The sequence below is a fragment of the Lytechinus variegatus genome, chromosome 11 (assembly GCF_018143015.1).
Source record: "Lytechinus variegatus isolate NC3 chromosome 11, Lvar_3.0, whole genome shotgun sequence".
Taxonomy (NCBI): Eukaryota; Metazoa; Echinodermata; class Echinoidea; order Temnopleuroida; family Toxopneustidae; genus Lytechinus; species Lytechinus variegatus.
In genome coordinates, this window is record NC_054750.1 from 33663597 (window position 1) to 33731151 (window position 67555).

The window sequence follows — 67555 nt, forward strand, 5'->3', positions numbered from 1 at the left end:
TAAATGAAACTGAAAATAAAACAGATACAATATTTTTGTCGTCGTCATTATTATTATGAGCATCATCATCACCATCATGATAATCAATATGATCATTATTACCATCATCAGTACCATCGTCGTAACGCCCATCATCATAACCACCACTACAATCATCATCATCATCATTCGTGAGATACAACATGTACAAGATCTATATGATTACTATTAGATTATAATTCTTGAGAGAGACATACTACCTCACATCAATTTGTAATTTCTAAAATTAAATTTTAAAAAATCAGGAAAACTTTTCAAAGTCGCTCTCCTCTTAATCATGTTTTTGGTCTGAAATTCGAGGCTACGGTCGTGTGCCATGTGAACCGGGGACGGTGTCTTCATCACAAGTACGTATCGTCGTCATTGTCGTGCCGATGACAAACTTGACATTGAAATTCGAGAAGGTCACTCAACTACTTCTATAACGACTTTCTATGAAATAGGACCGTTAGTAGTAACCATTTTTACAGACGTTTCAAAAGAAACATCAGACTTGTCAGAGGCAGCGTGTATAAGAGTAATTTTATTGGGGGTATAGGACGACCTTATATAATGTCACGTCATGTTTTATGCTGGTTGATTATGATAATATGGGTGTTATTTAACATTTTTTACATTAAACTTTTGTTATAGTTTACAAAAAATTACTGGTCTGAAATTGGACTCGTGTGGTACCGTTGGGGTAAAACAGTTTGATGATTAATGTTTATTGCCCTACATATTAAAGTCGAAACATTTTTCATGTCGAGAGAAGTTTGGTTGGAAGTGAAATTTACTCTACACTTTTCCACGAATTTTAAGACGATTTTCAAAATTTGGAATCCAACCGGGAAACGCCCCTTTACTGAATATGGCGGAAAAGCATATCTTCTTAATAAACAGAATGAACACATACGAGTTTACAAGTGACATCGCTCTATTTTCTTTGAATTAAAGGAATATATTGGTATACAGTAAGAGTTTATTTCAATAATATACATTCGTTCCCAGGCAACCAACAATATTTTTTAATATTATCTAATGTGTTTCGTGTTTGCACACAAAAAACATCAAAATGAAGCTGTAGAAGGTATTAACAAAAGTGAAAGAAATAAACAAATATGAATTTTAAAAAGGAACACTGCTCATCACAATTTTAAAATCAAAATTAACCTGCTCGCATTCTGAAGTCGAGTTTAACCTCATTGGCGGATCTAGTATGGGTAGGGATTATCCCGCCCCCTCCTATGCTCCTTAAAAATAAAAATAATCAGTGTGTCAAACTCCAACACCCCTTTCCCTGCTCAGCAGAGGAGAGTTGCGCAAGCAGAACAACGGCGGGTATAGGGGAAAGGGGGGGGGGGGTTACAGGACGCAGTACATAGGAGCTCATAGTCATTGACTTGAGCCAAGTGGTCTTCCCCGCCCCTCTTGGCAAAAAGCTAGATCCGCCTCTGACCCTCAACATGTGCACGTGACGGTCTAGGTCTATATCTGACTTTACTCTTATACATGTGTCAAAAATTGTCCTGGGCGAACATCTACAAGTCAGTGTTTTTAAGAAGTTTAGCTCCTTCCCAAGACTTAAACTAAAAAAAAAAGTTTTGAAAATCGTCCTTGGGTGAACATCTAAAGATGTTTTATAGTTGTTTAGCTCAAGTTCCCAAGATTAAAAAAGGGTTTAAAAATTTGTCCTGGGCGAATATCTAAAGGTGTTTTAAGGTGTTTAGCTCCCTCCCAAGACCAAAAATTGCAATCAGCGAACTTTTTAACCCAACGAACGAACGCATGAACACTGTCGTGGACAACAGGTGTCATGGTTCACTATATAGGTGTCAGCCGATACCTTTGAATTTTCGTTCGAGGACGCAAATCTGAACACCTATTATGGAGTGGCTAATTGCAACTATTCTTCCAGTGTATATGCTTTACATTAATTTTGTTTATTCTCACTTGACTCCATGATATTTAGCGTAAATTGGCTACGCGTCCCCGGGGGCCACTTCCATTCACGAGTGGATACCATGCGCGACCATGGGGTGTCGAAAAGCACCCTAAACACGTAATTTCCATATTCTGAAAATGCACCCCTTAACAAGTATTGGCGTGTGAAACCCTACCCTTAACAAGTATTGGAAACAAAACGATACTCTTGGCAAATATTCCCTGAAATGAACCCCTAAACAAGTACAGGAATCTTTTATTGTTACGGGTCCTTCGGTCGTCGGCTTTACCTTATTTGGTTTAGTACGACCCCACCTTCTACACCTCGCGCAAATCGGACTCTAAACACGTAGTGTTGGGGCAAAAAGGACATCCTTTATAAAACATTTAATTTTGTTTCATCATTCCCGCAAATTCGACCCTAAACACGTAATTTTCCTAGCGAAATAGATACCCTTTTTTCATTATTTTTGTGTTTTTGACACCCTTATCACGTTACGTACGTAACGTGCCCTATCGTGAAAAAGACATCCTTTTTACGTGTTTTTTGGTCGCGCATGGTATCCACTCGTCAATGTAAGTGGCCCCCCGGGTACGCTTCTCAAATATATCAATGAATTTATGACATAAAATGATATCAAAACTGGCTTATAAGGGTTGTATCACCTTTAAATGTACTAAGTTTAGGGAATGAATTTAAGGAATGATAGCCCACCCCTACCAAAAATAGTCTGCCCCCCTCCACTATTTTTATTTCAAGTATTGAAAAAAAAATGTCAAGTTCGCTGACTGCACTTTTCAGTCTTGGGAAAGAGCTAATTTTCGCGCTCCAATTGCACGCAATCCTTCTGAGAGAATGCGATTGTTTTCAAGGTGTTCCCGCGAAACGGAAATCACACTTTCTTCTTTTCCTTTTATTTTTTGATCCCCTGCTTGCTTTCCAATATTGGCATTAAATCAATGTAAAACAGCATTTTGTACTTTTGTAATTTGGTCGGAGCCTCGGTGCAATTAATTGAAATCCACTTGGGGGAGCCGGCGAATTATTGTGTAGGTGACTTTGAAATTGTTTATCTTTATTCGGCATTATACAATTTGAGATATCATAAAACCTTTTATTGGTTTTATTGGAGTATCTCCTCTAAAAGTGGCACGAGATAGACTTACGCATCCCCCCACCGAAAAAAGTTGCTAGCAAGTAACACAATAGGGCCTTTCATTTTTATAGCCTTATTGTTTATTTCTTCTCGTTTCCCCCAACTTGGAAAATTACATGGGCGGTTTCCCCTGCCTGCCCCCCCCCCCCGTGGCACACCCCCTTAAAATAGCAAAATATATTTTCAATGCCCAAAACATAGACTAACCTTTGCACGTTTATATCACTTTCAGGTTTTTTATCGTGAAAGGAAGTCCCGCCCGTGACTGGTAGTATGCAGGGGTTTTTTTAACCGGGACTTTCGTTTTACTTCCAACCTACTTCTCTGAAAAGTCCCGCCCATCGTGCCCACAAACGATACTTTGCAGACGACCTCGAATCGGATCAAACGTTTTGGGACAAGCTCATGCATATTGTAATCGTTCCAATGTTTTTGGTCTCCCATTCACGTATTTTGTGTGTGTGGTCGTCTGAAATAATAATTTAAACCTCATGGAAAGGACCAAGAGGGAAAAGTTGAGTGAACTTGGGGGAGGAGCTTTGGGATCGAGAAGGCCGAATGGCAGGAATGGGTGATAAATTCATTCGATAAAACTGAAATTAAAAAAAAGATATAATCAGGGGCGGCGCACTATACAGGGGCGCAGGGGGTACCGCACCTCCCCCTATGATTTTTCAATTATATAGTGGCGGAGAAAAAAAAAGTAAAAGAGGAAGAAGATAGAGAAGAGATAAAATGAATAGAATAACAAGAGAGGTATGTAGGTCGTGCGATTATCCCAGTAATTCAATCGAGATGAAAAAATATGCCACCCCACCACCAGCAAACACCCTAGTACCGCCTCAGTCGACAATAGTAGGCTGATATAGGACTACATATGTCATCAATATTCATGCTTGCTAAATGCATACCGATGTACTAAAATATTAAACTGATTCAGGGGCGGATCCAGCCTTCGCCAATAGGGGGGCCCGGATTTTCTTTTCAGCCATATTTTCCCCGATCGGTCGCTCGAAGATGATTTTTGCCGGGATTTTTGGTTTATTTGAAGGGGAAGTCCTAATAGTCACTTCTTAGCTTTATTATTATGAATAAAAATAAGAATATAATACCATTATCCTTATCTATATAATGCAAGCGTGAAGTGCGGGCTAAATTTTTGGGGAAATTTTGTGTATTTTTCCTAAAATTTGAACATTCTGGGCAATGTTTTTCATCCTGAAAAAGATGTGTATGCAAATGAATAATTACTACGGAAGAGAAGCGCGAGCAGAAACGAACTAATGGAAAAGGTACTGCTAAAGACTGCTTGCAATTAGCCATGAAGACGTTACATATTTTTAAAATCAAATTATGCGAGCGCGAAGCGCGAGCTGATTTTCTTTTAAATTTTTACCTAAGGAATGGAACTTCTAAGCACTTTTCTTACTTAAACAGAATAGGTTTATAACATTTCTACATAAAGAATTAAAAATTTTAATCAATTTTTGTAATCATGAACAGGATAGGTATATAACTAAACAATTTATTGATGCGAGCGCGAAGCGCGAGGGCAAAAAATTGAGATTTAGCGCTAAAAACGGTACACTCTATTCATGTTTTGTAAATCATGAAAAGAATGAGTAATAGGGGATCTTCCTACATTAATAACGCAAGCACAAAGCGCGATCAGAAATTTTTTGTGATATTGTGATCTGAAAATGGATAATGATTTAAATAAAGAACAAGTTGACTATCTGAATAAACATGCGCGCGCGTTTCATATTTAAACCTAGAATCTAGGCATTCTAAATACATCTTTTAAGCGCGAGCTTAAACTATTTGATACTCCGATCTGAAAAAAGAGTCAATTTAAGCTCTATATTTCAAGCAATTTGTAGGAAAATTGTGAGGTGGATATGTATCTCGCACATAAGAGCTGATATTTCTAATTATTACTTAACATAGCACTGGGACATCCTTAATACATGCATATGAAAATGATGACTATCTTCCTATTCCTCTTGCTAAGTGAGAGATGAAACAAAATGGACAGTTTAATTTTCAATTAGTATCTTATTTATTAAAGCCTAATGAGGGTGCGAAATCTGATGATATTATGGCCTGAAAACTGGACATTTCAAGCACTTTTGTAATTATAAATAGGATGCATCAAGTTAATATATTTTAACCATTAATGCGAGAGCAAATCGCGAGCCAAAATTTTTGATAAACTGTCATGAAAAGGGGGTTTTAAGTAGTTGGTTGTATAATCAATATTGAGACATACATAACTAGCCAATCAAAATGCGAGCTGATACGTTTTGACAATCAGACCTGAAAAGGGATATTTTGAAAACTTTATGGAATACACGAAAATAATAGGTACCTGATAAATCAAAATTTGCGAGCGCGCAGCACGAGCAGAAAATGTTGATATTCAGACCATAAAACTGATATTTTTACAGAGCACTTTTTAAAAACAATTTGAAGATCACACAAAATAATGAAAGTTCGATTTTCGAGGTGAAATATATTTTGTATATTGACTTCCAAACTTGAAATTTAGACTACATATTGAACAAGGTATGAAAATCCCCTAACAGGAAATGCGAGTGCGAAGTGGTATGAAAGATTCTTTTTATTTTCCAAGTCTTCCCCTCATCTTGTTTTATTCACTCGTCTTCTTCCTCTTCTTTATTCTCCTTTCTTTTCCCTCCTTTCCCCCTTTTTCTTTCCCTTTTCAATTTTTTTTGCTCCTCCAATGAGGGGGGGGGGGGGCGCCCGGGCCCCTCGGCCCCCCTGGATCCGCCCATGTGATCATTGCATGACTTAAGGGATACTCCAGACTGAAGATGAAATTTTCTGCATTTTGCTCTGTGAATTTCACTCAGCATTGAGGTATAAATATCTTCAGCCCGGAGAATCCCTATACTGCTTTTCGATTGATGTCAGAAATAAAATATCAACCTCACACCCGAGATTGTTATCTACCTTTATACCATCGCCACTCTTACTACTACTACTACTACTACTACTACTACTACTACTACTACTACTACTACTACTACTACTACTACTACTACTACTACTACTACTACTACTACTACTACTACTACTACTACTACTACTACTACCACTACTACCACTACTACCACTACTACCACTACTACCACTACTACCACTACTACTACTACTACTACTACTACTACTACTACTACTACTACTACTACTACTACTACTACTACTACCACTACTACCACTACTACTACTACTTCTACTACTACTACTACTACTACTACTACTACTACTACTACTACTACTACTACTACTACTACTACTACTACCACTACTACCACTACTACCACTACTACCACTACTACCACTACTACCACTACTACTACTACTACTACTACTACTACTACTACTACTACTACTACTACTACTACTACTACTACTACTACTACCACTACTACCACTACTACTACTACTTCTACTACTACTACCACTACTACTACTTCTACTACTACTACTACTACTACTACTACTACTACTACTACTACTACTACTACTACTACTACTACTACTTCTACTACTACTACTATACTACTACTACTTCTACTACTACTACTACTACTACTACTACTACTACTACTACTACTACTACTACTACTACTACTACTACTACTACTCTACTACTACTACTACTACTACTACTACTACTACCACTACTACCACTACTACTACTACTTCTACTACTACTACCACTACTACTACTTCTACTTCTACTACTACTACTACTACTACTACTACTACTACTACTACTACTGCTACTACTACTACTACTATTCCTCCTCCTCCTTCTACTCCTACTACTACTACTATTACTACTACTACTACTACTTCTCTACTACTAATATTACTACCCCTACTACTACTACTACCACCACCACTACCACTATACTGCCGCTTCTCCTGCTGCTGCTACTACTTTACTGCTACTAATGCCACTACTTCTACTGCTACGTACTACTTCTACTACTACTACTGCTACTACTTTACTGCTACTAACGCCACTACTACTACTGCTACGTACTACTACTACTACTACTACTACGACTTCTACTACTACTACTACTGGCTAAGGCTATCACTTTAAACCCCCCCCCCCCTCCGAAAAAAGCAAACATTGTCACACACACCCTCACTGTGAAAAAGGAGAAACCAATTGCAACAGGTGCATGATGACGTCCGATGATATTGCCCTGTCAAAAACAGATTTCCCTCTTATCATATTCTCTCTGTATCTGAAAGTACAAAAACGTAAAAAATGTAATAAAATTAAGAGCCAAACTTGACATATTCTTATCATAATATAAAAATTTCGTCTTTTTTAATCACTACCACCCTCCTTCATCTCCTTCTGTTCCTTCATCGTCATCATAATCATCACATTCTCCATCATCATCACCATCATCACCACCCTCTATATCATTATCACAATCATCACCATTACTATTTCACTCTTATTTAATAGCTTGACCAAGAAGTGAAACAATAATTGTGGAGCGTTGTGGCCCAGTGGATAAGTCTTCTGACTTTGAAACAGAGGGTCGTGGGTTCGAATCCCAGCCATGGCGTAATTTCCTTCAGCAAGAAATTTATCCACACTGTGCTGCACTCGACCCAGGTGAGGTGAATGGGTACCCGGCAGGATCAATTTCTTGAATGCATGAGCGCTGAGAGGCAGCTCGAGCTAATGCCGGGGTAATAATAATAACAATGCGCCTCGGAATAGAAAATTTCTAGATAGATGGCGCTATATAAATGCCTATTATTATTATTATTATTATTAATTGTGCTGATCTTGTGAACCTTTTTGGATCTTTCCTATGAATGAAGAAATATAGATTTAAAAAAAAATCATTTTGACAACGTCTCACTCTGAACCCCAAAATAACAAGGTAGATATGAAAGCGCAGTTAAGTGTATTGAGTTTATTTTATCCAAAAATATTTTGACATCAAATTATCTACACGTATATACATAAACAAATAATTCAGTGTCGAAATAGATATAAATATCATACATTGGTGTGTGTATATCAAGATAGCACTATCATATTGCATCAAAAATTGTTGTATATCAATAAACAATTGAGTGATATATGCATTCATAGTTCATGAAAAATCCATTAGTTTGTTACTTTTAATCAATTCACAATATCTCTATGTTCACATGTCTGTGAATGTGAGTCAATGTCCACTTAATTTTTTAAGAGGCGAGTATTTGTGCCAGTTATTATGCTAAATTGAAAATTTGACTAATTTTCTTTCAAGATTTCTGCAATTTAGGGGGGAATCGTTTAACATCCAAACCAGAGCTGCCAGCCTGAACAAGATCATTTTAGTATTTTAAAATCTGAAAATCATTAATTTGGTGAGCAAATCAGTATTTTTTAAAAAATGCAAAAGGACATCACATAAATCTGAAAGTTTGGAAAAAACATTTTTTGCATTGAACAAACAGTATTCTTCTCATTTTTCAGTACTGATTTCTGAAAATCAGTACTACTTGGGAGCTATGCTGAACCCAGGAATATGATACAGATTGACTAGAAAATTTGAAAACAAGAGATAACTTGACATATTATTTCATCTTGCTTTTGACTAGAGGTGGATGCAGGGTTTCCTAGGGGGGACACAAAAAATATGATAGATTTTGTTCCAAAAATATTATTCTCATTTTTAATAAATCACCATTATTATGAAGATTCACAAACAAAAAACATAATGTTTAGCAGTGGGAGGGTTGGAATTTTCGGATATTGAACTATTTGTCAGCTACATGTAGCATGAAAATGATTAATGTTGAATTATACTATTCAAGCATATATAACAAGCAAAATGGGCTCAGAAATGACTAAAAGATACAAACATATTACACTCTTTTATGTGGAAAGCTTTTCACAAGCCACTCTTACGCGGAACCCATGCGATTTCCATCCATGCATCCACTATAATACATAGCACTGTGCAAATAGATCAGTTCGTAGTTACTTCATGGACAATGTTGGTCAAATGACCTTTCATTTCTTTCATCATGATAGGCAGATTTCAAAGCAAGATATTACGTAAGCTTGCCTTACATAGCAGGATGAAGAAATTGAATAGACCAGGTGACTAGAATAGCAAACCAATGAACACTTAATGAAGGTATTTGTTGCATTCCTACTTTGAATGCGTATCTTAGCATGTTGCATAATGTACTTGACAAACTGTGAAATACCAGTCGTTCGTGGAACGGTGGAAGCATTGTTGTTTTTTTGTGGATGTAAATGAAAACGACAATTCAAAAGAATATATGAATAATGAAGACATCAAAGTTGGTGCTTATCTCATTAGATTTTAAAGCACCATGTCACTTTAGTACAAATGACCTTCTTCCGATCATGCGTAGAATCTTTTGATCATGCGCAGAAAGGAACTACGGACTGGCTTATTGGAAAAAAACGCAGTTTTAATTAATTTTGTTTGAGTCCGTCACCCATCAACTACCATTTAAAGATTAATACATTTTTAAAAGTTTTTAACAAGTTGCGGGTCCTTTCATTAGGACTTAATTTTGCTATGGCTCCTAAGGAAGTTAACCGAAAAGAATTCATCCAAAAGTGGACGTTGTGGCGTGCGCCTGTAATCCAAGCTGTGGGAAGTTATGATAGGCAGATTTCAAAGCAAGATATTACATAAACATGCCTTACATAGCAGGATGAAGAAATTGAATACAACAGATTTCACAAGAAAAGCACATCCATGAAGGTATGTGTTACATTTTTACTTTGAATGCATATTATAGCATGTTGTATAATGTACTTGCATAACGGTGACATACCAGTCATTCGAGGATGCATGTTCTTTTGAGGATGTAAATGAAAAACACAATTCAAAAGAATTTATGAATAATGAAAACATCAAAGTTGGTGCTTATCTCATTAAATCTTAAACCACCATGTCACCTTAGTACCAATGACCTTCCTATGATCACGCGCAGAATATTCTGATCATGAGCAGAGTGGAACTACGAACTGGCTTATTGTACCGAGCAGTGCCATCATTTACAACCATAGTGTAGATATATGTGATCGTTTCAATTCTCATACTAAGAAAAGTAAGCAGGAAATTTGAGTGCAATATCATAAGATTTCTTGCATAGATAATTTCATGGTAACCAGTCAGAATGAGAGCATTTTAGGCCAATAATCCTTTATCTAAAGGCCATCCCACACCTTAACAATGCCCAATTTTCTTTAAAAAAGAGAATTTTTATCATTTTGGAATTATGTAAACATATATAATGATCTCCTTTGACTTTCAGGTAACTCCAAGAGATTCAATATCAAAATTTTAGATAAGTGCAAGCCTTTGTTTCACAGTAATCATGGTAATGGGCTAGATTTGGCTAAAAATTGTAGCTAATTCTACAATTCCTATGATGTCATTACAATAATGAATTGTATTCATTTTTATATCTATGAAGATGAATGAAATAGCCTTGAATTTTCATTTAAGTACTCATATAACAATTTAGAAGTTTGGACTCTAGTTTGTTCCATAATTTAACATTCTCATCGATTGACATAATGTAATGTTGTATTCCAAATTCTGATTATTGGAAATAACAAGTTGTACAAGTTGAATTGTATTCACTTTTATGTCCATGAAGGTGAATGAAATAGCCTTGAATTTTCATTAAAGTACTCATATAAGAATTTACATGTAGAACTTTGGACTCTAGTTTGTTCCAAAATTCAACCTTCTAAATGACTGATACGTTGTATTCCAAATTCCTGTTAATTCTGATTATAGGAAATAACAAGTTGTGCAGTGGGCTTAATGCAACCCAATTTAACCCTAAGGACAAGGGGGGGGGGGGCATCATGACCCCATATCCTGAAGTTTCCTAAAATCTTCAAAAAATACAATAAGATGCTGCTGCAAAATTTATGACTTTAATGACATCTAGGGCCAATGTCATACTGAAAATGGAAAATTTTTGTACTTTGTGTACAAATTTACTGAAAGGGTGATTATTTGAAACTAGTGGAATGCCTCTGGCAGTCTTGCCTGCATTACACGATTCGATATAACAGCAGTGCTGACTTTAATAACAACTATTGTTGATAACTTGTACACAAAAATACCATTCATCTGATTAAAAATACTATGTTCATTGACCCTCACCTTGATCATGTGACCAGAAACTCGTGCAAGATGTTCAGTGATACTTGATTACTCTAAGTCTGAGTTTCACGAACTAGATCCATTAACTTTCAGATATTCAATAAATACCCCAACATGGTCAAAGTTCGTTGACCATAGATGATCTTTGACCTTGGTCATACTACCCAATACTCATGCAGGATGTTCAGTGATACAACATTATCCTGATGTACAAGTTTCATGAACTAGGTCATTAGACTTTCTAAATTTATGATGACATTTCAAAAACTTATCCTTGGTTGAGATTTTGACGGTGCCGCCGCCGTCAGAAAATCGGCGCTGATATGTAGCTTTGCAGGCGAGACAATAACCAATATCAAAAGAATCAAATGCTTCAAATAATGCAAAAAAGTGAAAAGTGGCCTGTTTCATAAAACTTGACATATGACAAATTTGCAATAACATTGAAAGCTCCTGAAATCATTCAATTCCAATGGCTGATAACTAAACTTATTTATAGAAATTGGAACATATGTTATTATTACAGGATTTAATAAAACAGGACCTAGAATTGTCAGAATTCCTTGATAGCATCCAGTGTTACCTCAGGTTTAAGTGAGCCAATTCATTTATGACACTAATCAGTCAGATACCTTGAATTCATTTTATATTCGCTAGGTCTACAAGAAGTTGGTCTACTTGTCAGACAGTCTAATACCACATATGCTAAACCAATTCAATATCTGATCAAGTTGGTATAATTCGGTGGATTCACAATATGGCGCGACATCTATCGGTTGCAGCAGACAGGTTGAAATTCGCAATGCATCATGGGAAAGGTTCGACATCTGCACGCGCTAGTGCATGGAAGTAATCAAGCTGCGCTGGCCGACATGGCTCAGAAGGCTTGCAGAAAATCATTCCCAGGTGCAGGAGGTGGGAGAGAAATTCATCGCGTATTTCTCTGCAAAATTTAGACCGTTTTCGGTGAATTCTTCCTCCACTTTTGCCATATGGTTTTCATTTTTTTAGCATCAGCAGTCACATTACAGTACACTACCACTGCCTATACTCAATGTCATCCTTGAAGTTAGACATTTGGCCTGTTTGCTGCAACCAATAGATGGTGCACTATATTGTGAATTCACCAAATTGCATACACTATGGTTGGTCTAATTCCTTCTTAGTCAACTTGCCATGAACTCCAAAGCCCAGATGATTTCCACTTAGTCAAAATATTTTGAATTGTTTCAATTGAAAATTTGATTCATTAACAGTACATCTTACCATACAGACTTAGTGATATGAGGTCATGTGGATATGAGATAAAATCGGAAGAGCCTATCTGGAGATTAGACAAAATGGCAAATGGGCTAAATGACGATGAGACCAAATAAGGGGAAATTCACCGTGACAAAAAGTTTATTTTATAAATAGCAGAAAAATAATTAGAAATACTGCCGATGGTTTGAGGAAAATCAGTCAAAGAACAGAAAAATTATTAGAATTTTAATTATTTGATTTGTGACATCATATGCGAGCAGCTGCCCTACATATCAAATGGCAAAAAATCAACGGAAGGTCATTTTCTCAGAAAATTAAAAAATGGTTTTACTGTACCTTCAGCATATTAATATACAAATCATCTCTCACACCTGATCCTAAAAAGAAAATAAAAATAAGTCATCACAAACCATTACAAAATTTATACTTATGCATTTTATATTACATAACATAAGGGGCAGCTGCTCATTTATGATGTCACAAATAAAAAAATTAAAATTCTAAATAACTTTCTTAATCTTTAATGGAATTTCCTCACACCTTAACAAATATTTCTTATTATTTGTTCTGCTATTTTTACCACAAAGTTTTCTTTAGGGTGAACTGATTGTAGATCAAGTAGGATAAAACAATATATAGACCAAGTAACAATTTACTGTTGAATTAAACTTCATTGTTCATACACTGTATCAAGGCCTTTTTCTTCCTGTTTTTTTATCACTCAATCTGAATAGTGATATATAAGCAGGGACCGTTCTGATATCCACCAATTATACACACACGTACATCCAAATTTTCATGTTACTACATGAATTCTTAATGCAGCAAAGAGTAGGATTTTTTAAGTAGAGACTGTCCATATTCCTCTAGGAGGCCAGAATCCACCAAAATGTTTTTAGCTCAAGCACATACTAAAGCCATGTGCAGTTCTTGATGTTTTGTTTAGTCTACATGTACTATTTTACTGGAAGTTTCAACAACTTCATAATCATGAACTCCTTTGCACATTCTAACCAAAGGGTCTTGCATGTTTGCGGGATCACTGATCACCTTGTGATGGGCGAACATGGGTAACAGTACCTCAGAGTATCTTAACCTCATCCTCAAGAGTGTGCATCTAGGGTGTCCATGGAATGCTTTCATGTTATCATTGGACACAACAGGTTAATGAGCGAGGTGACAGTGTTCCGCATCCTAGAACTTAGAGCCTCTTAGGCGTTGGTGGTTGCTTGAGACTGACAACGGATGGTAGAACTTCGAGCATGAGTTCTCGAAAAGCCAGTGTTCAGCATCCTCAGGGCTACTTGCAAGATTCTGATGTTCCTTGTGGCGGGCGTACACCATGGCAAGTATCTCAGCCTGCATGTCCATCCTCAAGTCGGCTGGAATCCTCAACAGCATGCACTTAAGGTGTCCAAGAAACGCTTTCACTTCCTTCTCATCATTAAAATTGAGAGGCTGATGAAGCAAGGTGGCAGTGCTCTGGGTCCTAAAATTTCTAGCCTCTGGGACGTCAGTGGTTGCTTGTGACAAATGGCAGTACATGGTTCTTAAACAGCCAAGGTCATGCATCCTCAGGGCTACTTGCAAGACTGCCGATGTTCCTTGTGGCGGGCGTACACCATGGCAAGTATCTCAGCCTGCATGTCCATCCTCAAGTCAGCGGGAATCCTCAACAGGGTGCACTTAAGGTGTCCAAGGAATGCTTTCACTTCCTCCTCATCAGTAGAGCCGACAGGTTGATGATGCGAAGTGGTGGTGGTCGTCGTTGGAATGCTAGTCGATGGAGCTTCTTGGACATCCATGGTAGGCTGAGGCTGATGGTGGATGGTGGTTAGTGGGAGATGGGATTTTATAATGTGATCCATTTCAACCGGTCTTGGCTGTAAAGATTTTAAAAAATGAAATGAACATTAAAAATGAGAATGCATTGTGTTGGAACCACCATTAGCTTCAAAATGAATAAGTCAATCCAATGCCCCAGACAGTCTTGCAAGATTAACACAAATCGACTTTGTGACACTGAAACGTTTTCTCCCTTTTTTACGATAATTCGATACATATATATTTAAGTTTAAACAAACTATGTCAAACGTTATCTCTGTTTATTATACTCAGATGCAAAGAACTTGCAGAAGCTTTAATATAACATCTCTTTTCTCAGTGAAAAGAAGAGACAATGATTTTCATGAAACACTCTAAAAAAAATGGCACATGAACAATGTTTGATGGTTATCAACGAGAGACATCAATTGGACTCATTTTAATGTTAAAATTCATGATAATTGAATAACCAATTAGACAATATCACAGGCATTAAGTTCTGAAGTTTTTCGGGAAAGTCTACTTTTCAATAGGGCATGTATTTTACAGCTTAAATGGAGAAAAAGGGCCACAATCAATCTCTTAGGGCAATGAGAAGGGCATTGACGACAATTAATAAGGTGTCCACATCCATGGCCTTAGCAGCCCAGGGGGGTGTTTCACAAAGATTTAAGTGTGACTTAGAGTCGCACTTAAATTCGCAGTTGCCTACGTACCGTATGGAAGGCATCACTACACGGGTCGGATCATGCCAAGAGGACGTGCGCTACTGCGTATTTATCAATAAGATTGCGCGTTGTATATCATACACGCATCAGCCTTTCAGTGTGACTGAAGTCATACTTCAATCTTTGTGAAACACCCCATCTCGATTGATTGATACTGATATCTGGCAGCCCAAGCTATCACTGAGAAATGTATGCAGGAAATATTGCACAGAAAGCTTACTACTTAATATCGGCTCTCCAAACGTATGTTTAAAGGCCACCGCACACCTTACGACTAATCGCGATCCGATTTTGGAACAAATCGCAGTTTGCTAATTTTCTGAAAATGTGAATGGAACATATCATTTAATTTGAGGTTAAATTAATTGAAAGAATACTAATATAACCATCTTGAAAGATTGCAAGCCTTTATTTTCGAGTAAAGGCCAAATTAGTTTCAAATCGTAGCCAATCTTACGACTGCTATGACGTCATTACAACGAGATATTAAATTTGATTTTATTCTAAAGAAGGATAATAGCAGATATAGTCACAGATTTGAACATAGGTATTCGTATGATGATTTCGAACATTACACAGTAAGATATTCCAAGTCTCAATATTAGCATCAAATTCTACTGCATTTAATTCCAAAATTGAGTCGCAGACCAATCGTATGATGTGCAGTCGCCTTAAGTCCGAATATAGTACGTAGCCTACCTTAGCATGCAGTTCTTGCTCCTGAGCCATAGCATGCATCTTGGCCTTCTTTGAAGCAATGTCCGGCCTCCCACTCTTGGTCTTCCCACGAGACCTGGTTGGGAAGAAGTCTCTAGGTCCTGGACCTAACTCCACAGCGCTGCTAGTCCCTGGTATAATCTCGACCCCCATGCTCACGTCGGAGCCCCCAGACGGAGAGTCCTCACCAGAGCTTCCCTTTGGTAACTGAAGAGATAAATAATAATACTAGGTATTTATACAGAGCCATCTAAAATTAAGAATTTCAAGGTGCCTTAACCCTAAAAAGACTGGGAGGGGCCTTTTTTTTAGGCCCCCCCTGTACATAAATCGCGATAACTTTTTTGCGCATGAAGCATTCGCGCCGCCATTTCATGACTTTTTTCTCTTGTGTTTTGCGCAACTTTTGATACCAAATTTGTATACCCCCATGCCGCGGTTGCAGAGTTACGTAACATTTTCGTATCACATGTCACGTAAGAAATTGAAATTTGTATTCGTTTGTGTGTAAAGTGTATGGTATTTGAATGAATGTTATACACATTGTTTTCTAACTACATTTTTGTTTCTTTCTATATTATGTCACTTGTGAATTCAAGTAGCAGTTCTAGGATATGAAAATAATGAAAAACATTGCATAAAAAAATAAAGAAATACATAAGAAATGCAAAATAAAGAAATACATAAGAAATTAAAATCAAAGAAAAACATAAGAAAAGTAGTGCAAAATACCAGAATCGCTTGCACAACTATATTTAGTAATTACTAATTTGCATAAGCATATCTAATAATTCAAGCATGAAACAACACAATTCCATGATAAACAACCTCTTCTTACAGCTGAAAACCTTGAAACAGGAATTTATGGACCGCAATAAGTACCAAAATATGAAAAATTCATTTTTTTGATAAAAATTTGCATATTCACATAATTAATTATGAATATAATTTGCATAAATTATGTGATATCTCTTATGCTTTGTTTTCACTAGCTAGTGTACATGTAACACATCACTTGTTTATCTTCCAAGATTGCTTTGGCTCATTGCAAGAGAGCGTAATGCAATAAAACATGCCAAATGTTGTATTTCTCTACATAACGCGTGCAGAGTACTTATTTGCATATTTAGTAATTACTAATTTGCATGAGCATATCTAATAATTCAAGCACGAAATAACACAATTCCATGATAAACAACCTCTTCTTACAGCTGAAAACCTTGAAACAGGAATTTATGGACCGCAATAGGTACCAAAGTATGAAAAATTCATTTTTTTGATAAAAATTTGCATATTCGCATAATTAATTATGCATATATTAAAAAATACAATGAATATCAGTATTTTGACTATGTTTTCTTTTAGAGGACATGACAAAGGATGTGTGTGCCAAATTTGGTTGCGATCGGAAGACTAACGGCCGAGATCTTAGGGGGGGGCCCAAAAGCCCCTCCCCCCAGTTTTTCTAGCCTCCAAAATAGCCCAGTCTTTTTAGGGTTAAGGCCACCCCACACCTTACAACCTGCCTGGTCTATGACTGGTCTGCAACTGAGTGAGGGGAGATGTGACGTCACGGCTCTTTTCAGCTTGAGAGTCAAAGACCGGTCATAGACAAGTCGTAAGAATTTGACATGTCGAATTCTTACAACTGGATCGCAAGCTCAATCCAACTTCCAGCCAAGCAGACAGCAGAGTCATGACGTATACATGATACGCAACTTGCATACGCAGTAGTAAGCGTCATTTTCTCAGTTGCTATGGCAAAAACAAAAAAGCGCATGCGTGAGTCGCTGACAGCAGGGTCTTTGGATCGCAAGGTGTGCAGTGTCGAGGCTTATGACTACCTTACGATTCATCTCCCCTCACTCAGTCACAGACCAATCGGGTTGTAAAATGTGCAGTGGCCTTAAGCTGCCTTCCATTCAATATATCAATCATACCTATTCTCTTTACCTGGGTTAAGTTCAGCACAACATGGTTACATTTCTTGCTGAAAGAAAACATGCCATGGCTTGGATTCTAACTTGGAACCCTGCTGTAAAGGAGAGAGTCAGTAGTTCCAGACCATAGCATGCCCAACTGAATGGTAAAGTTCTAAGGACTGTTCACTTAACCCTATCTAGGCCGGGGGGGGGCCTCGAAGGCCCCCCCTCAACGAGTCGCCCAAATTTTTTTTACCGCGCTGCTTGCTATCTTTTTACTTTCAAGTCTTGCGCAACTTTTGAGACCAATTTTGCGTCATCTGCAGAATTACATTTCGAAATGCAAATTTCTCAGCGTTTCATTTTTCCCGTTTACATATTTTACGACTGACAACAAAAATTTGGCTTAGACACAATCATAGTTTACCATTTACTATTCATTTTCACTGAAAACAGTCATTCGAATCTAAAAATTGTTGAATGATTACAGCTACAACCGACACCTGAAATTACCTTGCAACTGGTCTTGATATTGCGATGTATGATGAAGGGTATGAGGAAGTCTAGTCTATCCCAGACCCACTTACAACGAGGCGTCCTCGGTGACCATCCCTCTATGCTAGGCCCAAGCCCCTGGCCATCCTTGAGTATATGATTCATCTTAGTTCTTAAACTACGAAGGTGTGTCTGCACGTCTTCGGCTGAAATGCAAAATATACAGAAGCATTGTTGACCTCATACATATATACATGTAGCCTGGCATAAGCACAGCTCCATATAAGCGGTTTTAAGTAACGTTCGAGTATTGGTATACAATTTTCGTAGGAAGTTATTGGAAGCAATCCTGAAGTGTTTATCAGATGCAAGAACAAATTTTAACAAAAATAATTCAGGCTCATTTGAAATTATCTCCACTTCATTACCAAATGCTTTTCCTGGTGTACTGTACATGTAGCTCACACAGAATATAATCTGTGAGGCCACACTATATTAAAACAAACAGGCATTTCTCTTCTTTTGCTCCATGTATCGTTGGCGTTGATCCGAACCGTTGTATCAGTCAATTTTGGGAAGAAAAAAAATCAATTTTGAGATTTTTGCAGAAAATGAATGTACAACTGAATTTTCTAGGCAGCAATTTATTCAAGTTTCTGAGATATGAGGCGAATTCCACGGCAAAGCCATACAAATTGTTGATAAAATACGGAAATCCAATTGGAAACGTGGACTGTAGCAAAGCAAATAGCTGTGCACACGAGCAGTCGGCATCGGCCAAACCTTAGTATCGACACTGCGTTGACTTTGTACGTGAAAAAGCGATACAACATTTTGACTGACCGTGCATAATCGCAGTCAGGATTGTTTTATCCCCTATGGCATTGTACAGGGGAAATCTAAACCGCTCAAACCAAAATTACAAGCACCTTTGCGATATTTTCTCTTATCCTTGGTTTTGTGTACCATAAATACAAAGATACCAATATCAAGCAATTGTCTTGGTCTTTCAAACCATGTATTTTTCTAGCAATGAATATGTTGTAAGGAAGGGGAACTGAGTGTTAATATTATAGTAAACTTTGAAGACGATTTTCTCTGATATGGGTTTGCACCATCGTATGTGTGATACGACGACGATACATTTTATAATAGCCCAGCTAAGAGAACACTTTTCGGAACTGAAGTGGCTACCCTTGGTAAATATACTGTTATTATTATCATTACTTAATCATCATATTTATTCACCCAATAATATACGCGTAACAGATATGAGGCACTTCTATAAAAAAAAATGTGCAAAAAACAAATATGCAAAAAAAAGTCGTACACAAAATAACAAATTAAAATACATTATGTAGGGAGAGAAGATGGAATAAATTAAAACTATGACAAACATAAAATTTCAGTAAACTAACCCACTTTTTCTGTGTTATATTACAGTCTACACATCTCTATAATTTTTTCATGACTTGAACAGTTTTAAACTGAATTCAATAATAACAGCTAAGGAATGGCCGTCAATCAATCTCCAACCTTACCAGTACAACCATCTCCTATTTCCTCTGCTTTGGCCTGATGCAACCTCTCTCTCAGTGACTTATCAAGATAACCCCGACTGTTGCTGTTATAAAGGCACTCATTCTCCTTCCACCATTCCACCAGATCTTCCTCCTGCTCATCCGTCCAAGGAAAGGTAGTCTTTGGCCCCTGTCTACCCCGTGTCCTCTGGCCTTGAGGATATCTCTTTCCTGGAGTGTGCCCCCTCGCATGTCTAGTACGCAGCGGAGGGTGCGAGGGATACACTGGATCATGGACTTTCATGTGTTCCACGAGACTGGACTCTCTGGAGAAAGTACTGGCGCAATGGGAGCACTTCAAGAGTTGTCGGTTTCTGCGCTCATATTCATGGTGCGTTTGATTTGGTTGCTGCTGGGAGCTGGTGTCTGAAGTTTGGCTTGCTGCAGAGAATATAGAATTGGAAATCACATTTCTAATGGGTTATTATAGAAGATCAAAAGACATGTGTCAAATTGAAAATTCTTTACCCTAACAGCCATACTGGCAAAAGGAAGCAAATTACAAAAGCATCATTTGTTGCAAACGAGTAATGTGTGTTCGTCATTTTCACAGTCATCAATGCAATTTAACAGCATATTTTCCATAGAACGATCATTTATTCCCCAAGTTTTGCCTCCACTTGCAACATACAAAGGGTGTTTCAGAAACAACAATAACTCAGATTTGACTGATGTGTCACTTCACTCCAGCTACTGAAAATATATTTCCTATGGCTGTCAAGGGGGGGGGGCATACATGCACATGTAGGGCAGATGTGTCGTAAGACTCGTGCAAAACGATCAACGATACTTGATTACCTTTATGTCCACGTTTAATAAACTACAGTAGATCCATAAACTTTCAAAGTGATGACGGCAATTTCACAAATGCTCCCAACATGGCCAGAGTTCATTGACCTTAAATGACCTTTGACCTTTGTCATGTGACCTAAAACCCATGCAGAATGTTCATTGATACTTGATTATTGTGGAGCGTTGTGGCCCAGTGGATTAGTCTTCGGACTTTGAAACAGAGGGTCGTGGGTTTGAATCCCAGCCATGGCGTAATTTCCTTCAGCAAGAAACTGATCCACAATGTGCTGCACTCAACCCAGGTGAGGTAAATGGGTACCGGTAGGAAGTAATTCCTTATAAGAAGCTGTGTGCACTATGAACGCCTAGCTTAGCCGGGTAATATAGGAGCGCCTTGAGCACCTAACAAGGTGGATATGTGCGCAATATAAATATCCTATATTATTATTATTATTACTCCTATGTCAGTTTCAAGAACTAGATCTAAAACCTTCCAAAGTGATGATGGAAATTCAACAAATACCCCCAACATGGCCAACGTTTGTTGACTCTTAAATCTTAATGACATTTGACCTTAGTCATGTGACCTGAAACTCACACAGAATGTTTAGTGATACTTGATTGCTCTTATGTCCAACTTTCATAAATTAGATCCATAAATTATGATTGGCAATTCAACAAATACCCCAACATGTCCAAAGTTTGAATCTAAATGACCTTTGACCTTACTTAGTCATGTGACCTGAAACTCAAGCAGATTGTTAGTGATAAACCATTATCCTTATTTCTAAGTTTTATGAACTGTTAGACAGATCCATAAGCATTCAAAGTTATGATGACATTTCAAACAAGTGGAATGCCTCTGGCCGTCTCACCTGCATCACGCGGTTCAATATAGCAGCAGTGCTGACTTTGAATACTACTCTAACTCGCAAAAGATGTTCAGTGATACATGGTTACTCTTATGTCCACTTTTTATGAACTAGACCAATAAACTTACAGAGATATCATGGTTATTCAACAAAAAACCCCAACATGGCCAAAGTTCATTGACCTTACATGACCTTTGACCTTGATCATGTGACCTGAAACTTGAACAGGATGTTCAGTGATACTTGATTACTCTAATGTCCAAGTTTAATGAACTAGACCAATAAACTTTCAAAGTTATGATGGTAATTCAACAGATACCCCCGATTCGGCCAAAGTTCATTGACCCTAAATGACCTTTGACCTTCATCATGAGACCTGAAACTTGCACAAAATGTTCAGTGATGCTTGATTACTATTATGTCCAAGTTTCATGAATCAGATCCATAAACTTTCAAAGTTATGATGGGAATTCAACAGATATCCCCAATTCGGCCGAAGTTCATTGACCCTAAATGACCTTTGACCTTGGTCATGTGACGTGAAACTCATGCAGGATGTTCAGTGATACTTGATTAACCTTATGTCCAAGTTTCATGAACTAGGTCCATATATTTTCTCAGTTATGACGACATTTCAAAAACTTAACCTCAGGTTAAGATTTCGATGTTGATTCCTCCAACATGGTCTAAGTTCATTGACCCTAAATGACCTTTGACCTTGGTCATGTGACATGAAACTCTAATAGGATGTTCAGTAATACTTGATTAACCTTATGGCCAAGTTTTATTAACTAGGTCCATATACTTTCTAAGTTATGACGTCATTTCAAAAACTTAACCTCAGGTTAAGATTTGATGTTGACGCTGCCGTCGGAAAAGCGGCGCCTATAGTCTCACTTTGCTTCGCAGGTGATGACATTTCAAAAAATTAACCTTGGTTAAGGTTTTTATTTTGTCAAAAAATTGTCTAAGTTCATTGACCCTAAATGACCTTCTCCTAGTTGGATTTTAAATAATACTTGTTTACTCTTATGTCCAAGTTTAACAAATAAAGTCCATATACTTTCTAAGCTATGATGACATTCCAAACACTTTGGTTAAGATTTCAATGTTGATGATGCCGCCATCACCACCCCCTTGGCACCTATAGTGGCACCTACAGAGGAACCTATAGTCTCACTCTGCTATGCAGGCACAGCAAGACAAAAATGATGTCTCTAACTGGTCAAGAGAATAAATATGCACAATAAATTATTGCAGGTAAACTTATTCTATTTTCAGAAAAATCATTTGTTACATCAGGGCCCCCGTCTTACAAGGAGTTGCGATTGATCCAATCAATCACAACTATGGAAAGCCAGGAATATGTCAACATCTGAAATGCACGCGTGTTCAATATATTTTCTAACTATGATGTATTCATACATCCATGGTTTTCTTGAAAATTCAGTGTGGTTTTTTTAATACAAAGGACATTTTTAAATTTCTTGTAGAAAATCAAAATATGACAATACTGGATTTCCATAGAACTGCGATTGATCGAGTCAATCATAACTCTTTGTAAGACGGGGACATTAGATTAGGACCAAGAACCAGTGGAGCTATTTTCAAGAAATTAAAAATGGGGCAAACAAATTCTCATTAAAAAAAATGGGTGGAGCAAGCCCTGTCGTAAATCTGTTAGTATGCAGAAGTTACACCATTATGATGAGCTTCATAAAACAAAACCCTCCTGGGGTGCATCTACATGTACATAACATAAATTGTTTTAAATATCGCAACTAAAGAAATGCAATTTCAAGATGAAAACCAACCCCATACCTCTTTCCGTGTCACCTCCCATTCTTTCATTAATCCAGCCATCCATATCGGTGTCTGAGTGCTCTGCGTCATTGTTTTCGTCTTCTAATAACGGATCTATCAAACCGTCATTGCCGTGTTTTGGAGATGAAAAACTCCAACTGTCTGTCTCGGCTTCTTCTTTGATGAAATTGAGTTTAATCGTGTTCCCTTCCTTGTTTAAGCTAACTTGGTTGTCCCCTGCTGCATCTTGCTCTCTGTTAATTCCATCTACTCCAAAAATTACAAAGAGGAAAACAAATAATTAAATTAAAAAGATTAAGATGGTGTTTTAAAGGGTTCTATAGTGGTAAGGACAATAAAATATAAAGAATGAATCTATGAATACCAAAGTCAAATTATCGATAATGATGATGAGTTGACAACATTAATATTATCATCAACAATGTCATCTTTACATTCTTCTTCATTATCATCACCATGATGTTGAAGACGATGATGATGATAATAACAGCAACATCAACAATCAAAACTATTAATACCAACTATGATAACAATATATGAGTAGGTGAAAGCTAATATGGTCTCCTGCTGAATATAAAACTGTTAATTCCATCTAATCCAAAAATGAGTAATTAAATCAAAAACAATAAACATGAATACCAATACTATAATAGACATATCAACGATATTGTGGCATAACCAGGCTCTGCCGTTGTAGAGTTCTGCTGTTTTGCAGTCTCCAAAGAACCCAATCCACGCTTGTCTTCACTTACTGTATCTCATTTTTGGCAGATTCTTTCAGTGTGCTTCTCAGAGGTCCAAACCTTTCATTTATTGGTATTGCATTTGTGTAATATGTTTTGTTACATTTGTTTGCTTTTCATATGATTGGTTGAATAAACTTGAACTTGAATCTTGAACTACAACTATTTCTTATAATAAATGTTTATAAAAATAATGATAATAATAATATTAATAATAGTAGGCATTTATATAGCGCCATCTATCTAGAAATGTTCTATTCCGAGGCGCATTGTTATTATCATTATTACCCCGGCTTTAGCTCGAGCTGCCTTTCAGCGCTCATGCATCGAAGGAATTAATCCTGCCAGGTACCCATTCACCTCACCTGGGTCGAGTGCAGCACAATGTGGATAAATTTCTTGCTGAAGGAAATTACGCCATGGCTGGGATTTGAACCCACGACACTCTGTTTCAAAGTGAGAAGACTTATCCACTGAGCCACAACGCTCCACATTATTATAATTATAATAACATAAAATACGATATTAAATATTCATTTGATAATACAGGGAATAAGTTTGCTTTACAAATTTGACAAGGATTTCTGTTTTTCGACCTTCTGAGTAATTTTTTTCTCGTTCAGAAATGTTTGATTATATCATTATCTAAGAGAAGTTTATAGATCCACTTGGCCAGTTTGGGGGTATAATAGACACTTACACCAAGCTACAAAATGAGGTTATAATATGCCATGGTGAAGTCCCTTTTTGTGCTGTAAGCTTATTAACGTCAAATGGGCCTCCGGGGTTAGTTGGAACAAAATTGAAGGGGCTAGTTGGAACATGTTCCAACTTACCCCAAACATAATTATAAATGAAAACATTGGATATGAGAATTCAAAATTACGCAACAAATTGTATGTGCATGTTCGGACCCAAAATTGTTCAAAAACGTGATTCCATGTACAAGGTCAATGCAAATTGTGTTTTTCAACCAAAAGTCATATATGTACATTTTTTACTATTGTTGGTTCAAATACATTATACTATTTATAATTGCAAAAGACTCCTGACAAAGTCCGTCGGAAAAAACAAAAATACAAACAAAAAACAAAAAATACATAAGAAATTATATTTTTTGCATTTTTGGTGGATATTTGTTATAAATGTGAAAATTGATACTTTCACCAAAAATAAGCATTCTACTACATGTAGCTTAATAAATAGAGTTAAAGGCAAAAACTTTAAAAAATTTTTTTTTTTTTTTTGCATAATTAATTATGAAAAAATATAAACAATCAATTTTTGTCTTATAAATTTGAAGAAGTAAATGAAATTGCTGATAGTACCTGATAGTACACTTAATTGCATGTAAACTCGAACGCACCCAAATATGCGGAATTCTACTACACAGTCTGCTTGCGTGAGTGGCTGTGTAATAGAAAACATAAAGTTCAATGAATCCACACTTAAATATTTTGAACTTGAATAAGATAAAGCAAATTAGGCTAAAACCATGTAATATTAAAGTTTTAAGTAGTTTTAGTTTAATTCATAATTGACCGTGCAGTGTTCCAACTTTATACATGTACCATGTTCCAACTTACCCCGATATGGGGGTACATTGTAAGTTGGAACGTTTGCAGTAGTCTTGTTCAAGATGGATTTTTTCAGTAACCATATAAGAGTTATTAATTTTATGTGGTAAATTTGAAGCCCTGAGATATATGCTTCAAGCTGATATATTGATTGTTTCTGGCATAAAATCTATTTGGATTTTACAGCCATTTTTGTCAAAAATGTTCCAACTAACCCCGGTCTCCCCTATTGCGATGCGATACCAGGGGAGCGTTTTATGAAAGGACTTGTCAGACGTTTTATCCGACAAGTCCTATGTTATCCGACAGTTACTATAGTAACAGTGCTTCTTAACCAATCAGAATCCAGGAAAGTTGTCAGATCTGACAACTTCATGGACGAAAATATTGATGAAACGCCCCCAGGAAAATTATTCCGTTATATCAACAATATCAATACAATGAAACCTGTTCCAACTAACCCTGATCTCCCCTACTTATAATAATAATGATAATTAATAAAAGTAATAATAAGTAGCAGTTATAATAATGATAGTAATATTATAATAATATAAACTACAACAATAGTATTTATTAGATTAAAACAACAATGAAGTCTGTCCATTAATGCCACCTATGGGAGACAAGAAATGATCACATCACATGTGTCTTAATAGACAGGCTGTCATGGTAGTAGACAAATGAAAACAAAGGGAATAATAACAATAATGATGATGATAATAATAATAGTCATAATTATGATAATAATAACAATAATAATACTAAATAATACTTAAATACTTCTTATAATAATAATAACTAATGATAGAAATAATAACAAGCAGTAATAATAATGCTAACAATAATAATAATAAAATAATAATGACAATAATACAAAATAATAATAACAATAATGATAGTAATGATAATATTACAAAATACAATAATAGTATTTATAAGATTATAACAATATTAATACAATGAAGTCTGTCCATAATTTATGCCACCTATGGGACATAAGAAATGAACACATATTATGGCCTTTATAGTCATAGACAGGCTGTCATTCTATACAGGAGTATAGACAAAAGGAAATGATTGGAACAATAATAATTATTATTATTATAAAATAAATATAACCAATAAGATGGTAATAATATCAACAATTCAATTATGATATGAATAAAAAAAAAATAAAACAAACATACATCACATCACTCAGGTTGCCATCGTGATCATTATACTTTCTATCTTCCAGTTTTCAATAATTATCAATCATTGTACAGTTGTTTTCTTTTTTTATCTAATATCCTAGTATTCATTATCACTCATTATCTTTTATTAAATCATTATCATATCATGAATATCATCATTATCATAGTACGATCTATTCCTATCATCATAACTATTTAGAAGAATTCTATTGTTTTGATCACCGAACAAATATTGAAAACAAGTTGATTATTTGACTGTAGCTGTTGTCACTGTCAGTATGATTCCTATATTTTTTTATCAAACTAAGCTATTAAAAGTAAAGATCATATTCAGATTTAATTTATAAATTAATTTCCAATAACTTGAGAATTGAAAGGTAGTAGTAGTGAGTACAAGTGTGAATGGCTCACCCGACTCTTCCATTTTTGAGTCCCGTCAATATTGGCAGCTGCCTTGGTGAGAGGTTTGGTTTTGTTCTGTTCACGTTGTAGCGCAGCACGATCGCGTTTGTTCAGCCAAGGAGTACCGGTTACCTTCAGCTCAGTTTGCTTGCTCGATCTAGTCGCGAGTGATGACGCGGATCGCGTCAGGGCCAAGTTGGGCGTCACCACTCACGATCACACTGACGTAAACTGACAGGTCGAAAGAAAACAGGGTTTCTAGAGTCATCAACATCAGAAAATCTTCACGAAAATTATACGAAAAGAACAAGTGTGTGGTATTTTATAATTTGAAACGTTATTTTGTGCCGAAAATGCGTGAATTCCTGCTAACTTACCCGATTCAAATAGCGACTGGTCTTCAACGTAGCGTCACGCACTATACCGTCATTCGAGAAAGTATGGAATGCTCATAGCGCTAGCGCATAGCAAGCGGGGGTCCCGGGGGGGGGGGGCGGAGCCAGAGGGGGCAGGTTCATGGGGGCTAAAGAAAATATGGGGGAAACAGTTTAGAAAATATTCTACAGTACTACAGATACGGTATATACATTAATTAAGTGGAAGGACGTACGTAGCCAAAACCGGGAGCCAAAATTGGGAGAGGCGTGCGGCTGCATGCATGGGGCTGCATGAAAACAAAATCAAATGCATGTGTTTTTGTAGATCTGATCTCTTCTTCCTCTTTCAAATCAATAAGTTTACAATCACAATTCATATGAATTAATTTAAGATTTTGCACATGTATACGAAACAAAGAAATATATCATGAGATTACAAATTTTCAGATTACCGGAACTGCCAAATTTCTCTTAGCTAACGATGTGAAAGCAGATTTTTTTTTTACATCAATCGACAAAATAAAACAGACTCAAATTTGTAAAAGATGGCCCTCCCCCCTGAACAGAATAGGGGCGCCTAATAAAATAAATAATTTCTTTATTAATTTTAATTGCACCGTATACAAGAAAAAAATGGATAAAAGATATTTTAAAGGTTGAGAGGAAGGTTATTTACCCCCATTGTATACCCCCCCCCCCATCTCCCCATCATGCAGACCGCGCCACCCACAATCTTGATCGACCCCCCCCCCTTCCGTCACAAAACTCACATCCACACGTACACCCATACATATCTGGGTTCCCCCTTTTAAACGCTAACCAAAGTATCACTTTTTGTACGGATTGCAATATATTATATGCTCATCTCTTCCCATAATCGCTTAACTTTAGTTACAAAAAAATGTTGGTATAAAGACTCAATTACTTCTTTTTTACAAAGGAACAAAAATGATCTGTCTCAAAAGCAATTAAATTTAAAATTAAAGTCTCCTTTGTCGTACACATGCAACCCTTGTAATTGTTTGTATTGAAATTTTCTGTGTTTATTGCATAACATTGCACATTACAGTCAGAAATACTTCTTTCAGTTCCCCCATTCCCAGATCACATTCGGATTGCTCAGCTGTAACATGAAATATAATCATTTTCATTTTGAAAATTTTCAATGAAGTGATCATAATTCGTCTAGATTTTATATCGCATTATATTTTCTAAACACGCCCAAATATCATTAAATTTTAAAGTTGTCTGTATCAATTTCCATAAAATTTACATACATAACGTATATTTAAGTTGTGTTTTCGCCGATTATCTCTTAATTTGGATAATTAATTTTTCGAAATGGTGTTTTCACTTTCAGTTTCTTTAATTGTTGTTCTTTAACTGAGATATTTTGTACTTAATTATATTCCTTTTTACCCTTCTTTCTTTTATATAGCGCTTTGAAACTTTCGTATAAAGCGCTTTATGAATTTTGTATACTATTATTATTAAAATCACTATAATTGTATCCACAAAACATCTTTTGAATTCTGACAAGTTTTCAGATGAAATGTTCAAATTATGCCAGTATGAAACCGGTCTTAAATAACCTACAACTATTAATAAGACCTTAAGTATACATTTCTTAAATAATTATTATTAAAATATTAAAATAATGGGATTACCTTTCCCTCCAAAATACCTAATTCGTGCCAGCGGCCTTCAGCATATCATGGTATACCCCGGGGTAAACCTTTCAAACTTATTTTTCTCTTATCACACTCCACCACCTAACTTTATGAACAAAAATATTCGAAGGTTGCTTTCCAACCCGAACTTTTCCCTCCGTCTAGCAAACGATTGACCACATTATTCGTTAAGTCTAAGCTCTCGGTCCTCCAACAGGATAATCTTGATCCGTGCGTTTTATTCTCTTTTCCTCCCTAAATAAAATTGAAAGATTTTTCCCCCTTAAAATGTCTTTTGGGACTGTCATCAGGGAAGAAACACAATTTAATTTTGAAAATTCATACATTTTCAAAAGTTTTTTTTAACCATGATCGAAAGATCTCTTTGCCTCCACCAATGTTAAGTCTTTTAATTTTACTCAAGATTAGTTCAACATGGCCCTGGGAAGCGGGGGTGCTGTATGTGGGTGATGAAGCACCCCACAAATTTTCTTGGGGTGCTGCGTGGGTTATTTTCCATGGGCAAATTCCCCTGGAAATCTGGTAGGTATTATGATAAATAACAGAAAAGTAATGAAAATGAAAGTTTTGTAGGACCCCCCCTTTAGAATTTTTTTTCACACAGCTAGTGCTTGAAATAGTCCTTAAATTCACCCCTTTTCAGATCGGAATTTCAAATATTTTCAACTCGCGCTTCGCGCTCGCATTATTGATTTTCATAATAACAAAAATGTATTTAGAATGCCCTGGTACTATAATATTTACACGCACTCATGTTTATTCAAATACGCAGTTTGTTTTTTGTTTCTGATCAGACTGTCAAAATTTTTCCTCTCGCGATTCGCGCTCACATGAAGATACCCAATTACTCATTCTTTTCATGATTTACAAAACGTATAAAATAGAGTGTCCCGTTTTTAGGTCTGTATTTCAATTTTGTTCTCGCTTGCATCAGTATTGTATGTACATAGTTAACTTTTTTAGGTCTGAAATCTCAAGTTTTGTTTCCGCTCGCGCTTGCATCAATAATTGTATAGCTAACTATCCTGTTTATAGTTTTTAAAAAAGTGCATATAATGTCCAGTTTTTAGGTCAGAATGTCACAAATATCAGCTTGCGCTTCGCGCTCGCATTATTTGACTGTTGAAATATGTATCGTCTTCATGGGTAACTGCAAACGGTCATTAAAACAGGTCCCTTTTCGATCAGGCCAGAACGTATATCAACAATTTCTAATCGCGATGATCGCACTCGCAGTGATTATTTGTTGCATGTTTAGGATCACAAACATTATATTGCTCAAAGTGTTCAATTTTCAGGACAAACTACTTGAGATTACAAAACTTTTTAGCTCGCGCTCGCACTATGTTCTTTTGTAATAAAATTAAGAACTGTCTATCATGAATACATATTTTTGTTCGAACAATGGAAAACTCAATTGTGCCCCCCCCCCCACCTTTGAGAAGAGATTTCAGCCCAAGTCAGCACCCCCACTGAAAAAATCGTTCCCATCAGGGCCCTGTAGTTCAAGTCATCTTTAATGTGCGAAATATACCCCTGTAAGCTTTTAATATGTTGTAACTAATATATACCGGTATGAAATTTGTTTTCATTTTGATCAAATTAAAGTACATGCATACCGTCATTGTATGGAACATAGCAAACTTGAAACACTATTAAATATAGGCCTATTATGTCTGAAACTTTAGGGGAAGTATCCGTAAGTTGGTTTTAATTAGAGGCGGATCCAGGATTTTTCGAAAGGGGGGGGGGCACATTTTCCCCGAGGAAAAAATTTACAAGCAAAAAAAAAAAGGAAGAAAAAGGTCTTCACTTTCGAAAGGGGGCACAGTAACGGCATTTTTGTCTTGTCTTGTCTTGGGTTAAGTCGGCATATGCAGACTTGCTGTACTCCGCCAATTATTGATGTGTGCATGTGAGATCACCAAGTGAGCAGGTCACTTGCTAGGTTTTTTCTTTACATTACATTGTGGAGCGTTGTGGCCCAGTGGATTAGTCTTCGGACTTTGAAACAGAGGGTCGTGGGTTCGAATCCCAGCCATGGCGTAATTTCCTTCAGCAAGAAATTCGTCCACGTTGTGCTGCACTCGACCCAGGTGAGGTAAGTGGGTACCTGGCAGGAATTTATTCCTTGAAATGCCACCGCGCTGTAAAAGGCTGCGGGGCTAAAGCCAGGGTAATAATATCCAATGGAGCGCATAGGGACGCATTTGGCAGTGATATGCGCTATATAAGCATGTTGGTATTATTCAGTGGCGGCACCAGGATTTTCAAAGTGGGGGGGCAAATGGGGGGCAAAAGAAAATATTGGGGGGGCAAGGGCAGTCAAAAAAATTTTTGCATGTGTGGAAAAATCGAGCGCGAAGCGCGAGTTTTAGTGGCCCCAATAAACATTTTTTTGTTACACTTGATATAAACAGAAATTTTTGTAAAATCAGGTAATGCTTAATGGAGCAAAGTTATTGATCAAAACTAGATCATGAACTGAACATTTACATATATGTAATCTTAAGGCGTAGACCTATTCTACTTTTACATTTTTGTATCACATCAGAAAAAATGCATGCAGCAAAACAAACAGCATTGTCAATGTATGCAAGGTAATAATGTAAAAAAAAGGGAAAAATGCTAACCAACTAATTGCAAAACATAACTTGTCTACATATTTTCCAAGCACATGTAAAGTTACTGACATCTGTAGGCTTATACTTACATTCCTACTTGAGCGTTATCCTGGTCGTTGGGTATCTCATGATGAACCTGTCAACCACCTCTTCCAGGTCGATAGCAAGAGCTCTTTCTCGGTGGACACTTATTACCGCGAGGCTTTTGAGCCTGCTGTTAGTCATGTTGGCTCTAAGATGATTTTTGATGAGCTTGAGTTAACTGAAGGTTCTTTCACAAGAAGCTGTACTTACTGGGATGATTGCAGCTATTTTCACTAACTTGTACAGTTCTTCAAAGGACATAGTAAGTGGCTTCAGGTGTTCCGCGACATCAATCAAAGTTTCTAGTTTGGTGTCAGACCTTTCAATCATTCTCTTGACAAGTCTCATTTCAGTTTTGATGTCCTCAAGATTGAGTTTATAGTGCACTGCAAGAGGCTTGACAGTTTCGAAGTCCAGAAACTTATGAGACTTAGGATCCAGAGCTGCAAGTGAACGAAAGATCTGCAGATTTTCGTTGCTAAATCTTCTACTTAATTCACCTAAAAACACATCCACTGTAGGATTAAGTATTGCTATTTTCATGCTAGCTGCATCAGACACTTTGTCACGCTTTCCGAGCTTAGACAGAACTACAAAGTCATCCATTGTTGATGGTGCACTGGTTTGTCTGCGTTTATTGCTACATTTAAGTCCATTTTCCTTTGCTAGTGTAAGTGATTCACTGAAGTAGCTATCAGCTTAAGAGGGAGGGGACAGAACACCCATCGCAGATTGCACATCTTTACATAGCCTATTTACTTTTTCACTAAAAACCATGACGGTGACAAATTATGAACGAAGAGTTCAAGCATTCTTATTTGTTAATGAAGCAAATCGATGAGTTTAATCCAAATTTTACATGAGTAGATGCATATTTATTTCAAGGAAGGGGGCAGACTTTGAGTATTTGTCCTCCACGCCCCCCCCCCCCAAGAATAAACATTGCTGACGACAGAATACACGCCATGTACTGTAGTTTAACACTTGTGTATCACACATTGAAATGTCTGCCTTAATGCAAGATATAACAAGCGATATAAACTTATTACAAACTAATAGTGTGCGAGGAAGCCAACAGCGAATAAGTGAGAAAATTTTCAAGTTTTGAAGAGCAGAAAATGGTATTTTAGAGCACTTCACAGCTGAGCTTGAATATGTAGTACGACAGCATCTACTTATTTACAAATTACTGTATAATTTTCTTTTAAGTCCTCAAAATTTCTGGGGGGGCAACTGGGGGGGCAAAGCTTCTGAGTGGGGGGGGGGCAAATGCCCCCCCATGCCCCCCCTTGGTGCCGCCACTGGTATTATTATTATTATTACAGATTTCAATTGAGCCTCTCAAGGGAGGGGGTGTCTCGGGCCGGCTGTGCACACCCCCCCCCCCCGCCAGTAGTTGGTAAAAATTAATGTTGGTAGGCCTGATTAAAGGTTTGATGAAAATCTATACTTTTAGCAAAGAATGAGAAAAATCTTTATTTTCAAAGGACAAGTCCACGTACCCCAACAAAAAGTTGATTTGAATAAAAAGAGAAAAATCCAACAAGCATATAGCACGGAAAATTTAATGAATTGAATGTAAAATTTAAAAATAAAAATGACATTTTTAAGATTTGCGTTATTTCACAAAAAAGTTGCACATTATCGTAAATGAGAAGACTCGGATGATTTCATACATCACTCACTATTTCTTAATTTTATTTTGAAATTTTCTAATTTTCCCCTGCATTGTCAAGTGAAACAACAATTAATACCTCCCTGAATTTGTGGAATTATATGGTTCAGGTTGGTTGTCAAATATGTAATAAATGAAACATATATTTTATAGTTCAAACAATGAAGTGGGTGAAGGACATCATCGACTGTGATATAGCTAACTTTCTTATTTTGCATCCGATTTTCTGCGTTATGGAAGTTTTATTTTTCTCTATAATTCATTCAAATCAACATTTTCTGGGTGGACTTGACCTTTAAACGACACAATAACGGCCCCTTGATTCTCAGGTATAATGCCTATATAGCTATTCCAATAAAAAAATATTATTTTTATATTTTTGCATTATATAGCAGATGGCACGCCATTTCATACGCTTTTCTAGCTATCATTCGAATAAAACAAGGATTTACCTACTCACATATGACATATCAATTCAAATGCTTAAAATATCATGGATTTCAGAGCGGGGGGGGGGGGGGGCCGGGGGCCTAGCCGCGGTTTCAATTCCAATTCAATAGCGCGATTATAGAGCGCGCGGTATGGAATTTCGATCCGTCAAGAAGTTCAAACATTTTTTATTATGCAATTCAATTCAACATTTATTTCCAAAGATAAAGCATTGATACAATTTCAAAAATTTAACAATTGAGGTAGCAACTTTGTAAGAAGTACGGTATACGTGCATCATAAAGAAGCATGTGGTCAATTCCAGCGTAACGGACATGACGTTCAGACAAATTTCTGTAATTCAAAGGTTTATACCAATAGAATTAGCAGTCTTTTGATAATTGTTACTAGCTTATCAGACACATTTAAGTATCAGTTACATACACATAAAATTTCAAATCATTTCGTTGAACAGTTGCAGAGAAATTGCACTCTTTGTGAGCGTAACGGACATGACACGAAATGGACGAAGCATTTTTACCTCCTATTGCTTATCGAAATTCCTGTGAATTCTTAGATTGCATGCGTCTGACGTTGGTGTTTATTTAACCGTAAGATCATGCTCTATCCATAAAATGGTATTTAACAACAGTTTTGCAGTGCATTCTGTATTCCTAGCTCAAAATGTAGCGTAACGGACATGACACACGAAGCGTAACGGACATGACAGTTTTGTCCACTTTTTGTAAGCGAATATAATTATTTTATTACAAGATATGGTACAAGTCTAATTGTTTACATGTTAAGGCTAGAGGTTAGAGAAACATATCATAACTGGTAATCTGTAATATCTCCTATTATTTTGCAATTTGAGAGGGGGTCTTTTTGTAAAATATTTATAAAACAAAAAAATATTTAGAAAATTTTATTTTACACCAGTTAACAACAGTTAATGAGTATATTCCAGTTACTACCATCCACCACACCTAATTAAAGGAGAAAAAGTTGATAGAAAAGATTATTTTTTATTCATGTCCTAATATTTGATAATATACTCGCGTAACGGACATGACATCCTTACGAAGTGAACTTCATCAGCACTTCTTAGTTTGAAAATGAAAGAAATATGAATAATGAATGTAATTATGTAACAGCAAAGTACCTTACTAACACTCTGAAGAAAAATATGTAGATATATTATTAGCAGGTATCATTAATTCAATAGCTATAGCCTAAGTGATAATTTTATATTCAATACAATGTTTATCGTACCACTACGGCACACTGAGAAGACCAAATCTCATTTTTGGTGCGAAGAAAACAAAATGTACCAGACCTGTATAAATCCAAGAAGAACATATTATGGAATGTATTGTATGATAAAGACATGTACTAGTGTTAATGTCAGTTTTAAGATTACAAAAAATGGTATTAAAAAGTATTTTAATAAAAATTTGATAGCAGTACCTGGAAACCGGTCTTTCATTATCGATTATGTATTAGTTTAAAGGTAATAGGAATGTTTGAAATAGCTTCTGAGATTTTTTTCATTCAAAATAACTATCATCCTGAGTATAATCATCCTTTCATCAAATCTTGGATGTTCTAAATCTTACGATCTTGCTTGCTGACAAATGTGGCTGTATCTAATTTTGTTGTATTGTCCGCGCTGCTTGTGTACAATTGAAGATACATCATTTAAATCGTGATTATGGCTGACCAAAATACTATGATGACATAATTTATTGATCGCGCCACATTTTTTCCACGGCCCTTTTGCTTTGTGATACTGCAAAGAAATGCCACTGTAGATTCATGGATTCATAGAGCTACATCATGTAACACAGATATCCGAATACAAACTTGCTTTTAAATGTGAGCCCATGCCATCACTGAAGAAGTACATGTAGAGGTTGGTGAAAGTAGGATACTTTGAAGTAATATCATCAATGATCATGAATTCACAAGTTGGAGTTTTATCATGCTCCAAACTGTCAGTGCAAAAACCTAAGATAATCAAACGTTTGTTCAAACACAAATGATGCAGATTGTGATCTGAGTATCTAGCTGCATCTTATCCTAATATTATGTGGCGTACCGTTAATTCTCAGAAAAATCTACCAGAACAAGAGCTGAACTTTCATCATTCACCAACTTCTAAAAATAGCTTGAATGACATGCAGATTCTAGGAAATATTACATTCAGCTATCCTCAAACAATTGAGATTGACCTCAGTCTGTGACACTGAGCCTAATATTTTGTTTTTGTAAATGCTGCCATTTGCCATATATAAGGCGTCATGTCCGTTACGCGAATTGTCATGTCCGTTACGCCATTTTTATGAAAATGAGAAGTGGTAAGGGAAAATGATTGCTACACTTGGTAGGGGGTTTAATTCTAACATAGAATCTGAATCTGCAGTACCTTTAGACAAATTTCCTGTAATTTGTGAAAATTTTAAGTGAAAAACGTAACGGACATGACACTGATAATGGTAAAGAAATCACACAAATCTGAAGACAGATTTCTCTAAAATTGATGAAGGGCATAAAATTTAACGATTATTTTCTGTTGATTTAAACATTAATCAACTATTCAAAAGTTAAAAGAGACCTCTGGGACATTGTTTGCTTTTAGCAGAGACAGGAAAGATGAATTGTTTAAAAATAGACACATTTTTTACGTTTTGCAATTTACTATTCTATTTTTTTATGATGGAAAAAACTACAAAATTTTATCAATATTGCGATTTTTCTATTGGAAATTGAGACTTTATAGATTACTTTTTAAGAAAATTTGACTGCTTAAGTGAAATCTGAAACTTCATTTTTTCTCTAAAGTGAACATTTTCCATGGAATTGCCCATGTAGCAACGTTTTTTACTATTAAATAAATTCTTTTCTTTTTACATCAAATCTTTTTTTCTTAAATATAGTTGATATATATATACAAATCCTATAAAGGTCAATTATTTCGTTGATATTCCAATCAGACTTCTCGTCCCCCTCCCCCTCCCCCCTCCCCCTCCCCCCCCCCCCCCCCCTCCCGATCCCCGAAATATAATCGTGCATGCACGATCGACATCGACAGACAACAATCAAGTCACCAATTACCAAGATGGCCACTTCCATGCCAGATGAAGATCTCGAAACAATGGAACCTTCTATCCGAAATATAATTGACCAAAAATCACTGAAGTGGGTCTTTGTTGGTGGTAAAGGAGGTGTTGGAAAGACAACATGCAGGTGATGTATTTTTCAAGATTAATTCAAGTATTAATGTCTCGAATTTTCGTCATGAATTAATTTACCAGCTAGGCTCCTAGGGTAAGCCAGGCAGCGCTAATGACATGGCACAACCGGGCAGCCACCCCGACCTAACCCAGGGAACTCCCGCCCGCTACGCGGGCGGGAGCCCAGGGGCCGATTGCACGAAAGGGTCTTTCCAAGGACCGTCTTTCGTGTCGCCCATCTTTTATGATACGCTATAAGCGGGGTGTTTCTGAAATTTATGATAAAGAATAAGATTCGTTAGCTTGCTTTTAAATCAAATTTTACACAATTTCATGATATATCACATCATTTTATAAGCAAATATTTTGTTTACTTTAACGGACGAATGAAATATGTTTGCAGATGATTTATTCAAAATGCGTTTCACATGGCGCATCATAAAAGATGGGCGACACGAAAGACGGTCCTTGCAAAGACCCTTTCGTGCAATCGGCCCCAGGATCTTACGTGTAAAGGCATACTCACCTGACAAGCGTGAAGTATGGTCAAAATAATTCTCAGAATAAATAGTTAAAACAGAAATCAAGCACTTACCACGATTATATGGATGAAGGTCTAACGAGTGGCAGTTTTTCTGACATCTTGGCACAGACTGGAACCTCAAAAAACGAAAAGTTCTCTCCTAGTTCTAGTGAGTTCTACCCCGCCCGTCTCAATCGGCCATTTTTGTTATGAATTGTAACAAAATGGCCGATCGAAACGGGGGTAGAAGGAGAGAACTTTTCGTTTTTTTGAGGTTCTTGGTCTTGGATTGTTGCTATATAGTAAAATTCAAAGGAGAAGACTAGACTTGGCGTGAAATATAGTTCTAAATTTCTCTTGAAGGTATTGTTTAACTTTGTGAGCAGCCTACTCAAACCAAGATGAAACATGTGTACAAGTGCATGTATTAGAACTAATACACCCTGAAAATAACCAATTATTGAGAATGAAAAGTTAAAACTACAAGGCATGGCAAACCCTGATTTTGTAAATAGGTGTCTTATAGATGCATAAATAGTACACATATTAGTGTATGGGATGAAATTAAGATGGTGGGTTTTTTTTGAAGCACTAAATAATTATTTTTGAATGCAATTTTTTGGGGGCTTCATTTTTTTAACATAACACAGACACATGTGATAATTGTAGGGGCAGTGATTTTCCGTGATCGCGGAAAACGGACGGAATTCACGAAAAGGGCCTTTTGAAACGGAAAGTGGCATTTCAAACGGAAAATCACGGAAAACGTATTTTCCCTCAAAATACACAGAATAGCAACACATATTACTCCAAAATCACAACAAAATCAGAATATTTAATGGCCACAAAACCCCAGAAATCACGATCTCACTTTGCTACAATCATTACAATTCACACATCGAGACTGCACTCAATATCAGCACACTCGATTGTACCCCCGCGCCCGTACCATTCCCTTGCCGGGTTGGGCTTCACTGCATTGTACACATACCATATCATTCCAACTACACGGTCGTGTGTTGCTGCCCTCTACGTTTGAAGATGTAACAGCACGATATCGTGGTCTTAAAATCCAAGATGGCGGATTGGCAAACGCCGTTGACTGATGATAACGATGTCAAAAAACCCCAAAAATTATCGATGAAATATCATTTCGCTGTGAAATAATGCTAATAATGTGAAAGGTGAGGATGTATGCATGCTAAATCTCTTTGTAAAAATTTTATATACACCCGCATAGATGGATTAGGACGGATTCTATTGTGTTGTTGGTACAGTAGCAGATACAATTTTGACCAGTGCAGTGCGAGTGTACGTGTAATTTTGCTATTCAATGTGGAAACGGAATTGTCACTTTTCTGTGTGTACAAAGTCTATGGGGAAACAGAATTGCCGTTTTCTGACACGATGAAACTGAATTTGAGATTTTCTGAAACAGAAAAGGCAATTTTTTGAAACGGAAAATCACTGTCCCTATTATTGTGATCTTCTAGCTCAGATTTTTTTAAAGTCAAACCAATGTTAACCAATCACTTTAAAGGAAGATCCATTAATTGCTGTGGTAACTAGTCATATGGCTGAGGGCTGGTCTGGTAGGAAATGTTAACTATGGTAGCAAAAGTGAGATGAATACAACCCTTTCCCCGAGGGACACACTTTGAAGACAAACCGGTCACATACAAATTCAAAGTTTATTAATTATTCCTTCTAATTATGAACTTGTTATGTCTAATGCAGCAGTATAACAAATAAGGACTACATGAAATGACTGTAATACCAAAATGCCATGCCATCATGACTTCAATGAGTAGACAATATTGGTTGATCAATATATCACCCCTCACTATATTGTAAACAATTGACATTTTAGTGTGTCTCTGAGATCGGCAATGAAATCCTTTAGAACACAGACTCTGTCAGAGAAAAGAAATGCTATATTCAACCTCTAGGCAGGATACATGTGTTCAAAACCACGTTCTACAAGGATTGGTGAGACATAGTCTCTTACCTTCCAGCCAAATCCACAAGATTGGCAATAGAGGTCTTAGCCATCTCCTGGCCCGGGTCATTGATGGTCTTCTGAGTGAAGATGATGCTCATGAAGTCCACCCCAGAAAACTGTTGATTTGAATAAAAATTTGAAAAATCCTACTAACGATGAACATTTTATCAAAATCAGATGTAAAATAAGAAAGTTATGACATTTAAAAGTTTCGCTTATTTTTCGCAAAAAAGTGATTATGAACAATTCAGTGATATCCAAATGAGACAGTCGATGATGTCCTTCACTCACTATTTCTTTTATTGTTTGAATTACATGTATACAATATTTCATTTTTTACACATTTGAAAATAAGGACCAACTTGAATGAAAAGTAGTATTGAACAATGCTGATTCCACATGTTTGGGGGGGAATTGATTGTTATTTCACTTGACAATGAGGAGAAAATTAGAATATTTCATATTTCATATAATAAAATACAAAAGAAATAGTGAGTGGATGACGTCATCAGTCTCCTCATTTGCATACCGACCAGGGTGTGCATATAATAACTTTTTGTGAAATTAAGCAAAAAATCAAAATGTCATAACTTTCTTATTTTACAACCGATTTTAATGAAATTTCAGTGTTATGATTGTTGGATTTTCCTCTTTTCATTCGAATAAACTTTTTGTTGTGGTGGACTTGTCCTTTGATTAATAACTGCTTCAAAATACTAGTAATGTAAATAGTCTGAAAAACGGTACAGACTTGCTGTTTTATTCTTCATTTCAATGAATGATAGCATACCTGCCAACATTTAGAAACTGAAAATCCTACTCTGATCACGCGATTCCCAACTTTTTTCGGGATGGTCAACACTGTGCCAAAAAAGGACCCAAATTTATAAACAGCAGCTAGCTAGCAAAGTGATCGAGCAAAAATTCTGTCCCTAACAAGACAAAAGCCAAGTTTTTTTTTTATAGATATAGACATAAAACAAAATCTTATTTACCCTTTAACTTTCATTTTCTACTAGTTATCACTAGGAAGCAATATAAAAGCAGTTTGTGCATTTATAATTGTTCATTTTCACAATTATCCATTGATAATGTAAAATGATTTAGAAAATATAAATTAATGAATATTGACAAAAAGAATCATAACACTTAAACACATTGTGAAATTTTACTGATTTTGGCTAAAAGTACATACATGTACACATGTACATGTAGCAGCACATTCAGTGTATTACTATTGATTGATATGATACTAGTACACTGATTTTTTTACCTGCACGCATAAAAAAAGAGTTATTTGGGGGTAAAGGCTATCTCTTGTGAGGCACTCTATTGGTGATCTAGATTTGGATTCAATATTTTTTATTTCTTAAAAATATATTTTTGCATAAATTATTTTGGCAGAAGAAAATATAATTGTGCTTTTACATGTACCCCTAACTTTTTGTTAGATCTAGGTCAACATGTAAAAAAAGTGTCACAACTTTTTACATCAGATCTAAGGTAGCCATGCATAGAGTAACAAAGTTGTGAGTTTGAATTAATAATGCAAAGAACAGTCAGAGCCAGCATCCATATTTATTGAAATGGAACCAAAACATTTACAAAATATATTATATAAATTAATGTATACCAAAATAAAGCGTTCATCAATAACTGCTGCGTGATGATGAAGCTGCAATTCAGCCTGACTGAAACTTGGCGTGGCCCTACCGCTGCTACGCTGCGCTAGTACCATATGCCAATGCAATAACTCACAGTCATACTAATACTACTATTGAACTGTCAGTAGGTTGCTGCTCAAAAAAAAATATTACAGGGGTTAAATCCATGATTTGAATTCCAAGGATTCTTATGACCCTCGTTGATTCTGGACTCCAAAAGATTGATGACCCCCCCCCCCAAATCTCTTAAGGGGAAGTGATTTTCTCCGGAAATATCACTGCCAAGATCACACATGTTTGATCGGCAAAAAGAAATCTGCAATGGCCGCCACGTGGTTTTCCCACGGCGGGAAATTCGACACCCTTCCATACATGGCACTCTTCCAAACATTGGACATATTGGCCGATTGAATTGGAATTGCGTGCTGTTAACGCAAGCGCATACGCTTTCTAGAATGAAATTGCGCAGCTGAGCAAAGACATCAGATGTCTGGAGCCGTTTGGTAACTTTTATTTATCGATTTCTATTTCAAAATTATTGAGAGCAATTATCAAAATCAGCATTTGTGCAGCTGAAATAATTTGCTTTCTCAACAATCAAGCAATTATTTTGGGGTTTAGAGCGCGATTTAAATCGCCTAAATTGATTTCAGCGCACAAATTTACATGCACGATATTTGGAAACTGCATCTAATATTTGGCAAAAAACAAGCTACTGGTAGTAAATAATAAGTAAAATAATAGTAAATAATTTCCAAGTCAAATAAAGTCGTTTCTAACTTACGCACAGCTTTAAGAAACGGCCCCTGGGTTCAATTTTTTAGAACCAGGCTGCCATGACACCATGGCAACTGACTTCATTGATTCGGTACTCTACTTTCTCCCTCATTTTCTTTCATTGTTTCAGCTGTAGCCTCGCTGTCCAGCTATCCAAACACAGGGAGTCTGTTCTCATTATCTCAACGGACCCCGCCCACAACATCTCAGATGCCTTTGATCAGAAATTTTCCAAGGTTCCTACCAAGGTCAATGGCTTCCAGAACCTCTTTGCCATGGAGATCGACCCTAACCTTGGTATAGGTGACCTGCCAGATGACTACTTTGAAGATGATAGTAAGCAAATTTAATTATTTGGAATGAGACTACATAATTAATTTCATTCATTTTTTATTTCAAATTTTCATTAAACACATACAACATACAATTCAAATAGAATGAATACACTGTATACAAATACAGATACAAAATATTGAAAGTTATAGCAAGAGAGAAAAATGAGAATATGGGGGAGCTAGCATAGGCCAATGGCCTTTCTAAGGCTGGGCTCCCGAAACCATATTAATATAATCATAATACTTGCAGAAAAATAACACATGCAGTTTAGGACAGTGCATTCTATAAATTGAACCTTCACATTTGGATGCATTTGTCGAAAGTTTTATGAACCCAAGGTTGAATTGAAGCTAATTTTCTTCTGCACGAGTTGTAGGATGACAATTCAGTACTTACAACAGATTCAGTATCTGCTTGGCAGAACAATAAGTGTTACAGATATTACATTATTAGCCCAAATATACATGTACTTCAAATGTACGGTATTCAAATACAACTCAAATGAATTGATGGATTTGATTATATGAGACTAAATTTGTCAAGTGCTATTACATGTACATACATGAATACCATTATTTTTAAAGTTGCTGCTTAGTTGCTACGTGTTTTTTTTTCAATTTGGAGAGAGGGAAGGTAAAGTTTCCATGGAATTATCCATCACTCTTTGTGTGATACTAAATTTGTCAAATTTGAACCTTCCTGTATATTTTACAATTTTGTTGAAAGGGAACATTTGCCTCTGAATTACTTGTTGATTGTATGATAATTTGTCACTATTGGATACTATTTTTTTTACAGTGAAGTAATGAATATTTCCAAGTTTGAGGGAAGGTAATGTTTTTCATGGAATTGCCCATCATCCTCGTCTCCTTTACAGATCCCTTGTCAGTTGGAAAGCATGTCATGCAGGAATTACTTGGTGCGTTTCCTGGTATTGATGAAGCCGTCAGCTTTGCTGAAGTCATGAAGTAAGCACCCAACTAACTTCCAAATTCTGTTGCCATTCCACGGGTCCTATCCTATGCTTCTTTAACAATTGCAATCTATGGAAAATCCACACATCACTTTAGGCCAGACATTAACCCTATACCTCAAACCTAACCCAAATCATATAATCCTAATGTCCACATTACTCTGAACCAAAAAACCTACTTCAGCCCCGACACTAACTACATCTTCAGAGAAATCAGCAGAGGAGCAATTATTGCTGGAGCAAATGTCATATTACTATTTCATAAAGCTGGCTTTAAAGCTATGCATGACTGTATGAACATCGAGAAGATGTTTCTGAGCGCTAAAACCATATTCTCAGTCATTTCAATTCCTTTTAGCTAAAGTTGTAATGTGAGCTTTTCATATTCTATTTCTTATTGTCAATAAGCATCTGAATGCAAGGCTTAGAACTATTATTAAGAGTTCTAGGAAATTCATTCCTTTCTTGAAAAAAAAACACCAGGTAAACTTATTGGTATCCCATTTAGTACACAACCATATACCAGTTTTTAAAGACAGTAACTTTACAGCTTTATGAAAACCCCCTGCACTCATTAAAACACCTAGCTTGATTGAGTAGTTACAATGCGGTAATCTTTCCGGAAAGAGTCATTCAAAATCATGGTCAGTTGTTATTATAGGTTCTGACATGTATTTAAGCAAGTTAAGTGATGTTCTTGATGAAAACTTGCTGAAGATATGAGTTGATTTGGGAGTTACTAGGTCAGAGGTCAAAGAGATCATGGCTCATCACAATAATATCCTCTAGGTAAATCAAAATCGTAATCAAACTTTGTTCATGATTGCACATGGGAGTGACAATCTGGGCCCTGTTTCATAAAAAAGTTGCTGTGATATTAACTCTTGCTGTAATGTCAACTTTCAATGGAAGAGCCAATCAGGAAGCAGAATTTTCACTGTGGTTAACATTCCAGGGTGGTTTTCACAAAGATTTAAGTATGACTTTAATAAGAGTCGCACTTAAATGCTGACGCATACAACATGTGCAACGTGCAATTTTATTGATCAACACGCAGAAGTGCGCGTCCTCATAGCATGACCTGACCAATGCAGTCATGCCTTTTACGCTTATGTCCTTTGGCAAGGCGTTAATCCACACTTTGCCACTCTCGACCCAGGTGCTAAATGGGTACCCAGTAGGATGTGAAAGTCATTGTAGCTTGTCCAGTACTGTGTGCGCCTCACCGGGGACTGACTGGAATACTCCCAGGGAGTGGAGGATGTGCACACATTGTGTGCGGGAATGACTGATTGAATCTGATGACCGGGGTAATAATATATCTGTACAGCGCTTAGACACGTCGTTCCGATGTATTAAGCGCTATATAAAAGCGGATTATTATTACACTGCACGCAGCTAGACATGTACATTGTAAGTGGGACTCTTTGTCATACTTAAAATCTTTGTGAAACACCCCCCTGGAAAGGTTACTCTCATATCAAATATTTATGAAATAGGGTCCTGATGATGAGAACAAATTAAGTGTGTATGATACAACTCCCAAGAATGTTCTATAATCTGATTGGTCCAAATTGGATCACATGATATTCAGCAAAATGCACTATTGCATCCAGTATGCACCATCCTGCACTCTGACGTCAGAGTGGAGGATAGTACAAGGTCGAGAATTATCTAGAATTTAGATCAAATAAAGCATTCAGGGCAACTCAGTCACATGGGTGAGGGGTTGTATAAAACAAACAAAACACATATTTTTGTGCATAGAGGACCTACATATAAATAATGAACTCTGTGCTCGACTCGCTACATGGATATACGGCACTCGGTACTGTGGACCTCGGTGCGGTATATCCATTGGCTCTTTTTTCGCACATCGTTCATTATTTGGCCCTGCATGCACGCGCTTACGTGCATTATTTGTATAATGTATTTCAGATCTGGCAATGAAGGAGGTATCAATCAATCACTTAATTCTTTAATCTCGTACAGATTGGTGAAAAACATGAACTTCTCAGTGGTAGTGTTTGACACAGCGCCGACAGGTCATACCCTCAGACTTCTATCCTTCCCTTCACTCGCGGAGAAAGGACTTACCAAACTCCTAAAACTCAAAGCACAGTTCAACCCTTTCATACAACAGGTGAGTCCTTTATTCTTAAATTCTTTCATCAGCATCATCAGCATCATCATCATCACCATCATCACCATCATCATCATCATCTGATACGGGAAGAAGGCGGTGGCCTGTAATTCCTGGTCACTCCATCTGTCGTTTTAGTCTGATAATATGTGTTCTATCATCTAGTTTTGTGGGAAAGTCCACTCCAGCAAAAAGTTGGTTTGAATAAAAGAAGGAAAAGTCAAACAAGTATAACACTTAAAATTTCATCAAAATTGGATGTGAAATATTAAAGGAAGTTATGAAATATCAAGTGTCGCGTGATTTCACAAGAACTGAACTACCATATGCACATCCTGGTCAGTCTGCTAGTGAGGGAACTGATGTCACATCCTAACTATTTCTTTCATATTTTATCCTTCGAAATATGAAATACCTAGTTATGTTTTTCTCATGAACAAAACGTAGATACATGTAGATCCCCCTTTGTTATAACCTATTTTGTTTCAATAAAGAGTTTTCTTATTGTCAAATCTGAAAAAATTGAAATATTGTGTAATTTATACAATTACATAAAAAGAAAGAGCAAGCCTGTGACCTCATTGAGTCTCTGATTTACATATCACTATATGATACGCATGTGCATTTAACCGTTATGTGAAAAATGGTGAAAATTTACAATATCTTAACTTTCATTTTACGTTAAATTATCCTTGCAGAAATTTTCAGCGTTATGCTTGTTTGATTTTCTTCTATTTATTCAAATCAACTTTTTGTTGGGGTGGAATTGACGTGCTAGCCTAAATTTGTGCTATATTATTTAGAGTTTTAACGTTATGTGAGATTTTGCGTTTTGGTTAGTAATGTGACACCTCTTATACAGTGTCTCCCAGAAAAAAGGAAACCGGGATTCCCCCATCTTTTTCTTCAAAGGCTAATTAATAATAATATGGTATTTCATTTTTTCATCAGATGATTCAATTATTCCTCTACATTTTGATACCTTATACCGTATGTGACAAACACTTCACGCATTAATGAGCAATAAGAGTTTGTAATTTTAACATCAAAGTCAGGTTACGCAGAGAAATTGGACAAGATTGGGTTGTGTTACGACGACCCAGATTTACCAATCAGTATGTTTTCGTACGTTTTTGCAACCATAATATGACAGTGCGTTTTTTTCTTTGAAAAATATGATTTAAATTTTTTTAATAGAAAATCATATTTTATTGAGAAAAATCATGTCTATATATGTTTCTATTTCATAAAACTTACACAGATAAGGTAATTGGATGAATGTAATTTCAGGTAACTTTCAAGTAACAAAAGTTTTTTTTTCAATCGTAGCAGTTAAAACCCGGTTGAGGTACACACGTTCATTGTTTTTTTTTTCATCTGCAAGAGCAGTGTGCATTTTATCAGAGAACAGGCTGGCGATTGTTACGTTGAGACAAATTTTAAAAAAATACTCTTTTTTTTTAAAAGTAATTTCTGTTGCTGTTTTGTGCATTTTGAGGAAAAATGTGTTTTCCTGATTTTCAGTTTGAAAAGACACATTCAAAATGCTGTTTCTGTGAATTCCGTCTGTTTAACGCAATTGCATAAAATCACCGTCATGTCCCTACAGAATAGCGGGTATTATCGACAACGTGAGGAAGGTTATCGATATCGCGAAGTGGCAAAATGCATGCGATTATCGACAAGACTAGCAATAAAGAGGTTATAGATAACAGCACTAATACACACACAAAGTTTGCATACAGTAATACATGACACTACCGCCAGCATAACAAAGCTATCTAGCTGGCCGGTTGCTGACAACAGTGTATGCAATTAATTGCAAGCAGCCTACACACTGGACAGGGAGCTGCAATACAAAATCTTGCTTCTAAGAAATCTTCCACAGAACTTTAAAAATTTAAGTTAAAGTCATATACACCAATGATATGCCTGCCCTTCAGCAGTCCATATTGCTAAAATCTGTTGTACTCTAGTCCTTTTCAAGCATTAAAATGAGGAATTATTACCTCTCTTTTGACTTATAAAGATCGAGTTTAAAATGTATCAATACACACAAAAACACAAAGGTGAGCACATTACAGTACATTTGTATGTGTGTTGACTGTTGATACTTGGTTTCTTTTGAAGCTCTGTTTTTTTCTCGCCAGAAATAAACAGATGATTTCTTTTTTTTATTGTTATAAATGACTCCTTAAACCACTTTTGAGAAAGTAAATACATATGGAGTACATTTCATTGGTATGAAATGAGGATTTTTTACTATATTTTGGCAGATACAGTGTTATGTACAATACATCTTCAATCAAACGGTAAATAATCAGCAATTTGAAGACAAATTGTAAACTGTGATTGGTTGGTGGTTGGTGTTTATTCTATCTGCATTCAAATATTTAAACATAAAATTAATCAATAATCATAGGGAATATATATTTGTCTAGATTTGCTTATGCACAATGTATTTATGTTAAATTTTGTTCAACATACACACATTATTTTAGTAGGTATGTGTGTGTGTCCTGCAGGTTGCTTGTCTATGAACATATTTTCTTCCTTGTTTTATATCTTTTCATTGTTTGTACTTGTTAATATATGTATGTATTTGATACTTGTATGCAGGGCCCCCATGAAAAACAGTGCTTAGTCCACTGATGGGGTTACCCTGGGTAAACAAAACGAAATAAATAAAATAAAATAAATTTGCATTCTAAAAGAATATTTAGACTTTCCATGTTCACTGCTAGTCTTCTTTGCAGCCTGACTGTACATATTTCTAACATACAATGTAACAAAATACTTGTAGAACATATGGAAAAGAATTTTCTTTTTTTTTAAACATTTTTCTTACAAATGTAATTATTCCTACTTCTGATTTTTTTAAAAAAAATTTAAAGTGGTTAAACTACAGTATTTATGCCCCTTTGATTTGAATTTGCCTGATTGAAAAATACATTTATGTTGCTACTGACAAAATTAATTAAAAATATAAACTTAAGGATATAAACATAGAAAGATGCCACATCCCAAAATGAAAATGAAAAATTCTTCTTTGCTTGGCTTTTAATTATATTCCAGTTGGAATTGACTTCTTTGCCACAGCTAAAGAAAATATTTGTAATAGCTTCTTGAGATTTTTTTTTCTTTTCACTTTTTCTACAATTTTTTTGGTCATTTTGTTTTATTTTCTATTTTGTATTATTTCCTCTGTTTCGTTTTTTTTCTTTTCTTGTTCTTTGTACTTTATTTCTTCATTCTTTTTTTTTATCAATCTTCTCTCTTTAATTCATTTTTTTGTTTCCTTTTCATATTATGTTTCTTTAAATAATTCGTGTTTTTTTATTTCCTTCTGCTACAGTATGCTGCAATGTTCAGAGAAAAACAAAAATAAACTGGATTTGGGGGCTTGCATACTCTGTTTTGGGATTCGATTAGGAAAAAAAAACGGTGATTTCTGTTTTGCTGTGCATCTGAGTTTGTTATAAGCATAATTTATTTACTTTACCATCTGTGTGCATCTTTCAAACATTTCATATGTACAATCAAAGAATAATTTATTACCATGTACAAAACTTTGAACTTGGCACTGGGTCTTATTGAATCCTTGAATTCACAATTCGATGGGGAAAAATTGAGGGAGTTTAATTCAGTTGGTAACTTCTCATTCATAACAAACTTTGCCTGTTTTGATTACAGATTGGTGGTATGCTAGGAATGGCTGATTTCAGTGCTAATGACATGTTATCTAAACTAGAGGAGACAGTGCCTGTTATAAGGAGTGTTAATGAAGCTTTCAGAAATCCTGTAAGTATATCTTTTCCCAAGCAAATGTCTTAATATGTTGCATTCCTTACATTCTCATATGATGCTCGTATTCTTCTTTCAGTCTTACCATTGGTCAATTCCAGCCAAATGTTGCATTTTTCCATTTTCAAAAATTTCTTTTCGGAGCAATTTTGTTTATACTGTTTATAAGTATACAGTTTAAGGTTTACAAAAACACACTTATATTTACTATACCCTCATTCATTCATAAATACGCAATGTACACTCTGTTGCATTGTGGTACTAAGATTTCATAGAAAATGTACAACTTTCACCCATCCTTGGCTCCTGGCAAGCAAAGGGTGCTGATGAAAAATCCCACTGTCCATGTGACCTCCAAGCAATAATTTACCATTAGCTGTATTGTTTTACACGCTGCAGTGAAACTATTAGGCACAAAATACATTTCAAGGTGTGTATGTTTGATGTCCCATAAGTCACAGTTTTGAGCATTAAGTTTCCCTCATATGCTGCCATAGACTCCTGGAGACAAGTATTGGACTTTTTTATCTACCATAGTACATGCTTGCTTCAACAAATCAAGCTGCATCTGTATTGGACTTGAAATAGCTATACTGGGGGGACATACATTTCAGTCCCATAAGTCACATGTCCCATAAGTCACATATACAGTTCGTAAACCATGCCACCTTAAAGCTGTCCATGACAGCAAAGAGAGAGACAAGAATGCTTAAAAGCTGGAGAACAGTATGCTGACTGTCAGAAAAAACAGTCTGAATATCAAAGGCAGTGCATTGAACAACAAAAAATAAGTTTGCATTGTGTGCCCAGTCCAGAAAGAAGGAGAAAACTGAATATGATCGCTAAAATGCAAAGCTGAGTGCAGGTGAATTGGGTTTGTTTCACCCTAGCTTTTAGTCATTTTTTAGGTCCAGATCATTCTCTTGGTTTTCTTGTCCCCTTAGAGTGTGCATCAACTGTTTTACATATGATGTGAACTTGGTATATACACGTAGTTCCATGGAAACTATTAAAACCTATGTCAATGTCCCATCAGTCACGAATTTTGTAGTTGAGCGACCCTCTGGATCCTGTCAAAATAAGAGCACCAGTCCTCAGATGCATTTAAGGCTACCATGAGCAGAGCTATTAAAGCCCCTGTAAATGCCAAAAAATTGTTCAGAAGCTTGCAATCAAGTTTTCTCAGAATCATTCCTGCCGCCTGCCAATAGAAAGGAACATGCGCATTTAAAGAGGACCAAAGGGTGGTGTCATAATGTCATGAACATCGAATCGCCGGTTCTAAACCTAGTCGCAGCTGCATGATCGTCTTACACATTTGTATTTGCAAAAATAATGATTTGTGTTGTCCTTGGTTGTTACCATCATTCTGATAGTCGTAAAAGGGCACTGGTTCATAAAGCTTTTCGTAACTTAAGAGCGACTTTAAGAACGACCGATGATCCTTGTGGTAAATGTCATCATAAATTGGCAATGTTTTAGCATATAAGAAAGGATCACTAGTCATTCTGAAAAGTTGCTCCTAACTTACAACAGCTTTATGAAATGGCCCCAGGTTATTTTGTTTAGAACCAGGCCGCCATTACACCATGACAACTAACATCACTTTGGTACTCTACAAATGATGATGTCCTTACAGGCATTCAGAATTTCTATGAAAGAGATGACATATCAACCCAAGCAGCTGGCAAAAAAAGAAGTTGTGATAGGGTGCATCCCCATGGTATATTTTTTAACCAACATTTTTTGTATTGCCTGAAGTGTATAGTTAATGAATCTTGATGTTCCCTTTGTCAAATCGTGTCCCATGGGGTTCCAAATTGGCAATTTTGGCAGCCATCTTGGATTTTTCATGAAAATCAATTATTTTCATATTTTTTGCACAGACAATGGTAAATCTTCCATGTAAATGAATACACTTTTTACTATACAAGTATACATGTACATGCAGTTTAGATAGTAGAAAGCGATTGCAACTGTTTTCTAGACAGTCCAGTTAATGAATTTTTTAAAAAGAATTTATGCCAAAATTTTAATATTTTTTGTCAAAAATTTGCCTGTGCACTGATATCCATCTGTTTTATCATAAACATCAACAGCTAATGAAAAATATGAGCATTTTACACAAAAGAGAGTATATTAACAAGAATATTGATTTACTTCATGGCAGCATTAATGTCTTAATTTCTCACATGTAATACACTGTAGTGTAAAGGTCATTTTCTTACCATACTGTATGAGACAGATAGAGAAAAGCAACATTTATTTGTCCTATCTGTAACAAATATGTCATATCATTATGTCCCATCAGTCACAATTGAAAGTGTGTACATTCTTTCTAATTGTTCATTTTTCATCTGTTTGCTAAATATTTATGATTGTAATTGTTTATTGATTATTTTCTACTTATTTGATTACAGTTCTTAAAACTTGATGACAAGTTAGGAAGCTTTTTTTTGTTAATGTTCCCTTTATATAAATGAACTGCGTGAAAAGATGTTTCTGCCCTTTGTTGAATTTATTTCTGACACAATGGCATGAATTATTAAGGGTGTCATCTTATTAGGAAATATTTATTCATGCTGAAATTAAGTTTGACTTAAAAAGTCATCGCGAGGAAATGTTAATTCCATGAAATGAGATAGGGTCCCATCAGTCACATTCACTTGTCCCATAAGTCACACACGATTGCACACAACTACTGAAACAAATGAAATGAATCAAGTCCAATTCAAGTACTGTTAGTGAGCCCTATCACTAGTTAATCTCCAAGCCCAAATCTAAAAACATTGTCATAAAACTGAGATAGATATGGCACTTTGAACAAAAGAGCCCAATTTGTGTGGTCCATCAATGTCCCATAAGTCACAATGACATTTCTGAATATCTAGCACCCTATGCAACCAAGCTGAAAGCATACATTTTTGTATATAGTAAGTTTAAGTTTTCTTCTTTCAGTTTAATAAAGTAAATCCATGTTTGTGCAGCTACTATTTCAGATATGCACCTCAGTTATGTGGAAAAAAGTATCAAATGTCCCATAAGTCACAATGGAATTGACCCATTGTGTATGCAGCATATTTACTGTATATTATTGCCCTACCAGATAATATACAAATAATGAATGTTTATGAGTGCAATGGACAGAATACTTCATGAGGTGAAAGATGAAATGATCCATTCAATGAGTCGTAGCCGAGTTGAATGGATCATTCATTTCATTTTTCACCGAATGAAGTAATCTGTCCATTGCACAAATGATGAGAACATTCATTATTTGGTTTATATGACACCTAAAAGTAGATTCTTTTTCATACGAAATTCATAATTCTATATTTTAGCAGAGAAAATAATCATGTTCATGCAGTGCGAGCTGGGTCTGTTGATTGCCGCGTACATACAACATGCGCGCTGCAAACACGAGTGGTTTTACTGCAGGCTGGGTGTGCGCGTGCAATGGACATAATCAGTGGATCCAAAATTGCATGATGAATGGATCTAAAATTGCACGTTTGATGACCTCATTGCAAAATGGGCTCTATGATCACTATCAATTTACCAATCAAATGACAAGGATCTATCTTGGTGTCATATAAAGCAACTATGTATTCGCTATGCAGATTGCTCTATAGGCCTAAGAATAATATCCATATTTCCTCGATTATCACAACAACCCGCAACAGAAAATACTCAAGATTAAAAAAAAATCGAAATTTTAACTGTGGCAGAAGGATGATATTCGCTTTTACTGCACAATTAGTTTTACCCCTAATTAGTACATGTAGCCCTTCAAATGAAAGAAATAACCCCCAAATTCTGCAATTGCCCTAATGTGGAAAAGGAAAATAGCCCCTAAAGAATGAAAATTATTTCCTACCCTAATTTACACCCCTTGCAGGATCAGACTACATTTGTATGCGTGTGTATAGCAGAGTTCCTCTCCCTCTACGAGACTGAGAGATTGGTCCAGGAGTTAGCCAAGTTTGGGATCGATAGTCATAACATCATCGTTAATCAGCTTCTATTCCCAGATGATGTCAGGAGTGCATCGCAGTGTAAGATGTGCCAGTCAAGATACAAGCTGCAACACAAATATCTAGAACAGGTACTTGAACAATTAGCTGGCCATGTACATTGGCACCATTTCATGAAGCTGTTCATAAGTTAAGAGCTACTTTAAGAACGACTGGTGATCCTTTTTACACTCTAAACCATCGCCAATGAATCTACCATTTACCACAAGAAAGGATCACCTGTGGTTCTTAAAGTTGCTCTTAATTTACAAACAGTTTATGAAACACCCACTGGAGCATTCTCGTTGGACAAAGCTTTGGGGGTTGAACCATTGTAAATACACGATAGCTTGCCCTCACAAAGCTTTGCAAGATCAGTGTTCCGATGCCTCTGGTCATATCTAACCATTTTGTCTGATATATATATATGTCAGCAGAAGTGAGACAGGCCTGTACAGCTTTTCTGGGAGCTGCGACTATAATATTTACATGAGCGTCATTTCAGGTCAGTTGATTTTGTTATAACTTCAGTAAGTTAATAATTTTGCAAGTATGCTAATATTTTGAAAGAAATACCAGGTAGTCATGACTGGTAGTTTAAAGTCCATTTGAATACTCGTATTTGAATGAATTTTAACTTCATTTCATATATGTTCATTTATTTGAACTTGGTATACACATAATGGTTGTCGGGTATCACAGATGATAAGCACATGCATGGGGTGAGTGTCAGCAAAGATATATTTATAAATGCTCCAATCGATTAAGCAAACAATGATAAGTTTCTCATGCTCAATCATAAAAAGAGAACTTTAGACGAAAAATTCAATTGCTACGGAATGGTATATTTTTTCAGTTAGCATATATCAGTACTTTTTAGTGCATTGTTTTATCTTTTTAAGTGGAAACACTCGAGGCTTTTTAATGTTTAAGCCTTATATTATCGTATTATGGATAAAGGGGGCAGGGGGGGGAACTGGGCAGGTGTTTGTCAACTAATTCAAATTTAGCTTTCTAACTTTGCAAAAGCCATAAGAACATTATATTGCACGCTGTCCTCCTGCGTAACAAATTTATTGGCTGTGCCTCTTTGTAGCCAAGGTTCAAGGTCACTTGCGTATATTAAGTACACTGTGCTAGATTTTTAGAACGGAAAGATTAAAATACATGTTGCAATCAGGTATAAAAGAATGTTATTACTTCTCAAAGCTAAAAATTATCTCTTTGCATTTTTTTCCCCTTCAGATTGAAGACCTGTATGAAGATTTTCACATCACCAAACTGCCATTGCTGGAGCACGAGGTGAGAGGGACGAATAAAGTCTTAGACTTCTCCTCAAATCTTGTAGTACCAAGGCCTGCATCCATGTTCACCCAAAACGCTTCCACTACCTAGCGAAAATGACGTTCTCCGTTGTCTGTCTGTCTATATTTATCATATTCCTTTCAAGGTAACCAGAGCTCTGTTTCATGGACTAGGCAGTAAAGGTCAAGGTCCTAGTGCTGGTCAATATTTCGATATCAGAATTGTGCGATATTGAAAAAAATATTGAATATTCAATACCCGGGGGGGGGGGGCACTCGACTAAAAAAGTGGTAGGGGTGTGCCGCGGGAGAGACAAAATCGAGGGCCTTGGAGGGGGCTTATTGTAAAAACGAGGGTCCTTGGAACGGGCTTCGGAACTACAATTTTATGAAAATGGGGGTCCTTGGAACGGATCGCCAGCGTGTGAGTACGTGCGTATGCATCCATATGGAACGGGCATCCGTGCATGATGCAGCTAGCGCAGCCTCCGCCGGGTGCGCTCGCGCAGAGACGATGGTCGGACAGCGCTCTGCGGTGGCTTTTCACCAAAATTGCAGCAGATCAATGCAACCGGAACGGCGTAACGAAAAATATGCGAAGCTTTGGAGCGGATTTATTTGTTTTTTTTTCTCAATAACACAAAAATGCTATGCCTTGGAACAGAAATTTGGGTGTAAAAATGTCCCCTCCGTGGCACATACCCACTATGCATTATATACTGAGTGCCCCCCCCCCCCCCCCCCGGATTCAATAGTAGTTCTATATATTGCTGTAACATGATCTGATTGACGATTATAGGATTTAATCCATATTTCTGCTCTGTATTGCTTTATACCAACTCAGCAATATTTTGCTGGCGATAACCAAGTAATATTGAAATCAAATATTGACCACTACATACCCACCTAACAAAAAAGTTAATACCCTTACTTATGGTTCTGGATCCATTTATCATGAAATGAATTATGAAATATTCTTTATGATGTTCAATTTAATTAATGTAATTTATATGAAATCAAATATACATGTACATGTATTGGGAAAATGAACTTGGTTTGTGTGTCTATTAATGATGAAAATGAAATTTTATCCCGAAAAGTTGGATCCGCCTTAGGAGGGTTTTTCCTTGGATGCATGAAATATTGGTGACCGGAGGTCCATGCAAGGAATTCAAGTGATTTGATTAAATTGCATGTTGTTTTAGCACTGCACATTCACGTAGTATGTTCTAGCACATGTGCTGTGTTATTATGATATCAACAACAACTCTTATTTGCCAATGTAGCCTCTTCAGCTATTCTTCCCACAGGCACTGCACAATATATTTTTCCCCTCCTCCATTTTAATAGTCTAAAGCCCCTGACAAGAAAGCAAAAGGTCCTTTTTTAAAAAAGTCTTTGGTATGACTCGGCCGGGGTTCAAACCCATGACCCCCTGTTCATTAGGCAGGTCAACACCAGTGAGTGTTAAGAGAAAAGAATACCCTCAGGCATTCAAGCTATATGCCATAGAGATTGAATATAACACCAAGTAGTGATTAGAAACAGCAAGTATTGTAATAACACCAATGGATATTGAACTAAGACCTCCGTTACCTTGGATATCCTAAATAGTCTCTGGGCGCCCTGAGACTAGTCTCGGGCAGGTTTCTAATCCGATGTAAACACACAAACCTACCTGAGACCCCTTATGAGCAAACCTATCTTGGACCACCTCGCGATGTGTTCCGAGACCGGTCGAGGGGCGCCCCGAGACTGCTTTGGATTCGGTGTAAGCGCAAACCCGCCCGAGACTGGTCCGAAACAGGTTTGCTTGATGAGCTACACGTGGAACGATTATCCAAACAAGAAACACAGCACGCGGTTGGCGCCCTGCCAAACCTATCTTGCACAGCTTTAGTAATTTGGTATAAACGCACAGAAAGCTGTCTCGGGGCACCCCTAGACTCGTCACGATTCCGACGTAATAGGGGGTCAAAAATTTAGGTCAACATTTTGGAAACCAGTCTCGGGGTGCCCCGATACTGGTCTTTGGTAAGAATTCGGGTGTAACAGGGGTCTTACATATGTTTTATAACACCACCAATGGATGTTGACTTAACGACATGTATGAGGCAGCCCTTACATTTTGGTCCTTCAACAAGATGAATCTAGAATCCACATTTGGTTTACCAGTTTGATATGACAGGTGTGCTCATAGAGTTTTCCCAGGTTTATCATCCTGGGCCCCGTAGCATAAAAGTAACCATTATGGTAACTTTGCCAACCAATGGTGACTTGCATGGAATCCTTGATTCTGATTGGCTGTTGATACATGTAAGTGTTTCCATTGTACCATAATGGTCTTTTATGCAACGGGGCTCTGCATTGTGAACAATTAACTTAGTATGTACATGTATTTAGATTAAAAGTACATAAGTTGGATTATAATTCTCATATTTATCAAGCATCTGAATGAATAATACAATTTTTCCTTTTAAAGTTTGACCATCAGGAATATAGGATTGTATGAAATTTAAACCTATTTGTGAAAGGAGAAAATCTGTTTGTCTCATTCAGCACAAGATGGTATCTCCACACATTAAATTGTGCATAACTTTTAAACAGCTTTATAAAACTGCCCCCGGTTCAGCTTTGTCAACTTGGCTCTTGCACATGCATGTCGTGTGTTTTCTGCACATGTGCTGTGTTGCATTCAAGCAAATTTGAGTATTCAAGTCTGTAATATGTAAAAAAAAAATCTAGTATTAAGATTACTTCTTACAGTATATGTTTACCAAAATTACCAAGGTGAGCTGTGTCGTGAGATACGTGGAACCTTTAGTTATCTTCACAAAGCTGACTTTTCAAAAGAGCAGCCCCTGCCCCCCCCCCCCCCCCCTCAAAAAAAAAGAAGAAAAAGATTTCTGCAATGACATTCTACTTATACCTCCATGCATAGATTCTGCGCTCCACATCCAGAGTGATGTGGTCATCAACTTTGCAGCTAGATACAAAAGAATATTGCAAAGCAAAATCTATTTGTAGTTCCCTGTCGACCAAGATTTCTTTTTTTTTGTGGGGGGGGGGTCAAATGTATCAAAGAAAGCCGTACATATCTTCATCGCTGATAATCATTTTAGTATGTTTCAGTCCAGTTGATAGGCAGACAGGATTTTAATGTTATGTACATATTCTGGTAAAAAGGAAACATTGTAACTGTTTAAGTCTCTCTTCCAATGTAACATATTCTCAGGTGGACGCTGGGTATTCATTCAATGTCATCATTGGGAATTACACTTGCACTGCATCTGGGCCCTGGGGTGCATTGAAGGAGGAGATGCGTTTAAACGCAAATAAAAAAATCAATCGCAAGTCCAAAATGCGCTGTTGATTGGTTGGAAAATGAAGTTGTGCATGATTTACAGAGTTGCGTTTGATTGTAACTCTTTCTGCAATAGGGCCCAGAACATAAAGCTTAGCGATTGATCATGATGTTACTTCGTAAGTTTGATTGCATTGATTGTTGTGTGCATGATCAATCATAAAAATCAGTCCTACAATATGGATATTCAAGTAATACATTCTGACTTTATATCTAAATTATTAGGAATGTCATTCACAATCATACTTTGAAGGAGATAAAAGATATCCCATATAAGCATTGCATTTTATATTTTTATTATTGGTCTATTTTAAAAGCACTAGTATTGTTACATATAGGTTAATGAATTAGTATTCTACTATTAAGATGAATAGTAGTATTGATGTCAGTGGCATTTCTATGAACTTTCTTTAATGAGATACATGTTCTGTCCGCCAATTTTGGGGCTCATATTATTATTGATATATCATATCAATTATTGATATATAGAAATCATAACATTTATTATAATACACAAGTATTTCAAATTCTCAAATATATGTTCATTTTCTTTTTTAATCTGAAGTTTGTACTTTTCCACATTGGAAATTATATTTGTATGTGTATGTATAAAAGGGAAGGTCCACCATGATGCCATGTTGGTTTTCAGAGCTGAAAAATTAGAGGCATAAAGATGAATTTTCTGCCAAAATCCATTAATGAATTAGAGTACCAGTACTAGACTTTAGAAAGTACCAATTGAATGACATGTACAAGCAACTCATCCACATCATTTCTCGTAAAATGAATCGCTAAAGTGCCATTTTCTTAGAAGATTAAAAGTGACTTTATCTGTGCGTTTAATATCATGGCTATCGGACACACATGCTTTTTGTAAAAAAAGTTAAAAAGGGACAGCCAACTTAACGGGATGGTGAACTTCTCCTTAACTCAAGCTTCTTGATTAATTAGATGTGATGCTACAGTTGCACCAAAAAGCTGACTCTGAACCAACCTGATGATATGTTATTGGTAATAATTATATATTGAATGGCTCAGAATGGAATTCCAGAAATATTCCAGAGTTGGGCACATATTCCATAAATTGGAGATGAGAGGAATATTTGCCCAAATGGGTAGAATATTTTGGGCATTCCATGAAGTAAAGCTATCCAATACAATTATTATCATCTATCCCACCCCCTAGCCCCCACCCCCCCCCACGGACAATGGATACAGACCAAAATACACATTTTTCATGTATTGATAAAACGCTCTATATTGATGATAATGTATGTAATGTATTGGGTCTGATTGGATTCAGTTTAGTTGATGTGACTGGACCACAAGGCCATATTCTGAAGTCAGGTTTAACTTAGACCACAGTCTAACTCTGTGCTAAAATTATGGGGAGTAAAAAGTTCACAAATTCTGTTTATATTGTATATTTCTTATGTTTACTCTTTTGTTTCCTGTTGCTTTCATAATGAAGAAAAATACTTCAGTTATCATTTCCAGACAATTATGAACAATTTGGGTGTCATATGAGTTACAGTAATATGTTGACTGTGTACTGTTAGGCATTTGTGCTCTAATTGGCTATCCATAGTTACACCACACCTTTAAACCAGGGTTTAATTTAAACCCGAGCTCAAAATACGAGCCTTTGTGTATCAGCAAAACAAAGACAGAATAACCAAATCCCTTTTGATATTTGTACCAGGTTATGACATCATTTATTTATTATTACATCAATGCATTTGATATATTAGGAGTACTTGTATATATGTACATGAAGTGCAATTGAAATGATTAATAATCTACTATTGGTTTACCATGGCATCAATGAAAAGGAACATTAAACCAATTATGTAAATATTAAGCTTGTATATTGATCTGCTTGAATCTGTTGTTATTGTACGAAGGGTGGATTTGATACATTTATATTGATCAAGTGCACCCAACATCAAATATGAATTTGAATTCTTGATACTTGGTGTAACAAAATGTAATTCTTAAAGGACAAGTCCACCCCAACAAAAACTTGATTTGAATAAAAAGAGAAAAATTCAACAAGCATAACACTGAAAATTTCATCAAAATCGGATGTAAAATAAGAAAGTTATGGCATTTTAACATTTCGCTTATTTTCAACAAAATAGTTATATGAACGAGCCAGTTACATCCAAATGAGAGAGTTGATGACATCACTCACTATTTCTTTTGTATTTTATTATATGAAATATTGTTATTTTCTCGTCATTGTCATGTGAAATGAAGTTTCATTCATCCCTGAACACGTTGAATTCCATTATTTTAACATTTTGTGCTTCAGGCAAGGAGGTCCTAATCGTCAAATTTGTAAAAATTGAAATATTGTATAATTCAAACAATAAAAAACAAACGAAATAGTGAGTGAGTTACTTCATTGACTCTCTCATTTGGATGTAACTGGCTCGTTCATATAACTATTTTGTTGAAAATAAGCGAAACTTTAAAATGTCATAACTTTCTTATTTTACATCCGATTTTGATGAAATTTACAGCATTGTGCTTGTTTGACTTTTCTCTATTGATTCAAGTCAACATTTTTCTGAGGTGGACTTGACCTTTAATGTATGATTTCAAGAAATGGAATTTAAAGAGAAAATGGGTGGCCAAACATATAATAGGTTGGCATACATGCACTTGGTAAAACGTCACGGTATGACTGCCCCTATTGCACTAGTATTCATCCAAGCCCTCTCAGTGCCCTTTCAGTTTGGAATTTCGCATGAGCTGTAAAAGGTCATTGGAGATAAACCATCAAGATGGTTTTCATATGCACTGACAAGCATTTGTGATTTTATTATTTTTTTATGTATTCCTTTCAAAATATTTTTTTCATTGACATCCAAGCTGAAGAGTAACAAAGTCTCCATGATTATTGGTATTTGACAGTAGCCCAAACAAACTAGTCAATGCGACAAATGCAGACAATACAACAAACGATTTCCAAACTTTATCCCTGATGTACTATTCTAGTCCCCTGGCCCATACATACATTGCCTTTCTTTCTTTAAAAAGGTCAAGTCCATCCCAGCAAAATGTTGATTTGAATAAATAGAGAAAAATCAAACTAGCATGATGCTGAAAGTTTCATCAAAATTGGATGTTAAATAAGAAAGTTATGGCGTTTTAAAGTTTCGCCTATTTTTCACAAATCAGTGATATGCACAACTCATAGACATGCAAATGGGTCAGCCGATGATGTCCATCATTCACTATTTATTTTGTTTTTTATTGTTTGAATTACCAGTATATAGTATTTCATTTTTTGCAGATCTGACAATAATGACCAACTTAACTGAACCAAAAAATGTTAAACAATATTAATTCCACATGTTAAGGGGGAATAAAACTTTATTACTCATGAAAACGAGGAGAACATTTCAATATTTCATATTTCGCGTAATAAAATACAAAAGAAATATTGAGTGGATGACAGCATCACTCTCCTCATTTGCATACTGACCAGGACGTGAATATAACTGTTTTGTGAAAATAAGCGAAACTTGAAAAATGTCATTACTTTCAGATTTTACATCCGATTTTGATGGAATTTTCAGTGTGATGCTTGTTGGATTTTCTCTTTTTATTCAAAGCAACTTTTTATTGTGGTGGACTTGTCCTATAAAGAGAAAATGGCTGTCCAAACATATAGTAGGTTGGCATGGGTAAAACATCAAGGTATGACTGCCCATACGGCAGTAGTATTCGTCCATTATCAAAGCCCTTTTCTTTCTTAGAATTTGAATGCTTTGCCGGGAAAGCTTCTAAAGGCAACATCTTCTTTGAGAGTGTTAGTACTCATCCTAATGGAAAATGGGAAAGGCCATTTGAGAAAAGTTGATCATCAGCAGCCAACTTTGAATTGGCTTGTTATTCACTTCAGATTTACCAACGAAATCCTGCAGCTGATACAATGGTATTTCCTCCTGTTCGGGTAGTATTAGTTTGTGAATTTCTGACGAGGATCGTTTTATCTGAATCTTCTCCCCTCATGATATTCCCATTGCCCTCTGGGGATCCTAAACCAGTGTGGTTTTCTACCTGTAAAGAGAGAGAGCATAAGAGAAAGAAATAGTGAGGGTAAGGCCAATGGGGAGGGAGACAAAAACAGAATGAGAGAGGGAAGGGGGTAAAGAGAGGAAGGAGGGGGTTGAGGAAAAGAGGGATAGGGAGGATAGAGAGGGGGGAGCGGGGAGGAAAGAGAAGGGTAGAGAAAAGGAGGGTAAGAAAGAGAGAGGGGAGAGTCGTAGAGAGAGAGAAGGGGGTAAAGAAAGAGAGAGGGGTAGGAGGGGGAAAGGGATGGCGAGAGAGAGAGAGGGGGAGGAAAGGGAAGGGGAGGGTAGAAAAGAGAGAGGGAAGAATGTGATTTTATTTTAATTGAAGGTTGTATCTTGAAATTAAATCACCAGATGGGATTAAAAAACAGTGAAGAAAGAGAGAGGGGAGAGGAAATTATCAAGAAAATTTAAGATGGAAATAAATTGAAAGAGACGGGGGGGGGGGAGCAAGCGAGAGCGGGTGATATTGTGAAGAAGTGGTGTGTGGGTATGTACATTGTTTTATGTGTGGATGGATGAAGATTGTTGGAAGGGAAAGACATTTCAGGAAAGGGGAACGGAACGAGAACATATATAGGATAGTGTTTATGATATTCATGGGCGGGAAAATAATGGGGGATCGGGGAGAGGGAAAGTAAATTGGGGAGTATACCAAAACGAAATAAAGGTAGAGAATAGGTGAACTGAGAGAGTGTGCGAGCGTATAACTCGAAGGTAAAGAGAGGAGGCAGGAAGAGGAGTGATGGAGAGGAAAGAGAACTGATCATGAAAATAGGATATGTTAATGATGATAGATGGGCAGGGGCCTGGTAACTATTTTGGAAGAAGGGGAGCTGGTTTGGGGGAAAAATTGACAAACGTAAAAAAGTGATTTTGGTAAATAAAACTTCTACTTTATTGCATACCAAACTGATTTCAAGTGTTTGATTCCTGTATATATGCAATATACGCAACACCCCCCCCCCCCCAAAAAAAAAAAAAAAAAAACCTTTCTAAGGTTGCTACAGCACCCCCCGCTTTCCAGGGCCATGGAGATTGGGGCGATGATGAGAAATAACCATGATATAGGATGTTTATCAAATTCAAACCAAAAGTGAAAACAGAATTAGGAAAGCGCACGGATTATGTTATTCACATGATTCATGGCATTGAAGATCTGATTTAATTGATAAGGAGAGTAAGGAAATGAAAGTGAACCCGATCTCTGACTACAAAAAATCTCGGAAACGATAAAAAAAATAGTTGTTCCTTTCCCCGTTGACTGGCGATAGAGTAGACTCACATGGAAAGCCCCTGTGCTCAATACAACAACCAGTAAATGAGCAAAACATTTTGAGGGGCCACACAAAAAAATGCGAGTGAGGAAATCTGTGACCATCTCAAGACACAATCTAATTTTAAGACAGATTGTTACATAGTATTCAGAAAATTTTATTATATTTTCAACCTTGTCCCCCTTCCCCCTTTTTTCCTGGTTTTGAGAATTTGGGATCCATACCTCCTCACCCCCTCCCCCCATATTACCTACGCCAACATGCATATCAATGTTCCTTTCAATGGGAGCATTTGTTTCTTTGAAATATGAAATATTGAAATAGTTGTTAATAGGCCAAGTCCATCCCAAAAGAAGTTGATTAAAATAAAAACTATCAAACATGCTCACGTTCTTGGGAAGGCTTTGAATCTGGTAGACATCACTCTGGATGTCTTGGTGAGAAGTTGTATCTTCGTTCACTCCATCTGGTCTACCAATCTGACGGTTGTTCATCGGAGAGTCTTGGGTAGAATCCGAGCTGACATCAACCGATGTTCTCAAATCCGAGTCGTCGCCACAGTCTCCAGGACTGCTAATGCTGCTGCTCCAAGTGAAGCTATCTTGCGGTTCTTGCTCTAATGGAACTTTAGAAGAGCTTATGGAAGAGAATGACTTCTCTTCGAGTGCATTTGCCGTAGTTTTGGTGACTTCTCTTGGTCGTAAAGACTCTTCGAATGAACCGACGGAAATGAAAGAACTGTCATCCTCAGGATAGAATGGGTTCTCTTTGGGTGCACTTGTGGTAGTTGGGATCACCTCTCTTGGTCGAGCAGACTCTTCTAACGAGATGATGGAACTGAAAGAACTTTCATCATCAGGATAGAATGGGTTCTCTTTGGGTGCACTTGTGGTAGTTGGGATCACCTCTCTTGGTCGAGCAGACTCTTCTAACGAGATGAAGGAACTGAAAGAACTTTCATCATCAGGATAGAATGGGTTCTCTTTGGGTGCACTTGGTATAGTTTGAGTGACCTTTTTTGGTCGAACGGGCTCTTCCAACGAGCTGACGGAACTGAAAGAATTGTCATCAACAGGATGGAATGGGTTCTCTTTGGGTGCACGTGTGGTAGTTGGGACGACCTCTCTTGGTCGAGCGGGCTCTTCCATCGAGATAAAGGAACTGAATGAACTTTCATCAGGATAGAATTGTTTCTCTTGGGGTGCACTTGTGGTAGTTGGGATGACCTCTCTTGGTCGAGCAGGCTCTTCCATCGAGATAAAGGAACTGAATGAACTTTCATCAGGATAGAATTGTTTCTCTTGGGGTGCACTTGTGGTGGTTGGAATGACATCTCTTGGTTGTACTCGCTCTTCTAACATGGATACCGAAGAGCTAATGGAAGGAAACGGGCTCTCGTCAACAGAATACAACGACCTCTCTTCGGGAGCATTTTCCGATCTCTGGCGTTCTTCTGTCAAGCTGACAGATGAGAATGAGCTTCCGCGATCAGAAATCCATGGTAAAGGTTCGTATCTCTGTTGGAAATTAAGGGACAAGTCCACCCCAACAAAAACTTGATTTGAATAAAAAGAGAAAAATTCAACAAGCATAACACTGAAAATTTCATCAAAATCGGATGTAAAATAAGAAAGTTATGGCATTTTAAAGTTTCGCTTATTTTCTACAAAGTAGTTATATGAACGAGCCAGTTATGAGAGAGTTGATGACATCACTCACTCACTATTTCTTTTGTATTTTATTATGTGAAATATGAAATATTTTTATTTTCTCATCATTGTCATGTGAAATGAAGTTTCATTCCTCCCTGAACACGTGTAATTCCATTATTTTAACATTTTGTGCTTCAGGCAAGGAGGTCCTAATCGTCAAATTCGTAAAAACTGAAATATTGTATAATTCAAACAATAAAAAACAAAAGAAATAGTGAGTGAGTGACATCATCGACTCTCTCATTTGGATGTAACTGGCTCGTTCATATAACTATTTTGTTGAAAATAAGTGAAACTTTGAAATGTCATAACTTTCTTATTTTACATCCGATTTTGATGAAATCTTCAGCATTGTGCTTGTCTGATTTTTCTCTATGGATTAAAATCAACATTTTTCTGAGGTGGACTTGACCTTTAAGGATCAAGTGAATGTAGAAAAAAGAAAGGATACAAGGATTTGATAGATTATAAGTTTTCTCTTTTGCTGTGAAGGATAGTATCAGACGTGTAATCATACTCCTAAACAACTCACGATACCCAGGTTTCTTTTATTCTTTTTCTTCATAAAAGTCATTAAGAAGCAAAAATTGTCAAAGATACGGCAAAACCTATATTAATAAATATATGGATGTGTACCAGTTTTTAAGAAGATCATCAATCGTGGTGTAAGGTGTAGGGCCTGATGCTGTAGTGGTATTTGTCATATGAGAGGAATAAAATAATAATACATAACATGACATTAGGTCTATATAGTCTACAAAAACTCTCTGATAGACAACACATGTAGTGGATCTTGGTGTCGAACATTTCTTAGAACGTTTTTTTTTGTAATCCTGCTTGGAGAATGATCACTATTTATCCCTTAGGTTGTGATGATGTTTTTCGATTTTAAATGTATTACACTTTATTCATTTACACTTATATATTTTATCTTCTGTCGCATGCGAATATTCTATATAGGTATATTCAAAAATACAGAAAGAGGGAAGGAAGCGAGATTTCCTAAATGGGGCCCGGGGGCGCGTTTCCGTTTTACACCCTGGCGAAGGCATTTTCCGGAAAAGTAGCCAAAAAGCGACTAGTGAAGAGTCTACGTCTACGTTTGTTTATATTATCAGCTGGGCGCGCGATCCAAAGTCCGCACCGAAGTTATCCGCAGAACAGTATACCGTACTTGCAAATGCAGCTGAGATTATACTTTCCAGGTTCAATACGAATGTTTGCCTTGATCATTTGCCTTGCCGAGTTGCTGATGTCTGTCTTTCTCTCTATCTGTCTATATATCTATCTCTCAAATTCTATCTCTATCTATCTATGTAACTGCAGTATCTATCTATCTAATAATCTTCTCTGTCTCTCTCATTCTTTATCTAACATCTATCTCAAATTCTCTATCTCTATCTATCCATCCATCTGTCTGTCTTTCTCTCTCTCTACCTACCTATGTAACTACATGTTAATTTGTCGCTCTTCTCTCTCATTCTTGATCTATCTGACATCTATCTATCTCTCAAATTCTCTATCTATCTCTCTATCCATCTATCTATCCATCTGTCTGTCTTTCTCTATTTCTCTCTATCTATTTATCTATTTTTTAACTAGAGTATCTATCTATCTGTTAATTTGTTAATAATCTTCTCTGTCTCTCTCATTCTTTAATTATCTATTTAATATCTCTCTCTATCTATCTATCCATCTGTCTGTCTTTCTCTTATTCTCTCTATCTATTTTTTAAACTTATCTTTCTGTTAATATTTGTTAATATTCTTTGTCTCTCTCCCTCTTTATCTATCTAACATCTATCTATCTCTTAGTCATCTCTCTATCTCTATCTATCCATCTGTCTGTCTTTCTCTCTATCTATATATCTATCTATCTATGTATCTATCTATCTGTTAATTTGTCTATCTTCTCTGTCTCTCTCATTCTTTATCTTTCTATCTATCTAACATCTATCTATCTGTCTCTCAAATTCTCTATCTCTCTCCTTCTCTAGCATCTGTCTGTCTTTTTTCTCTCTTTCTCTTTGTCCGTCCATATTTCTATCTACAACATCTCTCCCTCTCTCTCTCTATCTATCTATCTATATATCTATCCTTCTCTCTCTCTCTCTCCCCCTCTCCCTCTATATATCGACCTCTCTATCTCTCCCCCTCTCTCTATTTATTTATCTATCCATCCATCTCTCCCTCTTT

General features: G+C 36.4%; 3 protein-coding genes across 3 annotated transcripts in view; 1 reads left to right on the forward strand and 2 right to left on the reverse strand.

The window, feature by feature from the left end:
- Positions 1–13503: 13503 nt before the first annotated feature.
- Positions 13504–27722, reverse strand: LOC121424083. Its single transcript, XM_041619670.1, has 7 exons — positions 27648–27722; positions 27280–27501; positions 23353–23601; positions 19829–20248; positions 18306–18493; positions 15853–16077; positions 13504–14484 (listed from the first exon to the last, which is right to left on the reverse strand). The coding sequence occupies exons 2-7, from the start codon at positions 27290–27292 to the stop codon at positions 14182–14184; spliced, it is 1398 nt and encodes a 465-aa protein (XP_041475604.1). The 5' UTR covers positions 27293–27501; positions 27648–27722; the 3' UTR covers positions 13504–14181.
- Positions 27723–37255: 9533 nt separating this feature from the next.
- On the forward strand, positions 37256–55189 carry LOC121424100 (ATPase ASNA1 homolog). Its single transcript, XM_041619696.1, has 7 exons — positions 37256–37396; positions 42480–42685; positions 43563–43653; positions 45651–45801; positions 49495–49602; positions 53504–53710; positions 54864–55189. The coding sequence occupies exons 1-7, from the start codon at positions 37269–37271 to the stop codon at positions 55011–55013; spliced, it is 1041 nt and encodes a 346-aa protein (XP_041475630.1). The 5' UTR covers positions 37256–37268; the 3' UTR covers positions 55014–55189.
- Positions 55190–61875: 6686 nt separating this feature from the next.
- Positions 61876–67555, reverse strand: part of LOC121423547 (sporozoite surface protein 2-like) — a 7389-nt gene continuing 1709 nt past the window's right edge. Inside the window, exons 3-4 of the mRNA XM_041618900.1 lie at positions 64038–65165; positions 61876–62357 (exon numbers count right to left, since the gene is read on the reverse strand). Of these exons, the coding sequence (XP_041474834.1) occupies positions 62202–62357; positions 64038–65165 (1284 nt within the window). The 3' untranslated portion in view covers positions 61876–62201. The remainder of the gene's footprint in view (positions 62358–64037; positions 65166–67555) is intronic.

Bases quoted from the DNA above. Each gene is read 5' to 3' on its own strand.
- LOC121424083 (XM_041619670.1), bottom strand. The intron at 16,078-18,305 runs GTAATTTCAGGT...TTATCTCTTCAG, and splicing joins ATATCAAGACCAGTTGCAAG to TTACCAAAGGGAAGCTCTGG. The intron at 14,485-15,852 runs GTAGGCTACGTA...AAATCTTTACAG, and splicing joins AGCAAGAACTGCATGCTAAG to CCAAGACCGGTTGAAATGGA.
- LOC121424100 (XM_041619696.1), top strand. From the start codon at position 37,269: ATGGCCACTTCCATGCCAGATGAAGATCTCGAAACAATGGAACCTTCT. The intron at 37,397-42,479 runs GTGATGTATTTT...TCATTGTTTCAG, and splicing joins GTTGGAAAGACAACATGCAG to CTGTAGCCTCGCTGTCCAGC. The intron at 49,603-53,503 runs GTAAGTATATCT...CACCCCTTGCAG, and splicing joins ATGAAGCTTTCAGAAATCCT to GATCAGACTACATTTGTATG.